General features: G+C 31.2%; 1 protein-coding gene across 1 annotated transcript; it reads left to right on the top strand.

Annotated features, from left to right (window-relative positions):
* The first annotated feature begins 37,609 nt into the window (after window positions 1–37,609).
* LOC139426501 (uncharacterized) lies at window positions 37,610–62,474 on the top strand. Its single transcript, XM_071185664.2, has 9 exons — window positions 37,610–38,448; window positions 41,160–41,320; window positions 45,058–45,156; window positions 48,234–48,336; window positions 57,606–57,669; window positions 58,044–58,095; window positions 59,774–59,799; window positions 60,918–60,993; window positions 62,315–62,474. Exons 2-9 carry the CDS (start codon window positions 41,318–41,320, stop codon window positions 62,453–62,455), a joined length of 564 nt encoding a protein of 187 aa, XP_071041765.1. The 5' UTR covers window positions 37,610–38,448; window positions 41,160–41,317; the 3' UTR covers window positions 62,456–62,474.
* The last annotated feature ends 9,615 nt before the right edge of the window (window positions 62,475–72,089 follow it).

Genomic DNA, 72,089 nt, shown 5'->3' with positions numbered 1-72,089 from the left:
ACCACTACATATAAATAATTACAACAAATATATAAAAGCATAATAATCATTATGCTTGTATCAGATTTGACCGTGACCACTAAGGCTACCCACAGTCACCAATTTTTCTGTTCCATTCGCCTATGCCAAGAAATCCCAGCCACCTAGAAGGTCAAAATAGATGAAGGAGTGAGGTACCCGCTTCGCAGGCTGGTACTCTGGTCCACCACCTATCTAGTATAGTCTAATCTTTATGCTAAGCTTCATCAAAATAATAAATGTAGTTGTTAGTAAAATTGTTTTTCGAAAATTATTTTAGGTAATTATTTTCGGTAATTATGTAAGATTGTTTTTCGGTAATTATTAGAGTGGTAAAGATTTAAAAAACCAAAGCCTTCAGAATTTTTGATAATTTTTCCAACATTAAAAAGCATCGCCACGAAAGAGCTGGAAAACTGAACTGTATTAACCCTTCTGTGGGCCATTTATTTCTTGTAAAGGTAAATTAAGGAATTTTTGGAATTGAAATTCATATAAGAATAGTAATTGATATAAGAAAAGAAAAACTCATTTAGTTTATAAAAAATCAATTAAAATTTTAATGCCATTTTTTTTTTTTTTGGTTGTAAGGATATTTACCACGACCTATTAGGAACTTATTGACTTTCATTTCTCTTTTTTTATAAAATAAGTTTTATAAATGCTACGAGCTTCAGAAGGAATTATGTATTTTACAACTTTTATACGTTTTCTTATACCAACAAATGGTTGCCAATTTCATTCATACGGACTTCAAGAAAGCTGATTAATTAAAATTTTAATGCCATTTTTTTCCGATGGTAAGTATATTTACCACCACCTATTAGAAACTTATTGACTTTTATTTCACTTGATTTATAAAATAAATTTTATAAATGCTACAAACTTCAGAAGGAATTATGCATTTTATAACTTTAATATGTTTTCTTATACTGACAAATGGTGGTCAATTTTATTCATACGCACTTCAAGAAAAATGAAGTTGTTAACAAATGGAAATCTGAATTAAAAGTGGTATAAAAGTTAACATGGACTTTAAAAATTGGGGGTAAGTATACTTACCATGGCTTTAGAAAGGGTTAAACATCATTATCCCTTTTCCATTCATTTTTAACTTTATTGTGTTTCGACGAGGTAGTGGAATGCAAATGAAGTAAAGGAGTATTCATGTGGATTATTGAGTTTTGCATGTGCAATATAAGAAATGAGATGAACCAAAGTGGCGCTGCATATGAACTTTTAAATCATTTTTTGTAGTGTTGTGGAAAATAAGTTTAAATGAATAAAAAGTAATACATTAAAACAAATACATAAAATGTAGAAATACGATATACATAGAATGCATTTAGCATAGAATACATGAAAACATAAACATAGAATATATTTTCTCAAAAGAGTAGAAAGTTGGCAGGCCTGAAAGTGAAAGTTGGCAAGTATGAATTTATTACCTCATTATTTTTTTTATTTATATTATATTTTTATTTCACCATTGCTTATTATTTTTTTACTTTCTTTTTTTTCTTCTAAATTTAGTGTTCATGGAAACAAGAAAGTTGCTTGTACGTATGATACAATATAATTTTAAAGTTATTAATTTTACAATGTTTTTCATTTGTAAATCATTATTTATTTAAATTTTTCAGTTTGGTTACTTAACTGCACTTGACTCTGACTTTAATAGCACAAATTCGTATTGAACAATTGACTTTAATAATAATTTGCATTCTTAATAAAAAGGAATAATTTTGTGATTAATTTTCATATGAATCTGCTATCACGATTTATTTTCATATGAATCTAATCTTATTATCATTATTTTGATTGATTTCGAAATTTTTTAGTATCTAACCAAAATATAGCAAATTATCAAAAGTTATGTCTATAATTTTCATAAATTAACTCTTGTCAGCACATTTATTTTTGATGAAGAATAATCAATAACCAATTAAAAAGGGTAAAATACTTCTAATTTGGAAGAACTGCTTCCTTAATACCATTATATTTAAAGTGAAAGCAAAATTTATGGTTCAATATTTGATAATAGATTTACCGAAATTACTTTAACTGTGCTATTTTAAGTAAAATTCTATGTGTAACTAATTGTATGAAATAAACTTGAATTAAAAACTAAAATAGTCTTCTGACTGTTTTTAATTACTAATTTAAGTAGTTTGGATAGCTAAAATGGATAAGTTGAAAAATATGATGATTATTAATTTATGTTAATCAAGCAATTTTCTTATTTTATTTTTTCAACTTTCAGGAATAGTGAAATACCAATTAAGTTCTCTTTCCGGAATTTTCGTCTGACACGACAAATTTATCAAGCAAAATACAATGTAAGTTAAATATTTTTTTTATATAGCAAACATGTTCATTTTAAGTCTTTGCTCAACTGAATTTTGGCTTTGTCCAAATTGAACTAAAAACATTCAATCGGCCGAAATCGAATTAAGTGAAACTGTAAAATAATGTTAATGATAATCAAAAAATGTGGGACCTCGAAGCAGATGGGAAAATTTAATTGTAGTGACTTTAAATCCAGTAGAAAGAAAATAGTACAGTTTTGAAGCTAACAATTTAATAGGTTTCAAAATTGTATACTGTTGTGAAACTTACAGTGCATAATTTTAGAGATAGCACGAAAGTCAAAAAATTCTGAGAATAACCCACAAATAGCACCTTTAAAAACGAATGCATTGCTTAGTATAGATTGTTGTCTCTTCTGTATTGGATAGTGCAGATTTTCGTTAGATAACAGTTTGTTTGAATCCGGTTAGAAAGGAAAAATAGTAGAGTTTTAGAACTAAAAGTTATACTGTATACTGCTGTGAAACTAACAGCATACAATTTTGAGGTAGCACGTCAGTCAAAAAAGTCCTGAGACTTATCCAAAAATGGCACCAGTGAAAACAATTGCATTGCTTTGAACAGATTGTAGTGCCTTCTGTGTTGGATTATGCAGATTTTTGTTAGATAACAGTTATTTTGAATCCAGTTAGAAAGGAAAAATAGTACAGTTTTGGAACTACAAGTTATACTGTATACTGCTGTGAAACTAACAGCATAAAATTTTGAGGTAGCACGTCAGTCAAAAAAGTCCTGAGACTTATCCAAAAATGGCACCAGTGAAAACAATTGCATTGCTTTGAATAGATTGTAGTGCCTTCTGTGTTGGATTATGCAGATTTTTGTTAGATAACAGTTATTTTGAATCCAGTTAGAAAGGAAAAATAGTACAGTTATGGAACTACAAGTTATACTGTATACTGCTGCGAAACTAACAGCATACAATTTTGAGGTAGCACGTCAGTCAAAAAAGTCCTGAGACTTATCCAAAAATGGCACCAGTGAAAACAATTGCATTGCTTTGAACAGATTGTAGTGCCTTCTGTGTTAGATTATGCAGATTTTTGTTAGATAACAGTTATTTTGAATCCAGTTAGAAAGGAAAAATAGTACAGTTATGGAACTACAAGTTATACTGTATACTGCTGTGAAACTAACAGCATACAATTTTGAGGTAGCACGTCAGTCAAAAAAGTCCTGAGACTTATCCAAAAATGGCACCAGTGAAGACAAATGCATTACTTTGAACAGATTGCAGTGCCTTCTGTGTTGGATAGTGCAGATTTTTGTTAGATAACAGTTATTTTGAATCCAATTAGAAAGGAAACAGTACAGTTTTAGAACTAACAGTTATACTGCTGAGAGACTAACAGTATACAATTTTGAAGTAGCACGTCGCTCAAGACGTCCAGGGATTAATACAAAAATGGCACCACTGAAAACAAATGCATTGTTTTATACATTTTACCGTACATTTTCGAAAGATACCTTTTAAGTTTTAATCATACGTCAACAATTATTTATCGATATATCAAAGTTTTAGTTACATTTCAAGCTGAAATTAAAAGCACAGGGAATGCAGTAGATAAAAGCAAATTTCTTACATTGATTAACCACTTTTTTTAAGGTAGAAAATACCGATGGTTTTTGTCGTCTTTTAAAAAATCCATTGGATAAACCAAAGATACTCTAATCAATAAAGAAAAAACTCACAATAAATTAATGAAAAGTATATTTATTACTAGGAAGGTAAAACAAACTTGTTTGCATACTCAATTTTTAAGAAGAACATTCCTTAAAAATAACTCTTTTTAGCAGTAAGGTTACAGGAATTTTTACTGTGTGAAGAGATTCTCTTAAAAACATGTTTGCGGTCACATACGTTTTAATTGGTTATAAATCCTTGCTATTAAATTTATGCTTTTACTAATACTTAAAGTTGCTTAAATTTATTGCTTAATCTCATGCAGAAATACCATGCTTTGATATTAAAAATAATGTATTTTTTTTTCCAGAGTATTGAGGTTTTCAGCTATATGGGTGGCTATTTAGGTTTATGGATTGGCCTTAGTTTGATAGCAGTCTTGGAAGATTTTTCTGAATTCTTTTTTATGTTATTTCACTTTGTAATTTTCAACAAGTTAATGGGGAAGCAACATGTTAAAAATGCAAAGTTTATAAAAATTGCAAAATATTAGAATTTTTTGAGAAAAATAAACATTTAGTTTGTCTCAAAAATAGCAAAATGTAGATTGGTCTTCCCATATTTCTTTTTACATATCTAGATACATTTTTTGTTTATTTATTAATTACAAAAATGAAAGAAATACATATTATCATTTTTGATTATATTTTTTTATATCATATCTTTTTATATTTTTATAAACATCGTTGAACAGCCGATCCAATTTTTGGGTTTACGACTACTAACGTTCAACTCCGTAACCTAGTAATTTTGAACCTAATGCAGAAGACAATGGAAGTCCTAGATCAAGCATCGGGAAAAACTTGTCTGTGTGGAGGACTTTTTGATGGAACTAACCCGCATTTGCGTTACATGGAGAGGAAAAGCAGGAAAACATACCACGGTTACCTGAAGGCAAGGGGACTCTAACCCATGTTCCGTCTACCACTGAGGATATTTCACGTCAGCACTGTGGTCGGTGAAAGCCGGCTTCGGAATTCATAACGACTAGCCATCGCTGGGATTCGAACCCGGTTCACCTCATTGAAAGGCGAACGCTCTATCCCCTGAGCCATCACGGCTCTAATATCATATCTGCTCTAATTTATATTATTTTTAAAACGCAATCACAAAAAAATTCTATTCGTTTATGCAAAACTGAGCTAAATTCTGCTGCGCGACGATTCATGGAGGGCCAAGGTTAATTGTGCCCATCCTAGCTTTCTTTCACTTTCGGCACTGGGGTTCAGAAGCAGATGTTTTGATTGAGAGATCAACTGAACCTGTGCAACCTCCAATGTTGAGATCACAAAGAAAAATTAACACTAAGTAAAGATTGACTTTTGAGTATTATTTATCTGTCTTATTACATAAAACACTAATGCATATTCATGTATATTGTTAAAAAATGATAAAATTTTTTTGGGGTGGGGGGTTGGAAGCAAAAGACTGAAATATATCAAGAGAATGGGCTGTCATAAGCATGAATATTTACAGGTAAATTGCCGAAAATACATTTATTTACTCTATGAAAAGCTGAAGTAAAATCAGCTATGAGTTTGAACCAAATGAAAATCGATTAATTAATTTTAACGATACAACTGTTTGATATATTTTTTTAATTATGCTAACTAGTTAACACCGGTTTAATAAAAATTTAAACCTATATTTTAGTTTCACAATTAAGGAGTGAGAGTGATTAACAAATCAATAACAAAACTAACAAACTATGACTTGTTTTTCAATTCTCTTAATTTTCATTTGATTTTTATGCATTTTATGAGTTTATATTAGAATTAATATCTAAAAATGGATGCGTCCATTAAAAACTTATATTCATAATTTTATGAATTATAATAACAAGAAATTTATACTTATTTGTTCAATTGATTTATTTATTTCAAATACTATGTAGCATTGAATTCATGCTGCAGTGAAATGCATATAAATCAAATCGCAATGCATATAAATGTAATAAAATGTATATAAATCAAATCGTAATGCATATAAATGTTATAAAATGTATATAAATGTAATAAAATGCATATAAATGTAATAAAATTTATGTAAATTTTATATAAATTAAAGGTTTCACAGAATATATATGGTATCTATTCAACTAGAACTTATCATAAAATTGAAATATTGTCGAAATAAAGATATGGCCTACTATGATATATTCCTCAGTTGTCACAATTACATTGAAATTGTGTTCCCATCTAGCATATTGTTACTAACAATAATACATTTGATTTAGAGCAATTAAAACGTATAAGAGGTATAGCTAAAGAAACACTGAAATTTTTAAATTTAAAAACTCCGAAGCTAATTAAATTTTTTTCCGCAATTCTGAGACTTAATTTTTTTAAGTTTTATTTTCAGTCATGAAAGTGTATGGCTGCAGAAATTTGTAAATTTACGAGATTAGATTTTTTTTATCAAATATCTTAAAACTCATAAATTTGAACTATTTAACTACTCCAGCAAGAGCCGTGGTAGCTCAGGAGATCGAGCGCTCACCTCCTAATGAGGTGCGATTTTCGAATCCTAGTGCTGGTTGATGCGAATCCTCACAACGACCTCACTGCTGTCGTAAAAATATATCATCAGTGGTAAATATATCATCATGGATAAGATTCTCCCTACCATCAGGAAACCGATGAGGGTTTTCGTAGTTTTCCTCTCTGTGTAACGCAAATGTGGGCTAGTTCCATCAAAAAGTACTCCACGAAGACTATTTTGTTCCAATGCCTTATGAAGGAATTGGGTTAAGTTTAAAATTACTAAGAAACGGAGTAGAACATTGAAATTTGTGAACTCATTATTGGGTTGGCTATTCAACACCGGATATAAAATTAAATACTAATTCAAAGAGAGTCGTGGTGGATCAGGGGACAGAGCGCTCGCTTCCTAATGAGGTGCCTCGGTTTCGATTCCCACCGACAGCGGATCGATAAGAATTCCGCCCCCGAATCGCACCGACCGCAGTACTGACGTAAAATACCCTTAGTGGTAGACAGATCATGGGTTAGAGACCCTTGAATCAAGCTAATCGTGGGAAGTTTTCATATATTTCTTTTCCATGTAAAGCAAATGCGGGTTAATTACATAGTTTGATCCAGTACTTGATCCAATAGTTCAATTGTCTTCCAGGTAGGGTTGAAAATTGCAAGGCTACGGAATTGAGCATGGATAGTCGTAAACTTAAAATTTTGTCAGCTGTTCAACAATGGTTATTAAATAAAAATACTAATTAGAAATTTAGGCTCATTATGAGCCTTGCACATTTTTAGAGTTAACATAGCTGTAAAAAATTATAATTCCTTCGCTAATAGTTTCTACTCACAAGTGAAGTACGCATGTCGAAAATTCCTATTAAAACAAAGTTAAGCTTAAATTGAAGAACGTGTTTGAAACCTCGTATAAAGCTTTTTTGCTAAAATTAAAATATAGCTTGAAAATATTCAACATGAAAATGGTTAATACTTATAATATAGTAGCAAATTTTATGCCTTACGATTTGATTCTTGATTTCAAAAAAATAATTTCAAAATATTTTGATCACTAAGTCATATAAGTATCAACCGTACGCTTAAATATTAGATGGTTTTAAATGCTGATTAATTAAACAAAAATGTTTTTTGTTGTATACTTGTTTTTTTTTTCAAGCATCTGGTTCGAAAATTATGCAATTTAATGCGGATTATTTGAGGTTGTGCTATCAAAAAAATTCAATTGTATCGCAGAAAATATAGATATCAACAAAGTTCTTACCTAATTTTAATTCTAATAAGATTTTACTTAAGATCAAAACTTCTCATGCAACATAAATATATTATCTCTCAGTTTTTATTTTAACGAAAATAAAACTGTAGAATTTTTTTTCGGTATAAGTAAAACATTAGAATATTGCAAGGTATTTATTTTTCCTAAAAATTATTATAACATTAAATAAGGAAAGAAAAACTTAAACCATTTAGTACTTTTGTAACCACCACTAAATTATTTGGATGAAAACTCTGTCCCACTAGAACTGGAACAATAAAAATTGGTATTTTATAAAATGAATTATGACCACTATTACAATTTTAAGGCTATTAGAAATCCTGAAAAATCATATGTCATTGGAAATAAGCTTTCAAGCTGAGAATAACTAACAAGTTGAACTTAGAAGCTGAGTCCATTACTAATTACGATAAACTTACAAGCTGAGTCAATAACACTAAACTTAGTAGCTGAGCCAATAACTAATGACGCTAAACTAACAAGCTGAGTCAATAACTAAAGACGCTAAATTTACAAGCTATGTAAATAACTAAAAACACTAAACTTACAAACAGAGGCAATAACTAACAACGCTAAACTTACAAGCTGAGGTCAATTAGTAGTAACGCTAAACTTACAAGCTAAATCAATAACAAATAACGCTAAACGTGCGAGTTCAGTCAATATGTAACAAGCTGAACTTACGAGCTGCTATCAATAACTAATAACTCTAAACTTACAAGCTAAATCAATAATTAATAACGCTAAACGTATGAGCTGAGTTAATAACTAATAACTATAAACTTACAAGCTGAGTTAATAACTAATAACTATAAACTTACAAGCTGAGTTAATAACTAATAACTATAAACTTACAAGCTGAGCCAATAACTAAAGACATTAAATTTACAAGATGAGTAAATAACTAAGATCGCTGAACTTACAAACTGAGTCAATAACTAACATCGCTGAACTTACAGGCTGGGGTCAATTACTAATAACGCTATATTTACAAGCTAAATCAATAACAAATAATGATGCGATTTTAATCAATATCTAACAAGCTGAACTGACGAGCTGAGATCAATAACTAATAACGCTTAACTTACAAGCTAAATCAATAACTAATAACGCTAAACTTACAAGCTAAATCAATAACTAATAACGCTAAACGTATGAGCTGAGTCAACAACTAACAACTAAACCTTTTTCTATAAAACTGCAATAGTTCCTTGATTAGAATCTTAACTATCTTGCTCTTTAAAAATATTCATAAAAGATAAATGGTTTTACACCTAATGTGCTAAATTTTTTATTCAATTATTATTTTTTGTGAACATCAATTCATTTATTGGTTTACTTCTAAAATTTAGTTTAAGTATCATCAGTGTTTGTTTTAATTTCCATCTCCATTGGCGACATTGTTTTACCAAACAAAGCGTAACTTTGCAATTTGTAAATTAAAGTGGAACACGAAACGAGGAGTAAAGGCTATTAAAAAACTTATTATGTTACAAAAATATATATAGCTAAATCTATTACAAATATTATAACTAAACGATAAATTGAAATAGATATTTAAAACAATGTTTTTTTTTAATTTTTATTTTTCTTTATTTAAGCAAGATATTTTAACTAAACAAACGTATTAAGTATAACGTATTAAGTATTAAAAATAAGGTTTTCATTAGTCGCTTATTCGTGAGGAAAAAAATCATTCCTAAAAATTCACAAAATCCATTGTTATTAATGCTTATTTGACATCAATTATAAAAGGGAATATTTTTTTTTTACATTATTTTGTTTGAAAACACTACCAGATATTAGTGTAGCTCAAAAGAAATAATTTAATCAACTTAATATTTCTATATAATTAGAACATATTCAATTCTTATTATTGAGAAATATGATATTGATTTGATTTTCAATAAAATGCTTTTTACCACGATATCGCAAATTTGGGAACGTAGACAAATTTTTAAGTTCTGTAGAACTATTTTTTAAATATATAAATATTAAAATATATTTATATCTTTAAGGAAATGGTTTTACAATATTTTTTTATTCTAAGACAGGAATATCAACTTGCTTAGTTTTGCGGTTAATATTTTTCTGATGGAATCAAAATTTATGTTTTAGTGTATAATTCTGAATTCAGTAAGATAAATTTTTAAAAAAATTTACCGAGCACTACGTATTTCGAGCATTACGAGTTCGATTTTTTTTTAGAAAATGTCACTTCATTAGAAATTTGAAAGTTTTACAGCGGCCTAGGCCAATAGGCCCATACGCCAAATACAATGGAATACATTAAAAAAGGTCAACATACCCTTATATATAAAATACAAAAAATATACCTAGAAGAATCGGGATGGCAACAGGCCATTTACATAAATTAACATAGTAATAAAATGTTTAAAAATATCAGGTCAACAGACCCTTATAGCCTTAAAAAATTGTCCTATTTTACATAGCATTTTGCCTTTGGCAAGGATAGCGACAGTTAGAGGAAGGTATAAAATAATACATACCCTGAGCAACAGTATAACTGGGGTAAAAGTAACAAAGAGACATTGCTCGACAGGGTTCTACAAATGCGACAACTATCAAGCAAAGGTGACACCAGAGTGATTAAACATTGAAAAAGTCGGAAAAGTTGACGAGCTGGAGACAAAAGTACAACAAAAAAACTTACAGTAGTACAATGTAAAAAAACACAACCACCAATGTTTAAAATGTGGAATTAAAATCATTCAACTAATCATTAGCCAAAAGGGCAAGGGTAAAACCATTAGTCAGACCAGCTGACATAATATGTAAAACCAATTTAAAGAAAAGGGTAAAGTATTAAAAATCTACAACAGGATAAAAGTAAACACGACCCGAAGGCAAAAACGCCCAGGGGTGCCGAAGAGCAGTATAAAAACTGAGGTACATGACTAAAAAGACATTACAATAAAACAGGAGTAAAAAAAGCAAAAAGACAGTTTAAAACAAACAAATCCTGTAAACATGACAAAGCAGACTAAAAACAAGACAGTAATAATAAAATGGTAAAGTAGTAAAATGGAAAAATGGTAAAGTTGGTAAAAATGGGCAAGTGGTCCAGATAAAAGGGAGTTTGGCAAGGCGACAATCAATAACAATATTAAAAGACATTAAAAGTTGTTATTATTTTTTTAGACCAACACCTCCTCGAGCGTATTTTTAATAATTTGTTTAATGATATTACGGCAAATGATATTGGCAAAAATTTGATGTTCGTTCTTCTCGAGGAAGTGTTGTTGTCGGAGCGCTCGGAACCGAGAACAATGATATAGAAGATGTTCCACTGTTTGGGGTTGATCGCAGTTGTTACATTTATCATCCTTATTGAAAAACTTCCTTTGGTAGGTCCCGAACACTCCGTGCCCCGTCAGGTATTGATTTAAGTAGAAATTTGATTGAATTTTTGTAGTTGACTTAAATAAACTTAAAAGTCTGCCGGCCCATATCAGAATTGTACCAATTGTACTGCCACCTTGCCATTAAAATCCGCTTGATTTCGGTCTTTGCTTGCCTAGGGGTCCTCAGAACTTGGAGATCTATAATCTCGGAGCCAATGGCCTCCTTAGCTGCTTCGTCGGCCTCCTTAGCTGCTTCGTCGGCCTCCTTAGCTGCTTCGTCGGCCTCCTCATTGCCCTGGATGCCCACGTGGGATATAACCCAATTCATTGTAATACCTCTGTGCCAATATGTTTTAATGTTTTCAATCAGTTTTGAACTTGATTCTGGGTCAGCCAAGGCCTCACTTCATTAGAAATGTATCGGGTTTATTTTTTCAAGATGTTAGGTAAATTTAGGAATGCCAACTGTTCCGCTTTCTGTAAAAGTTTTAATAAATTGATAGCAAATTATAATTAGTAAAACTTGTAGAATAAGGATAATTGTGCCTACTCTTTAAAAGATTCGCCACGAGATATCTGCTTTAATTGGAATTACATAAGACCGATAGCACAATACAGAAGACAGCACGATGATGCATCCAGGGTTACGACGGGATTCGAATCCACTACCTCCACGCTTTGCACAGCGTTTGGCAGTCGATACCGCTCGGCCACGGAGGCAAAAAGTTGCATTCCATATGATACTTAAAAAAATTTTATATAGTGGTGGAAAAATTACTTAAGATCAAAATTAGTTGGAACAAAAGCGCAGTATATCAAAATTGTCCACCAAAAGAAAAGACAATGTTCTAAAGTGCGTTTTTTTCCATAAAAAAATTTAAATTTTAAAAAATTAAAAATCAAAAAATCTGAGCGTATTATAACGCTGGAAAGAAAGCTACTGAAGCAACCGGAATAACTTTAACCCCAAGATGTTATACGTAAGAATTTCAAAGTTCTGGAAAATTTGTGAGAGAATTAGTAAAATTGAAAAAAATATAAATTAAGCTAATTGTATCGATTAATCGGTTGTATAATGCTAAAGTGAAAGCTTTGCTTACACATTTTTCAGTGAATTTGAAGAAAAAAAATAGTTACCACATTTTTATTATTTTTCGTCACCGCTGTGGTCGCTGCCGGCCGGATGCTGAAATCATATCGACCAGCTGTTTTAATATTTTTAAGTGAAAGAATGAAAAATGCCCTAAATATATTTATGTATATGGGTATATCAACAATACTTTGTAATACAATGTAATTTTTGAAGTATTTCACATGAATTTGCTAATGTCATTTCAATATACAGTATTTCGCAACCTTGTATTGAAAAATAAGACTTATCAAATAAATTTTATAAGATATTCTAATTAAAATACTTTGCCGAAACGAAATATTTATATTCCCAATACAAAGATACTTTTTCTACTAAGCACCAACAAATTTGATTATACGTTCGAAAAAGTTTTGCGGCAATATTAAAGTCTGCTACCTTAGCAACCATAAAAAAAATATGTTTTGTTTTGAAATTATTTAAATTTTGCGATTTGTAATCTATTGTTGACAATTTGATACGACAAAAATTAATTTTTTTTAATTTGATAATAATATTGTCGCAAGAAATAGCGATGAGTAGATTTTGTCTGCGCATACTGCAAGCATTCTGAAATTTAGAAACAATTCTAAACTATTTATTAGTAAGTATTATAGACTAATTTTGAGTATGACCCCCATTTATATTATAGCTTAATCTCTGAAAATTAATTAAAGAAAGCAAAAGAATGTGATAAAGGTAAAGAAAAATATCTAGTTAAATTATTTTACTATATTTAACCATCCTGAGAAATGCTAGCGTAATCCTAATTGTTCATAATCTTTATTGAATTACATTAGGCTGCGTTCTTTACTTAACACGTTCAAGCCAGGTGTAGCGCCTGAAAGCGGGACGGAAAAGAGAAAATACTGGTAGAAGAACTATTTCAATATTAGATAATATTCGGGAGGAGTTAATCTATTCTCAACAATAACAATTCACTGTAAGGAAATTAATTAACAGCGAAGAAGCAATTCAATATAAAAATTGCATCCGTTAGAAACAATTGGTAGCTATGGATTTTTATTATTCCCGGAAAAAAACTAAAAAATGAAATTTGATGTTATCAGTTTTTACTCCGGTGCGCTGCCAAGATGAGACAATCTAGCGTGGCCCACCAGAGGGTCACCCCGGCGTGAACGTGTTAACTCAACAATGCCCGCTATGTCTACAAATTGAGTGCTAGCAAAATGCTAATGTTTTTAATATTAATTTTTTAAAGTAATGGAAGTTTATCTTTTCACTTCAGTCCTGAAAGCGAAACGGAAAAGAGAATAAACTGGTAGTAGCATGGTAGTAGTAAATTTATTTGTTACCATTTTCACTTTTTTCTGTCTTGATAAATATGGATTTTCAGCTCTGTGTTAAACATTGAGATTTTACGTTTCCCAGAGATGCCACAGGCGACTATAAATGTAAAAAGGTGGCAATTAATAAATTGCAACATTTTCTTTTAAATGAATTTAAAATTTTTAAAACTTTCTCTCGAGTAATTTTTTTAGTATAATACTATTACATACCTGCCAACAATTTTGGTTTTTCCGGAAGATTTTAATTTTGTATTTAAAGTGGTAGCGAAACTCATTTCATGTCATTAAAATTTTTGAATTATAATAATAATTATAAATGAGTTTGACCACCACTACGTTTAAAAAATTACAACAAATATATAAAAGCATACTAATCTTAACGATAGCGAATTTTAACAAGTCAAAATATAAATATATTTATGAGTAAGGTTGTTTTTCGGCAATTGTTTTACTAACACTTGGAAAATTCATTCTCAGGAAGAGTGAAAGTTGGCAGGTATGCTATTCTATATTTGTTCGTTCGTTGTAATGGAACTGGGCGTCTGAGGTCTTACGGCCCTTTAATAATCTTGTGTTTGTTTAAAATATGAATAATTTGCAATTCAAGGTGGTAGTTACGATTGAATACATAAATAAATAAAGAAGAATTAAGTTTCTACCATTTCTCTCTGGCATCTCTGCTTTTATATAAAAATATGACAAAATATACTATTTATTAACTACTATTTTAAATAAAAATATTTGTATTAAATTCAAGCACTAGATAACCATTGATTCCCACTCAGATGAATTAGTTAGAGCCCCTGGCGGGGCTGATGCTAAGATAACCACCACATATGAGATGAGAGAGATAACCATTAAGAAAACACTAATTCAGAAAAAAAACTGCTTTGCTTTACTAAAGTTTTTTCTGGAATCTAGTTTTTTTTTAACTAACGTTCACAGTGACTCACCACTAGAATGAAATGACATTTTATATGAAATTTAAAGTTATTTGTATGCAGTGAAGATATAAATAACTTATAATAAATTATTTTTTAAACAAAGAATCATACCTTAAAATATAAATTTCATTACCTTTGTCACGTTGAATGCCAAGCTAATTCTATATGGCTTGCCCGTCTGGCCAAGCGGTAAATATCTATATAGACAGGATTTGTTAGTATTTATTATAGGTTTAGAATGATATTACTGAATAACGTGGAGAATTATCTAAACCTACAAATTGTTTAGAAATAGTGGTGGATAAAAATCTACTAAATTGAATTTATTAAACCAAGAATCACAATTAATAAACTACGACTTAAAAATATTTATTCGGTGCCCGGAGAAAGTTGGCATCTCTGTGTTTATAAATAAAACTATTTTTGTGTGTTCTATATTGCAGTAATTTCTTCAAACCATTTTAGTAACGATAATAATATAAAAAAATTTACTCGAATTATGTGTTTCTAATTATCTTGGCTTCGCCGGTCACCGGTGACCACCGTGGCACTACGAACAAACTCAGTGCCGATCACCGGTGACCCGAATGGCTTTCAACGTGTTAAAAAAAATTTCCTCAAAGCGAAGCAGGCTATCATATCACCTAATACATCAGAAAGCCTATACACGGTTTTTTATAAGTAGTCTGCGCAGACTACTTAAAATTATACCAATTGTGCTCCTGAATCCAAATTCTATTTTAAAAGTAATTGAGAGGAATTTATCATTTATATTTGAGAATTGAATCTGTAGTGATTGACAAGTAAATGAGGCAAACCATTCATATTCATAAATTAAACACATTTTTAGACATATATTTGCTACCACTTTCTTATTTTTCTAGATTTTCTTTCACATGCTTCTTTTGTAAATTTGCTTACCTTCATAATGGTCTGAGCCTACACACGGTTTTTTATAAGTAGTCTGAGCAGACTACTTAAAATTATACCAATTGTGCTCATGAACCCAAATTCTATTTTAAAAGTAATTGAGAGGAATTTATCATTTATATTTGAGAATTGAATCTGTAGTGATTGACAAGTAAATGAGGCAAACCATTCATATTCATAAATTAAACACATTTTTAGACATATATTTGCTACCACTTTCTTATTTTTCTAGATTTTCTTTCACATGCTTCTTTTGTAAATTTGCTTACCTTCATAATGGTCTGAGCCTACACACGGTTTTTTATAAGTAGTCTGAGCAGACTACTTAAAATTATACCAATTGTGCTCATGAACCCAAATTCTATTTTAAAAGTAATTGAGAGGAATTTATCATTTATATTTGAGAATTGAATCTGTAGTGATTGACAAGTAAATGAGACAAACCATTCATATTCATAAATTAAACACATTTTTAGACATATATTTGCTACCACTTTCTTATTTTTCTAGATTTTCTTTCACATGCTTCTTTTGTAAATTTGCTTACCTTCATAATGGTCTGAGCCTACACACGGTTTTTTATAAGTAGTCTGAGCAGACTACTTAAAATTATACCAATTGTGCTCATGAACCCAAATTCTATTTTAAAAGTAATTGAGAGGAATTTATCATTTATATTTGAGAATTGAATCTGTAGTGATTGACAAGTAAATGAGACAAACCATTCATATTCATAAATTAAACACATTTTTAGACATATATTTGCTACCACTTTCTTATTTTTCTAGATTTTCTTTCACATGCTTCTTTTGTAAATTTGTTTACCTTCATAATGGTCTGAGCCTACACACGGTTTTTTATAAGTAGTCTGAGCAGATTAATTAAAAAGTGAATCAGTGGTGCGCATGAAACCAAATTCTATTCTAAAAGTAATTGAGAGATAATTATCATATACATTTGATAATTGAATCTTTGGTGGTACTCGAGTAAATGAGACAAATCAATTATATTCATAAATTAAAAAATATTTTTGACGTATATTTGCTATCACTTTCTTACATTTATTAAATTTCTATTAAATGGCTCTTTCGTAAACTAGTTTACCATTGTAGTGGTCTTATCAGACTACATATAAAATACCGTGTGGAGGCTTTCGTGAAAAGGAGGCTTTAGCTATGCCATCGCTGTTAATATAATCAAATTTAAAAATCTGCAGATTGAATTATTGAGAGTTCTTTATTGGAAAATATATTTTTTCTTCTTGATTGTTTAATTTTCTCTCACCAAACTTTAGATCATAAGAAAAAGTCCACGAAATGTCTATAGATTTCTGGTATGATCGTTCTCGCAGTACTAACCCTGTAAAAATCTTCAGGACCTTTTCCCCAGTAAGTTACAATTTTTAAAATCATTGTACGAAAATAAATTAATAGTTTTAATTACACTGGGGAACATTTTTTCTCCTTTTTCCTATTGCATGATGTTTTTGAATACATTTTAAATATTTTTGTGTCCATGATTTTGAATCTGCTATTGTTTCTTCTCTACAAGCTGCAGTTTCAATGCAATATATTCTTAACTAGAATTTTAATTCATTCGATTGAATACTAAATGCCCCACTTCTCTGCTACGTAGAGAGTGGAAGTAGGCGATAATACATTGCAGTTTGTAATTTGATGTGTTACGGTCTGATGTATTTTGTCTTAACCCTTTTGAAGGCCGTGGTAAGTATACTTACCACCACGTTTTATCACTTTTAATTTAGATTTCCATTTTTCAATAACTTCAGCTTTCTTGAAGTGAGTTTGAATAAAATTGGTAACCATTTGTCACTTTTAAAAAACGTATAAAAGTTATAAAATACATAATTCCTTTTGAAGTTTGTAGCATTTAAGGAATTTATTTTATAAATAACGAAAAATAAAAGTCAGTAAGTTCCTAATAGGTCATGTTAAATATATTTACCACCAAAGAAATGGCATTTCTATAAACTAAATAAGTTTTTTTTATATCAATTACTGTTTTTAAAACAATTTTAATTCCAAAAATACTTTAATTTACCTTTACTAGAAATGAATGTCCCGTTAAAGTGTTAAGTTTTACTTTCAAAGGAGAAGATAAAAATACAGATATAAAGTGTATATATATAAAGTGTATGTATGCTAATAAAGTGTATATATAATGAAGTGCATATATATTAATAAAGTGTATATATAATAAAGCGTATATATATATATATAATAAAGTGTACATATAGTGTACGTCAATAAACCTTTGCGTTCCTTATAAACTTGTACATACATTCAAACAAAAATAAACGAAACTAAAAATATAATTTTGAAAAAAATTCTGTGGCTTTCCGAACAAAATTAATTTCAGATTTGAAATTCCCTCACCCAAATTAGGTAAGATCAAGTATTTGTATAAATTCAACAATTTTGTTACCCAGTATTTTAAATCAAATTTGTAAAAACAAATGTAATTTTTGAAATAGTTCAATAACTTTATGAAACCCAATTGTTCAAGGGTTAGAGGTCATTTATTGGATGTGAGGACATTCTGAATGAGAGGCGAATTATTGGATTGTTTTTTTAAGCAATATTTTTATTTAAAAAAAACTATTTTTTCTGCTAAAGGTTGAGTCACATAACCAAAGTAAATTTTTAATGGACTAAAATAAAATATAATTTTTAATATTAAGATTATTGCTAAATTTTTATTAGAAATACCATTTTTTTATAATTTAAAACTAGCCTATAATCATTAGTAAAATAATATTGTTGCTACGGTTTGCATTAAAAATATGTATACATTCGTCTTTTGCTGAAAAGAAATTTCGTTTTTTTAAAGGACTTTTTTTAAAAGCCGCCATTGTAAATTTTATGTGTATGTTTCATATATTTATTTCCAAGAAATGTCACTCTTTTAAATATTTATTCCAAATACTTTTAAAATTACGTCTGTTAGAAATTATAATTTTTTGTAGGTAAATGACGTGGTAATAAAAACAAAAAAACCGAAGAAGATGAAAAGTATTTCTTTCAAGCAGTATTTAAAAGCAGTCTTCAAAACTTCTTTAATTACCAGTTTTCCAGAAATTTTCTCGTCAAAGTCAAAGAGGAAAAGAATTTGGAAATCCTTGGTGTTTCTAGCTTGCTTAGCTGGATTTCTATATCAAACTGGAACATTTATGGAACTATACTGGACGTATCCCACAACAGTAAATGTCGTATCAACCAGTCCGTTTAGTGTACAACTACCAGCAGTATCACTTTGCAGCAATAATTTGTAAGTTTACACTTATATATGTTATTTATATATAGTTTATTTATATTACAATTCGTGAGATTTAAAGGTTTAATGTTTGTTCACTTTTGAGTAAGAGTAGTGATAGTTTGGACAAAATGAAAAAGACGTAGCGAAACTATTGAAGTATCAATTTATCTGTTTCGATATTTTTTTTCAAAACATTCTATTGGTATCCCCCAGAATTAATTTAGATTAAATCAAATTAAAATTGAATGTAAAATAAAATAATACAGAGGTTGGACAAAATTATGGAAAAACTTATGTTTTATCTCCATGTCAACAAACTTTCTTTTCAAATGTTTTGGAAGAATTTACAAGGCAAAACTGTCGGCACTTATTGAAAGATCATGATTGAAGTTTTTTAGCAATGGAATAATCTTTGCCCTTGCCATATAAGATCTGCCAACAAGTACGCTTTTTTCAAAATATTTTATAGAGTGTGAGATAATTTTTTACTGAGTTTTTCAGAATATTTGGTAATTCTACCTGCATATTAAAACCTCAAGAAGAAAAGGCTAGAATACATTGACATTTTATATGAACTTTTGAATCATTTTAATGAATAACTTTAAATCAAATGGTGTAGAACAGGGATGTCAAACTCGCGTCCCGAGATTAACATTTTTGCCGCCCAGTCATTATATCCGACGAAAAATAAAAATAAAATAGAAATGTGAATTAGAAACGAAACCAGAAAATAAAATTATAATATACTTTATTTATAAACTATACGGATCATAGTACGCGCGAAAATGTAAAATTCTAATTGGCTGAAATGGAGTCCGTTTTATACTAAGCTATCAATAGCAAACTGCTACGCATCAGTTGTCACACCTTACCTAATAAGACGTAGTTATACATACGTTATCTTACAAGTGGCTTTGATTATTGCTTATTACGCTTATTGATTTGTGCAGTTATTCTCTGCTTGGTAAGCTAATATTCTTCAAGGGGTTAATATTCATTAAAGTGGATGTGCCTGAATTTTACAAATATTTACCGGCAAGATTTGAAAATACTCGAAAATTCGCATATGAAATTATTTCCATGCTTGGAAGTACTTATCAGTGCGAGCAATTATTTTCTGTTATGAATGAAATAAATCTACTGTCCGAAACCGTATTAATAAAGCTCACGTTGGGTCAATTTTGAAAGTAGTCTCGACCCATAAAATTTCTCCCGAAATAGGAAAGATAGTAGCAGAGAAGAAATGTCAAGTATCAGGATGTAAACAATAATTAAACTTTATACTATATGTTTATTACTATGTTCTACTCAAAATAAAAATATTTGTTCCAATGAACATTGATTTTTTTGCGGCCCGCCTAAAGTTAAGCCTTGTTTATTTGGCCCAAGTTAGCTTTTGAGTTTGACACCCCTGGCGTAGAAAATAACTTTAATTCAAATTTAATTCAAATTTGTGTGCTTATTCTTTAGGTTAACGGTCTTAAAAAAATAAAGACGTAAAAAGAATAAAAAACTTTTTAGCGCAAAGTATTTGAACAGTAATCGAACAACGCATATTTAGAGCAGGCTTCTGCATCCTGAGTAAACAAACAATGCATATTTAGTGCAGGCTTCTGCATCCTGAGTAAACAAACAACTGATACTGTTTAGCTGTTTGCGTGGGATTATTATCATAACGCATGAATACTGGAAAATTATTACATTGATCAAACTTCATTGATCAATGTAATAATAATAACTAATAACTGATATCAGATCTATCAGTCATTATTAATAATTAATAATAACTGGAAAATCTGATAGATTATTATTCACTTAAACCGACTTAATTCGTTATTGTTAATAATTACAGGTGATTATTAATATTAGTCAAATAATTACATTGACCTTTACATATACACAATAATCTCTACTTATACAACCCTTACATATAAACCTATAATATAATATCCTTTACATATAAACCATAAAACAATCTTTTCGGCTAAACCATTTAGGGCAGTGTTTCTCAACGGGGGCGATATTGCCCCCCGGGGGGCCGTAGGAGTATGCTGAGGGGCGGTGAACTTGTTTTGGGCAGTAGGGGGGCGCTGACCATATTTTGTCATTCAAATTTAATGTTGAAACTCCCAAATAAAATTATTAAATTACTATTGATTTAATAAATAAAATTAATCTAAAATTAATTTATTAAATTAAGATTATCCGATTCACCATTTGTTCCAGCAATAGAACGAACTTATGTGATCTATATTCTGGAATTCGAATCAGCGCAAGGCATGAGACAGTTGTTTTTGCCTCTGACTCATACAAGTCATTTGGCGAAAATTGAAATGCATATGCTTTCAGTATGAATGTTTGGTTTGACCCATGTTTTTTATGAAGGTTTTCGTTAGCTCCTTTTAGTATTTTCCCCCAGTTTCGATTCCTTTTCACTGTTTATTAGGCTAGGAACGTGCGCGAATTAATTCTTTATCGTAAATTATTTATTAATTTTGAAAAATTGTTTATTATCTTTCACCGTTTGTATTTTGCTGCCTCCAACAATGTCGGTTAACAGAAAGAATTGTCGTTAATACTTGAATACTCGTCAGTGTCACGTACTTGAAGTTCGGATTTGTTCAATCGCCATTGAACTCTCAACTACGCAAGTGTTTACTTTGTTAGAAAGTTTTATCTAATGAGGCAATAAAACCTTCCCGTTTGCAGGAGCATTTGAAAAAAATCCATCCTGACAAACAAAATAAAGATCTGTCTTTTTTCACGAACATCAAGCACAAGTTTCTGACTGGCACCATCGGTCTCGGGCTTGCTAGCAAGCTCCTCACAAAAATAGGATAGTTTGATAGCCTCTTAAAATATATCACAATTAATTGCTAAATATGGGATTCTTTCATTCCAAAGGCAAAGAGTTGAAAGGAAGCTTTAGAAGCAGTTTTACACCATCCAGCTCTATCCAATGCAATCAAAAATATCCCATTGAGCAACGATAAAGTACAGCGACGACATGATGAGATGGTTGAAGATATTGAAGTTTCTTTATGCAAACTTTTGATATCCAACATATTTTCCCCTCAAGTTTATGAGTTAACCTTGCCAAGTAATGAGGCTTTACTTTTGGCGTACGTCCGGTTAGTTAAAGAAAGAAAAATTATTCAAGAGATGCTTTTTGCAAGAAGCTTGATTGTAGAAACCATGTGAATCTATTTTTAATACTACCAAAGATTATTTTAAACAGAAAACATTCGTCTTGCGAATATTACCTCTGTCGCCCCTGATGAAACTCCTGCAATGGTGGGTCGACATCATGGGTTTATCACCCTTTTGAAGAGGGAGGTACCAGATATTTTAACTGTTTGCTGCGTGATTTACAGACAGCATTTAGTTGGAAAAAATCCCAGTGATTGTTTGCGTCAGTCATTGCAATATGTCGAGCTCTGCTGCGAACAAAATTAACAGTAATGCTCTCAACGATCAAATATTCATAAGCTGTGTAAAAAAAAAATGAATTCAATCGCTTGCTACTACACATTGAGATTCGCTGACTTTCCTAAGGCACCTGTCTCAATAGGCTTCAGCTTCTTTTCGAACTTGTACTTGAGTTCCTCGAAAACAGAAATGTATTTCTGAAAGACGGATTGCTAGAATTTAAGATAGAAGTTGCATATATGATAGATTTATTTGCAAAATTTAATTGTGTTAATTTATAACTGCAAGGCCACAAGTTCAATTTGATCACTACAAAATTAGTTAATTTTTGCCTTTCTAAAAAAATTATTTTAAGGAAACAAAATTTTGGTCGGAATGAGTTTAACCAATTTCCAATCTAATCGGATCTTAAAAAGAATAGTGAAATTCCCTCTGGTGATACACAAGAATATTGCTAACACCTTGAGTCTTTACACATGGACTTTTCCGACCGTTATAAAGATGTTTTGTCCCTGGAAGTCCCTAAATAGGATATGAATCCTTTTGTGAATATTGAGATAACAGAGGTTCAGATTCAGGAGGAATCGGTCAAACTTTCAAGCAATGAAACTTTGAAATGGTGATCATATCTCTGAATTTTGGCTCCAAGGTAACACCACTCACCTGGACTATAAACTGTTCTCAAAAAAGTTTAAGTTGCCTTCCCTTCTTCCTACTTTGTCAAAGATTCAGTGCTGTGACGGATCTAGTCACAAAGAGATTTGCGTCTTTATCTAACTGAAAATATTGAACCGAATGTTAAGAAACTAGCTCTGAACCATCAAGCACAATCATTCCACTAACATAGTTATTTGATTGTTTCGTTGATAATAATTTTTAGAGTAAAAAAAAAAAAATTTGTGTTTTTTTATTATCTAATTAAGAATAAATTACTTTTTTTAACTATAGGCTTCTTTGTTGTATTTTTTTTCAATACTGTATTTATTTTGATTACAACAAATAGAATGCGATTATATGCCGGAAGAAAAATATCGAGTTAACGTGCACATTATTTTTTTTAAAAGAACGAAGCAAATTTTACTCCTAAAAAATTGCTTAAAAATGTTGTCTCTTATAATTCAGCACCTCGATCCCCTCCACCCCCTTGCTTAAAATAACTGGATTTTCATAAAGGGGGGCGTTTAAATTTTTTTTTTGCTCCTTAGGGGGACGGCAACTTTAAAAAGGTTGAGAATCTATGATTTAGGGGATGTGATCTAGTCACTTATTTCCTTATTACGAAGTTATTTTAGTATCTTCCATGAATTTATTATCCTTAAGGATTTGATCAAATATCTGTTTTTATGATCTCTCTGAGGCAAATATATAATGGCAAACAGAACTAGCATTTTCCTTCTAAATAATCCCGATTGTGAAACTTTTGTGCTACCACAGGTTTTTTTTTTCTTCAGAAATAATGCACGCCTGCCAATTTTAACGCGTTTGGCGTAAAATTTTATTTTTATATTTAAAGTGGTAGTAAAATGTTTGTTTTTTTTTATTCCTAGCATTTATAAACTTAATTTATTGTAAAATCTCTTTGACCACTGCTATTTTTTATTTAAAGTTGGATGCCCATTTCGCAAGTAGGCTGCATAAGCCTCTTCTAAATACAGCGTATGATTCTGTCTAACATTGTAATTAAAATTCCATTTTACTACAACTGGAGAAATTCATCCTCGAGAAAGGATTAAAAGTTGGCAGGTATGAAACAAGTAGACGATTGCTAATTTTTGATCTATGCTAACAATAGTTAGCACATTTTTAAGACATACATCTTTAATCGAAGTAAAGCGCCTACTCCAGGGTGCATTGTTTATTGTTTATTAAAATTATTTTTGTAATTTAAGCGGTAGCAATTATTTATTTTTATACCGAAATATCAATTAACTGCACGTGATAATAAGAAAAGGGAAATGAAATAAGTTTTTTTTAAAAAAAATTGATAATTATTAGAATCTATAAGAGAGATTTTGGTCAACGCTAGACTTTTCTTTGTGTTCACATAATTTCTTTATTTTATAAACACTAATTGTTGTGGGAAAAATTTACAAGTTTTCTTTCTCTTTCCCATTTTTACCATCATACTAACCTTAAAGAAATTAACTAACCTTAATCAATTTAAATGCACGCAACCTATTTCGCCAAAGATATGTTTATAATTATGTGAATGGCTTAGAGACAGATAAAGAGATATGACGAAATACATAAGAAGTTAAATTATTATTAAGAGATCAAAGCTTACTCGACCAAATTAACAGAATCTCAACTTTCAATTCCAGATTGTCCTCAATATTTTAGGGTTAAAAATCCGAGTCCCTCGAGAGAAAAAAGGCAGAATTATTGAGATACAATTGATTTCTTACCTTTAAAAATTGTTTTCCCTAAATTATTAGCATACTTAAGGTTAAAACTTTAAACGCTTATAATTATACATTAGCTGTTTAAGTGTTTCAGTTTTCATTTTGCCCGATTTACGTACTTTCCATAATATATTTTGTTTTTTTTAATGTTTTTTTAATTTTATACTGTTACATATACATATTCAGGTTTCTCAGAACTCTCAGTACTAAGTCAGGTTATAAGTCTTTGTTAGGTTGAACAAATGTCAAGAGTAAAAGAGCAGGGCATCACAAAGGAAATCCAGGGACACATGCATCCTTGTGTTTTCATTGCATAGTGCGGCTTGAATACCCTTGTCAATATGAAGAACTTATAGCGTAAGCTAGAGAAGGACGTTGTAAAGATGCATCCTTGGTTACAGCGGGATTAGAACCTGAAACCTTCACGAAAAAGAGCGTCTGGCGGATCGGCAAGACCACTCAGCCATCACCTCCTACATCAAGAAGACTCCACATGGTCTTTTATAAGTAGTCCGCGCAGACTGTTTAAAAAGTGAACCAGTTGTGCGCATGAACCCAAAACATTTTATAAAAGTAATGGTAGAATGGTAGAAATAACATAAATCTCGTTGCGCTGCCGCGAAGCGTCATTAACCGATTCATCTGTAGTAATAAATCGATGATGAGGAGTAGTGAGGAGGAATGGAGATGGGAAGAAGAGGGGGAGGGGGCTTAGCACCAAAAATTCGAGAGGGGGTTCGTGTGAGTCGGCTGGGGCTGAGTGTATATCGTGTGCTAGGGCAACACCATATCCCTAAGGAAAAAGGCAGTGATGAGGCTAAATTTAGTGTTGTCGTCAATTAGTTCTATATCTAGGAGTGAGTTAAAATTGCTGGTGGTACAGGTTTTTGCTTCATCGTAAAAATTTTTATTTAAATTTTTTATATAGACGTTGATGGCATCAATTTTAAGATCCCTTTTTATACTATTACTAGGAGGCTTCGCCCCCTGCTCGCTGGCGCTCGCCAATCCCCGGAACTGCTTTCGCAGTTCATTTCCGATTGCTTCGCAATCCGATGCTCGCTTTGCTCGCTCATTGGATACGTTCTTAACGTCTAGCTTTTGTACACTTTTTTGAACACTTAATTTCAGAAAACTTTTCACTGTAGAAAATTCTAAACCTATGCATTTCAATATTAATTCGAAATTGCAAACAGTTCACATATTTTTCCTAATCACACTATTCTAAATTTCAGTTGTTGAGAAAAGTAACTGTTGTAAGTTTTGCTTTAAAGTCTTTCCCACCAGAGGGCTAAAACCATGTGTTGTAAAACAATATGAAATAGTACTGAACGCCGGATGTAAAGCATCGGCTTCGATGAAGATACTTTTGTGAGAATTTTTTTGATAAATCGGTGAGAATTCACCCGATTAGACATATGATGCTCACTACGTGCTCTTGCGCGCCGAAGCCTATCAATTAAAACGTATTAGCGTTTTATATAATATAGATTAGCCATATGATGCTCACTACGTGCTCTTGCGCGCCGATGCCTATCAATTAAAAATGAAAACTATTGCCAACGCGAGAAAAGAAATATCATCGGTTTTATTGATACATACGTATTAGCGTTTTATATAATATAGATTAATAATGCATTTAGGTGTGCCGTCGAGTCTTCTAATAATCTTCCCTTCTGCCATAGAGAATTTATTTTTTAAATGATCACTTAGAGTGTTAATGGCGGGGCAGGCATAGGTTAGGATTGGCCTAATTGCCATTAGATCGACAGTGCGCTTGCATTTTAATTCTAAAGATGACTTCGAGTTTAATATGGAGTTGAAGGCCCAATAGGCACCATTCGCTTTTTTAATAATGTTATTTATGTGTTGTTTCCAACTTAAATTAGAGGTGATAGTGACTCCTAGATATTTTGCACTCTTTGTGGGTTTAATGATCTGCTTGTATTATAAAAGTAATTGAGAGAAATTTATCTTATATATTTGAGAATTGAATCTGTAGTGGTTGACAAGTGAATAAGGCAAACCAATAATATTCATAAATAAAGTAAATTTTTAGTCATATATTTGCTACCACTTTCTTATTTTAATTCTATTCTGTATTAAATGACTATCTCCGGTAAATGGATATCCCTCACAGTGGTCTGATCGAACTACCTATAAAAAATCGTGTATATGTGTATAAGTAAGTGTGTCTTTGTTAACCCTTTCGCTTCGGACGGGACATGTGCTGTCCCAGTCCATGGGTGTAAGCCCTTATATAGCAAGACGGAAAAGAGAAAAACCTGGTAAGTAAAACATTTCATTCCAGCATTTTTTTCGAAAAAAATGAAATACCTGTAACTATCAAGATTTCTTTTATAATTCTGCTATATATATAAAACTGCTTCTTTTCCAAGATAAAGTAGATATTCTTGAAAAATTTAAAAAAAGAATAAGTAAACTCCTCCCCAAAACTAGCTATAACTGAAATGGTTTTACTACCAGCCTTTCCTCTTTTCCGTCTCGTTTTCACCCCTGCTGATTTTTCGCCGTATTAAAAGGTTTAAAGTAGAGACCCGGCCGTCCTGGTAATTACTACTCGTGTGGGTGCTCACTTCACTTAAGTTACAGGGATTAGCTTACCCCTGATCAGACCCCGAGGGGTTACAGGACAGTCAACATAAATATTAAGAGTGAAATAAATATTTTTTTAAATTAAAGATGGTAGCTGATGTCAGAAAATATCCATTGTAAATAATGTTGTATGGGTTAATTGTATTCTGCCTATAAATATCGAAAAGTCTTACCATGAAGATATGAACTTTATAAGAAAACCCTCCTTTAAGAATGATTCTATCTCTAAAGGGTGAAGGTATTTATTTTTTACTATGGACTATAGCGTGAATTTGAACTTCATCCGCATGAAAGAAGTATACTTCGGGAAACGTGCTCAAATATAGATCATAATCTAAGCATCAAAATTATAAAGCAATTAATATAACAAAGAATGGACAGTGGGTAAAATAAAAAACAGACCATCCTGAATAACTTTTGAAGTAATGAACGGATTTTTTCATTCTAAAATTGAATCTTAAGAAGGTGACTTCTAATGTGCTAATTAATCAGTGCGGATGATATTTTTAATTACGGAATCAGACACAGAAACTTACTTTATCTGAAGAAACATAAATTCTTGAGATAGATTTCGTTTTTTGATCTGAATATTGTAGGAGGTAGCTGCAATTGGGAAAATATGGTCAGGAGAGCAGTCCAAAGTTTCTACCACTTATTGTTAATCTTACTTTCTCGTATTTCACAATGTTTCGAAAACATTTTAAGCAAATTGAAAAAAAAATTTCACTCAGTTATAAAATTCGTCTATCCTAAGATAATTCCATAACAAAAATAGGTTTTAGTAAATCTTTATAATTTTATTTAATATTAGTCAAATAGATTTGAGATTGCATACATTTTTGGATCATTTTATAGAATGTAATTTTAAATAGTGAAATTCAAAATTTAAGTGAAATCGGTCGAATAGTTCCTGAAAAATCGAATTTTAAAAATCGTCGTATATCTGCATTTAAAGTGAATCTAAACTATTTAGAAATGAAAAAAAAAATCTTTTTTATAACCGAAGAAGATTAGATTGATGGGATTTTGAATTTAATGACACAAGTGTTACAATTTTTTAAGTTAAAATTGTGTGACATTAAAGGGAATGCATGCAGCATTTTTAAAACTTTTTTGAAAAATTCTTAAGATTTAATTTTTGAATTTTTTTGAGTTATCGTATTATTTAATGAGCATATAAAACTTGAAGGCAAATCATGTGTGAGATATTTTTTTTTAAGAAAATTGAAATTTTACTTTCAAAGAGTGGGGAATTTATATCGTAACTTATAACATTACGATTCGATAATAACAGTTTTTCTTCTTTATTTATTTTTCCCAGTCACAGAATAATTTCTTCCGTCGTGTCCTCTATAAATTTTCTAAATTATCTCAGACTTTCACGTTTCGAAATCTTATAGTAGTTATATGGCAAAACAAAATATGAAGTGAACTTTTAAACACTAAATACGGCTCTTACGATTTTTTAAATTTAGAGAAGACAAAAAACGTTGATCATATTTAGCAGGAGCAAGCAATTCAGGAGCAAGCTATTTAAAACATATTGCTGTGGTAGTTCGAACTATTCAGAAAAGTGGCTTATATCTATCTAGACCAGTGGTTCCCAACCTGGGGGCGATAGAGCTTCTCAAGAGGGTGATAATCCTTAGGGGGCGATCAGGGGGCGACGAGTATTCAAAAGATAAAAATTGCTATTAATATTAATAATAAAAGCTGTTTGAGATTGAAATTGAAAATATATATGAAACCTATCGTTCTGGTGTAGACAAAGAATTATGATAGTTAAAAATTAAAAAGTATTCAAGTGGAAGATCGCTTTCGTCATACGTTTTGGTATCGCAGGCGGAAATCTGATAAGTCACTCTGTTCCTCTGAGCAATAATACTGTTTCCAAGCTTATTGATGAGATGGCCGCTGACGTTGAATCAAAACTCATCAAATTTCTGAAAGAAGGTAAATTTGCGTTGCATATTGATTAATCAACTGTGATAGATAACAAAGCTGTTTTAGCTTACATGAGATTCATAAATAAGAGTAAGGAGATTAACGAGGAAATGTTGTTTACAAGAACTTTGAACACAGATACAAAAGGATCGTCGATTTTTAAATTGGTCAAAGATTATTTTGAGGTAAAAGAAATTCCCCTCACAAACGTAAGTGATTGTGCAACAGATGGTGCTCCAACCATGTCTGGTTGTCATACTGGGTTTCTGGGTCACCTTAAAAAAGAAGTACCGGAAGTTATCTCACCATTCATTATGTCATTCATCGTCAACTTTTGGCTGCGAAAAATTGGTTATTTCTGGTATCAATAACATAAAAGCTAGTTCTCCTAATAACCGTTTGTTCCGAGAACTTTGCCATGAAAATTATGAAGATTTCGAATTCCTGCTCCTACATACAGCTGTGAGGTGGTTTTCAAAAGGAAACTGAGCCGTTTCTTCGAATTGCTGGATTCGGTTACTGAGTTTCTCGACACCACTGATCCTGTTTTAAGTGAGAGTTTGAAGCAACGCAAGTTGGAAACTGCGTACCTCACTCATAGTTTTGAAAAAATGAAGGAAATCAACGTAAAACTTCAAGGAAATAAAATGAACATTATCAAGGCTAAGGGAATCATATCTTCATTCATCGCCAAGTTTGATATCTGCAAGTCAAACATTGGTCGCAAAGAGCTAATGCAATTTCCAACTCTTAAAAAGTGTTCAATGGCAGATATCGAGATTCTCGAAAATAAAATCTTAATTTTTACTGATCACCTTGATCAGTTATAGAATCAAGATTTAAAGATTTGATGAAATTAGAAATTCCAGATTGGATATTCGATCCCTTTCTCTTTTGAAGTTCTGGATAAGCTCACTTCCTCTTTTAAGACTGAGATTTTAGATTTGAAGTATGACTGTGAGGCTTAAGTCGCCTTTAAAAAATACGGTTACGAGTTAGCTTGGGTAAAGCTTATGGACACTTATCCACAAATGTGGAAACAAACTGAGCCGCTTCTCATCTCGTTCCCGTCAACATATTTAGTGGAGAGAAGATTTAGTTCTGTCTTCCTGCTGCTCACAAAGCAAAGAGATAGGTTGGACATTTGCTTCAAAGGAGGCCCGCGTTTAAATCTGACTAGCATAAAACCTGACATTCAAGTTTTAACTTAAAATACACCAAGCACAGGGCAGTCGTTGAAGTGGTAAAAATGTACTTTCTCCATCTTCATTTTTTTTTCTCAAGTTTTAGTTGTTAACGTTTTAACTTTTTCTTGATTACATTAAAATATGAATTTAAAAAAATGTACTTTTGTTTCGATTATTCCGTATTAAATATCATTTCTTTTTTTAAAAAAAAGATGAAATTTTTTTTTTAATTAATAAAAATGACAGGATAAATGTACCTCCTCATTTGCATTACAATTTAAATTAAAATCAAATAGCATAGCATATTTTCAGTGTTTGGTTGCTCACAAGCAACAATGAATGGTTTTTTGAGAAAAAAGAGAAAGGGGCGATATGTGTCAGCCAACCCCAAGAGGGGGGCGATGGTCCACAAAAGGTTGGGAACCACTGATCTAGACTGACTTACATCCATCAATTCCAAATAATTAGAGTTCAATCCACCAATAAATAATTCACTTTGATTCCTTGTCATTGCAAAAAAATCCGTTCAACATGGACTTGAAATTGGAAAAATTACACTTTCAATCAACTTTATTTCCTTTCATTCATATATTTAAAGAAAAAATGAATATTTACAATAGTTCGTATAGAATATATATGACGAAAAATTAATTTTTGTGAACCTATGATTCATTTTAAGAATATACGCCGTAATATCATTAAACTAAGGTAAACAACGTTAAAGAGCACAAAAATAAATTATTTTTGTGCTATTATAAATTATTTTGTAATTATTTTTGTGCTCTTTAACGTTGTTTACCTTAGTTTGTATTTCAGCACAAAGGTCGCCCACTTGTGTAGTTCGTAATATCATTAATCATGTTAAAAATGTTTTTTGAAAAATATTTCGTGCAAGAAATATTTTTTGACGGATTTTATTAACGAAAAGGATTATGAAAATATTTAAATTTGTCTTTTTAATATGGAATCAAAACGTGTCAACTTCAACTATGACATAGAAAATAAAAAGGTTTGTATAGTTTTATGAAACTATGTACTTTTAATGATTTTTACGTGTTCAGTCATTCGTTAAAAGAAAAATTTTAAATTCAGTTAGTTATAAACAATTGATTTTTTTCTCGCTTATTTATTTAAAACGACGTTATATCGCAGAAATTAGTGTCAGAATGCAAACAAAACCTTCTGATATTGTGTTAAATAGTAAGTACTTCTTAAAGAAAATTTTTTAAAAAATGCTTAATATTAAAAAAATAATATAATAATACTACAAAAAAAAAATTGTAAATTAAAATAACAGTTCCACCATACAGAGGCAAAATAAAAACAATGTTAAATAGGGAAATTAATAATGGAGTTCAACTCTAAAATAACAAAATATTAGGAAATATTTTTACAGATGGCCCTTCAAATTTTTCTATAAAAATTTTACTTTTCTGATCAGTTGCCATAGTGATGCAAGAAAGGATAATTATATATCAGGTGAGAGAGGTGTTATTAAAATAACCTAAGAGTGAAATCGCATTTCCTCTGTATCAATGGCATAAAAAGCAACTTAACCTGTTAACTGTTAACAAATCTGTTAACCGTTTTACCGCCAATGTTTCATTTTTACAACATGTACCAAGACTGACTCATCATTAGTAAAAAGACTATAGAATTTAGATCACTTAATAATAATTAAATTATTCATTATTCCATTCATTATTTCTCTATATATCAATATTTTTGTATATAGATAAATAATTAATCTATCTATCATAATCAATCTATATATCTTTGAATCGAGTCAAATCGGCTGAACCAGTAAGAGCTCACCAGGGCTAGTGTTGAGTAACCAGAACAGTCCTATCCAACCATTTTTTAACCGTCGTTGAACAGCCGATCCAATTTTGAATTTACGACTTGTAATTTTGAACCCAATCCAGAAGATAAAAGAGCTCCTGGATCGAGTATTGCAAAAATGTGCCGTCGTGGAACATTTCTTGATAGAACCAACCCTCATTTGCGTTATATAGAGATGAAAACCACGAAAACATTCCACGGATATCCTGACGGCAATGGTACTTTAACCCATGATCCGTCTACCATTCAGGATATTTAACGTCAGCGCTGTGATTGGTGTGAGCCGGATGCGAAATTTGCATTGGCCAACCCTCGCTAAGATTCAAACTCGGATCAACTCTTTGGTAAATAACCATATTGATTGCTGAACAAAAAAAATAGATGCTTAATTAACCCTTTGCTCTCCTTTGCTGCCTCTGAGGCGCCATCAATAGTCACCACTCTTTAATTAAAATTTCATACCATAATAATTAGTAACTTTATTATATTAAGAATTTCAAAAATTTAAAATACTGAGCCACATACTTTAAATGATTGAAGTACATTACATATGTTAGATCAAACGGCATTTTAAATTACAGTGCAGAACCCGTTATCCGGAAATCAGAAAACAAAAAACCGGAACGAAATTCGATAAATTTTCCCGCCATTTTTTTTAAAAAAAAAAGTTTTTTTCCTCATCAGACTTTAGGAGTTTTCTTTCTTTTTTGAAAGATTTTTACCATACCATCATTTTGGAAATAATCATTACTGTATTACTTCATCGTTTTTTCTTCTTTTAAGGATTATTTCCAACTATTTTTGTTTCTTTTAGTTGGGTTTAACAATAAAAAAACGGCTTTTTGTATCGATTCAGAAAACCGGAAAAATCAGTTATCCGAAATAGCGATGGACCCGATCGTTCCGGATAATCGGTTCCCTACTGTACAAAGGTTTCATAAACTATACAAATACCACTTTTTAAAAAAGACTATTTTATAATTTTTGCTGGTTAACATTTAAAAACAAACGTCCGTTCTTTTAATCAAAAGCAAAGAATCGGTCTTTTAATTTCGAAATACAGTCAAACCCCGCTATAGTGAACACAGTTCATAGTGAACTCCCGGATATAGTAAACGAAATATTCGGTCCCGTGCCTTGCTATACAAGTATAATGTTATTTTATGTGGATATAGTGAACCAAAAAAGTGAGGAAGTTGGATATAATGAACTTTTTTCTGTCTTCAACTGTTTTGTTTCTAAATTTTTTTGTAAGAATTTCGAAATTTCTACTTCAAAATAAATACATATACTGATTTTTAAAATCAACTATAGAGGGGAATATAGCGATAAGCATTTTTTATTGTTTGCTTCTTTTATCTTACTTTCCCATGCCTAAACAAACCAAGCAGATGTTTCCAACACAGGCAAATGATGCACCTGTAAGGTGTCAGTGGGATCAATATGCATTTTCTGTCAGAGGGAATGAGTAATTATTTATTATTGGTCAAAGGGTTGGACGCTAATCTGTGTTGATAAGGACCTCATTTCATCTCCTTTTTGCTCTCAGTTCAGTTAAAAAAATCCTGCAAACAAGTGTCTCAAACTTAACTATGGAGAGCATTAAACGTAAAACGTTCTCCATTTATGATAAAATGGGCATAATCAGAAAAATTGAAAATGGATGTAATCAAGCTGATATTCGCAGGGAATATAAAACTATCCAAATCTACAGTTTGTAACATGTGGAAAAATAGGCAATTAAAAATTTCTTCTCATGAAAAAAAATTTCGATGGCAGATAAAAGTTGAGAAAAGCAGATCACAAGGATGTTGAAGAAGCATTACTGAAGTGGTTCAGAATACGAAGAAGCCGCAATCTTCCAGTATCTGGATATTTGTCGATGAATTTACTAAGCGATTTTATGAGACTACTTTTATGTGCTCGAATGGCAGATTAGACAGTTTAAAAAGCGGAATAACAGAAATTCAGGAAAAATAATCTGTGAGTCGGGAAGTGTTTCTATATGTGATGTTGAGGATGTCTGATCAGCTAAGAATTTCGAATTTTATTTCGTGCGCAAGACGAAGAGTAATAAAAAATAACACATTTTTTGTTACTACATAATATTTTTCAGTCATTTATTTGAATAATGTGTAATAAAAGGGAGGAGTTTGGAACAATTAGTAAAATTGCCTGTAACGGATATAGTGAACTCCCGGTTATAGTGAACCGAAATTTCAGTCCCTTGAAGGTTCACTATAGCGGGGTTTGACTGTATTTCTTTCATTGTAAAATCTATTAATTAGGAAAATAAATAAATAAATGAATATAAAAAAAAATCCATTATCAATCTGGTAAATATATGTAAATTTAAAAGTTCTTTTTGTAGTATTATTATATAACATCAAACAATTTTTAGATTTTCTTTATAACCGATTTGTTATTACACACGCTATTTTAAATTTTTGTTCAGTTTCTTTAAATGATTCTCCAAGCATGACTCTTTGTATAAATAAGTGCAAAATCATTCAATTCCTTAAAACGACACTGGAATTTATTTTTATTAATTACTTTAACCCATCACTGAAAGCGTACACACTGCTACTTTTGAGAAATGTCTACTTTCTTAAATATTGCATAGATTATTTAATATAATTATTTTTTAAAAATTCTTTCATAGGATACCACGAAAATTTTATTGTGAGAAAAATAAGGACAATTGCTACTTTTACAATGATACAGGATTATTCTGCGCTACATATCCCAAGTATTGCAAGGGGAAAAGTACATATTTCGGAGTAAGTTATTTAGTACAATTTGACATAATAAATTATATTACGAGAATTAAGAAATATATCATTATTATAAATTTACGTGTTTTTCATATTCTGCTAAAAGTAATTAGTGGCAGTGCTGTTTGTACACCGGAAAAGATATGAAATTGGTTATGAGACCATTTCATACCTAGCTTGTTTTCGGTTGAAATAAAGAGCCTTGGCCACCAACTCTTATTAAAAGTTACGATTCATACGCAAGACTGTTTTCTATTTTAAAAATAACTGTCTATAAGTCTGGATAATCGCGAAAATGTGTTCTTAGCGAAAATAAACTCAAAAGAAAATGGTTTTGTGAACTGATAAAAAAGGAAATGATTTTATGAACTAAATTGATGAACTGATAAATAATCTTTCGAAAATGATTATGAAACTACTTATAAAATCATTTCATACCTAGCTTGTTTTCGGTTGAAATAAAGAGCCTTGATCACCAACTCATATTAAAAGTTACGATTCATACGCAAGACTGTTTTCTATTTTAAAAATAACTGTCTATAAGTCTGGATAATCGCGAAAATGTGTTCTTAGCGAAAATAAACTCAAAAGAAAATGGTTTTGTGAACTGATTAAAAAGGAAATGATTTTATGAACTGAATTGATGAACTGATAAATAATCTTTCGAAAATGATTATGAAACTACTTATAAAATCATTTCATACCTAGCTTGTTTTCGGTTGAAATAAAGAGCCTTGATCACCAACTCATATTAAAAGTTACGATTCATACGCAAGATTGTTTTCTATTTTAAAAATAACTGTCCATAAGTCTTGGTAATCACGAAAATATGTTCCTAGCGAAAGTAAACTCAAAAGAAATTGATTTCATTATGAGATTTATTAGATTCCAGTAAAATAAATTTAGAACAGCCGAGGTAGCGGTAAAATTGAAGAACAAATGCACTGTTATAAGTAAATGCTAAAATTTAAATTATCTATTTACCGGTCATCATCCTTATCTTTGCCCATGCCATTATCTTTGCCCATGGGCACTACCATGGATGAAGAAGTGAGGTGTCGCGGACAAGTACTTAGTTACATACTTCAATTTAAGAATATTTCTTGTGACACGTAATCACTCTATAAATACGTACCCAGAAACTAATAAACCGATTTAATTAAAACTAGGAGGCTCCGCCCCTGCTCGCTAACGCTCGCCAACCCCCGAGAATTGCTACGCAATCCTATGCGGTTCACGCCGTGAACCATGGCTCGCTGCGCTCGCTCGCCAATGAACACAATGTTCTAGCACAAAGACATAATATATTATCATCAAAGACATAGTATTTTATCATCAAAGACATAGTATTGTACTTATGTAGAAGAATTCTACCAATGTTCTTATTGGCTTTTAAAAAAGTATATTAGCTATTTAGATTGTACATGGTGAAAAAATCAAAACATTAGCTAAATAAGAAACATATTAGCAAAATAAATTATCAAATATTGCTTCACTAATATTCTGCATTTTAAAGCGTGAAAATTCAATGCATAAATAAACGCGAAATATAAAAAAAATTCAATGCATTCAATACAAACACTTAAACGTTTTTTAGACGTTTAGGTAGCTCCCAGTGGAAAAAATATCAATTCAACAGCGGTCTTTTAAAGCATTCTCACTTCAATTAATTAATTAATTCCTAATTGAGTTTAAATTAAATATTGTCATGTTTTTAGTGCATGAATCTGAATTGAACAACCTGATAATGCTCACTCTGGTTATTGTTATCTGGTTGCTCACTACGTGCTCTTGCGCGCCGAATCCAATCAATTAAAAATGAAAACTGTTGCCAGCGCGAGAAAAGAAATATCATCGGTTTTATTGATACATACATACATACGTACGTATTAGCGTTTTATATAATATAGATAGATATTTTATTGAAGAATTTTTGCACATTTTGAAATGCATTTTATCTCCACTAGCGTTGGGTTTTTCAAATAAATTAAATTATAAATATCAAAGTAAAAAACCAAGACTTATGTGTATGATTATATTTGTATCTAGATCCCTAATCACGATGATCTCTTTGCTGATTTGAACAAACTTTCAAGGAATTTCATACTTGAGGCAGCATCTACAATGGAAATAATAACTGATTGCTTTAAGCAGGTAGATAAACAACAATATCCTTGCAGGTTTGTAAAATTTTATACCACTGCTTTTATTATAGCATTTGTTATAGATAAATATGCAAGCATAAAATTATAAATATTATCATAATTCTATAACATGCTTTACTTGAGGAACTAAATGCGCACACGTATTATCTCGCATTTGGCTATGCCAGGGATGGGCAAATTACGGCCCGCGGGCCAACTGTGGCCTGCCGGAAGGTTTTATCCGGCCCGCGGATATAATTTTAATTTGCCGATCAGTGGCAATATACATAAACAATATACATCCATTTTCTTGTCAACTATTTAAATTTATTTCTGTTTTTCCTTTTTTAACAAAGTACTGATGACCTTTTTACTTTCTCTATTTTTGTTCTACAAAACATAAATTGATGGAAATAGTTAGCACAGACAGCTTCAATTGGTAAAATGTTGAAAGCAGAAGCTTTTCATAGAATAGTCTTAGATTGGCTCTAACTAGCGTTTGTCTTTCTCGAGGAATCTAATATAGGTAAATTGTACTTCACATTTGGCAGACTACGCATTTTAAGATCCAGCGAGCGGACAATTTAACAATCATCTGGAGCAGTTGTTTCTAAATATGCCAAAGTTTTACAAATCATTACCAAAAGCTAGTTTCCAAAATTTAATATTTCATGCCCAGAAAATCAGCTCTATGTTTGCTTAATCTTATATATGTGAACAAGAGTTTTTAACTTTGAACCTTAGAAAGAATCATTTCAGAAGTGGACTAACAGAAAAGCATTTAGCCTTGTTCCGTAAAATAGGCACATCTCGCTTCGAACCTTAATATAAGGAACTTTTAAAAACGAAATCGCAATTTCATTCATCTCACTAAATATTTAAATTAAAACTTGTATATCGCTTTTTTTTTTAAATTTTGAAAGTTTTATTTGTCCCACCAAACATTTTTTTTCTCGATTTTTGGCCCTCGACCAAAAAAGTTTGCCCATCCCTGGGCTATGCTAATAGAAGAAGAAAGCTAAGCAATTAGCCTCCCTGCAAGCTATTCATTTTTACCTTTTTTTAAATCATTTATAGTAATATGCATGATAATATCAATAGAAAAGGGTACTGAAAGTTACTTAATAAAACGTGTGTGAGCCTGATTTGCTGTGAAATTTCGCAATAATGTATCTTATTTTGTATTCTCAATTTTATAGCTCTCAAAAAGTTCCATTTATTGTGAAAGATCTTCGTCTGCCAGCGTTTTGCTCCGTCGTGGATTCTCAGCTATACAAACCTGATTCAGAAGACATAACTTATCCTACTACATTTTGCAAGTACACCTTTGTTTTTATACACTTCGTATATCCAAAACGTTTATATATTATAATAATAGGCCAATAAGCTAATTTCAAGAACGAAAAATTGTTCAAAAATTGTTGCAAGTACATCTTTGTTTTGATACAGTTCGTATATCCAAAATGTTTATATATAATAATAATAAGCCAATAAGCTAATTTCAAGAACGAAAAATTGTTCAAAAATTGTTGCAAGTACATCTTTGTTTTGATACAGTTCATATATTCAAAATGTTTATATATAATAATAATAAGCTAATTTCAAGAACGAAAATTTGTTCAAAAATTGTTGCAAGTACATCTTTGTTTTGATACAGTTCGTATATCCAAAATGTTTATGCATAATAATAATAAGCCAATAAGCTAATTTCAAGAACGAAAAATTGCTCAAAATTTTTTGCAAATACATCTTTGTTTTAATACACTTCGTATCCAAAATGTTGATACATTATAATAAAAAACCAATAAGCTAATTTCCAAAACGAAAAAGTGTTCAAAAATTTGTTCAAAATGTATCAACTGTACCATTTCCGATTAATTCATCTGAAAAATTGTTCAAAAATTTCAGTTTGATCTCACTGGTTTTACTGGAATTATGTAAATTGATACAAATTAAATAGATACTAAATGTACAAAGTGTTTTCGAAATATGGTGAAATACGAGACAGCAAAATTTAACATTAAGTGGTCCAGGTTTTGGACAGCTCTTCTGACCAAATTATATGGGCCATATTTCCCCGATTGCAGCTACCTCCAATATTTTTCGGGTCAAAAAACCAAATCAGTCTTAAAAAATTGTGTTTATTCAGAGAAAGTAAGTTTTTGTGCCTGATTACCGTAACTTAAAATATCATCCGCACTAATTAATAAGCACATTTGAAGTCACCCCCTTGTCAGGGCTAAAGAGAATAGAAGGGCTGGTTCACTTCTTTGAAGTATCTCTCGCCGCGCCGATCCCCCGACGTCACTCTAGTGACGTCACTTTGGCGCAAAGCTCGCACTTTTACTTCAAGAACGGAGCGTTTGGCCTTACTAGCTCTAACTAATATTGGATCATTTCTTTTTGAGAGATATTCTAAGACATTTGTTATTTTCTATAATGACTTTCCTCAGTTTTTGCAGTGAATTTACAAGAATTTAAAACTATTATCGAAATGCCAGTTTGCGCGATTGCAACTTGCAAAAATTCTGATACAAAAACAAAAGGAAAATGTATAATTTTTCGCGTGTACCCTAAAGTAAATGAACAACTATGTAAAGAATGGATTCCGAAATGACACAGTTAATATAAAACAGCAATACGTTTATTCTGTCGTAAAGAACTTTTATAAAAATTCATTATCTAAATAGAAACCGCCTCGTTACTTCATAAAGAAAGGCAGGTGAAAAGAATTAAAAAATGGATAAAGTCAAAGAAAATTAAAATGTAAATAAAAAGTATAAATAAAATATATAGTATATAGTTGAAATTCTCCTAATTTCATAACATATTTTTTAATGTAGTTATTCTAAATATTTATGATTTTTTTTTAAGAATTATATTCTCTTCAATTTAAATATCTATAAATTATATCATCATAAATTTAAATGTCTATAAACAATTGTAAAATTTCTAGTTTCATTATGAACCTAAATTATTATTTTGTTTCAGTAATTAGCGTTTAAGGTTGATGTTTCCTCATGATTAAGTATGAACAAATTGCTATTAACGACATATTTTAAAATCAGGGATTCTAAATTTAACTTAACTTATCGTTATAAAAGAATATGTAGATAAAAAAAGTGTCGATATATGCCTTCATTTTTCTTAATAGTTAAAGTTAAAACTGAACTTTTTAAAATAAAGTATTTATCGTGTCATTTTCACCAACTAGCAAAACATTTTTATAAGGTTAAAATGGTATTTTTTTTAATATATTAACCAAGAAAGTTTTTTTTTGAACTATGTTTATGAACGGAAATAATGTGTTAATTACGTAAAGTTTGAAGGCTAATGACCAGAAAAAGTCTAACTTATTTTTACAAAGAGAAAGATGCGAAGTTATCATATCTTTGCTTGCGATCTCCGAGATCTGTGGACACAGTGACGTCATGAGGAGGGAAATCGTAGCTTCAGCTCTAAGAGCGGAGTGAACTAGCCCTTCTATTCTCTTTAGCCCTGCCCCTTGTACTATTAACACATTGCTGACCAGCAACTTCTTTGAAAATAAACCCCATGTGCCCGGCTATTGCTTTGAAAGCCGATGTGGAAGTAAAACAATATAAATAAACTTTAAAGTTTTTTAATTTTTAATGCCGTGTGTTAAAAAGTATGACTATCACCTACGAGTAATGGTTCACAAGTTTTGCAAACATGTACAGTTTCGTAAAATTATAATAAATTGGTACAGAATTAAATAGTAAAACTTGAAAAATTAGGAAAACTACGCCCACTTTTTAAAATAGTCACCACGAGATCACCGTAAACGAAAACTCGAGTTAACTCATGACCGGTCACCAACGTTTGGCCACGAAAACACGAGTTAACTCGTGACCGGGTAGCAATGTCTTAAGATGGAATTCTAGATCGTGAAGATCCGTTCATTAGTTCAAAAGTTATTCAGGGTGGTCCATTTTTTATTTTACACACTGTCCATTTTTTATGTTACATTAATTGCTTTATAATTTTGCAATTGCTTTATAATGTTTAGATTATGATCTGTATTTGAGCACGTTTCCCGAAGAATACTTCTTTCATGCGGATAAAGTCCAAATTAACGCTATAGTTCATAATAGAAAACAAATCCCTTCACCATTCAGAGATGGAATCATTCTTAAAGGAGGCTTCGCTTACAAAGTCCATATCTCTATGGTAAGGCTTTACCTCATTTATCGGCAGAATACAATTAACCCATACAACATTAATTAAACTCGTTATTTTCTAACATCAGCTAATATCTTTATTTTTTTTTTTAATATTTATTTCAATTTTAATATTTATCTCGACAGGCTTGTATCATCAGTCTTCCTTGACCTTAAGTTAGAGAGGTCCAGTGTTCGAATCTCGGAGAAGGCATAGATATTCTTAGCTTTTCTTTTCTGTACTACCTGTCCTTCTTACTTGGGGAGAAATGTTGTCCCACCTACTATGTTGCCTCTTAAAATAGTGGTCAGCAAATCTGTTTTTCTGATACCCTAAAAACAAAAGTCAATATCCGAGAGGGAATTGGAAAAAAAATTTAATATTTATAAGAATAAAACATGGGCGGGGCCTTCTTGGGCATGCCACACGCTCTTTAGTATTAAGGTAGGGGAAGCAGGTCTGAAAGTTTTAATGTTTTCAATTCTCAGCAACTCTATTAAATGTTTTGTAGAAAGTAAGCGGTTAATATCCCTGATGCAGTACCACAATTAACAAGAATGAATTGACATAATAAATTTCCTTTTGGTCCCCCCCCTCCTGGCTGAGCCATCATGTCCTACACCAGAAAGCCTCCACACGGGATTTTAATCAGAGATTCCCTTGCTCCGGACAGCAAATATATATTTTAAAGTGGTAGTTTATCAATTGTGATTCTTGGTTTAATAAATTCAATTTAGTAGATCAACCACTATTTCTAAATAATTCGTAGGCTTATATAATTCACCACTTTTTAGTACTTATGTCATGCTCTACATTTTAAAAAGCAAGCAAAATTAGTCATATATTAGCAAAATTTACTTTGTAGTTATTTACCGTTTTATTAATTATTTTGACTTGTCCGGAGCTGTTGGCATCTCTGTTTTATGAGTAGTCTGAGCAGACTATTTAAAATTAAACGAATTGTAGACATGAACTCAAATTCTATTTTAAAAGTGCCTGAGAGAAATATATCATATATATTTGAGAATTGAATCTGTAATGATTGACAAGTAAATAAATCAAACCAATCATATTCATAAATTAATCAAAATTTTAGGCATATTACCACTTTCTAATTTTTAATAGATTTTGTATTAAATGGCTCTTTTGTAAACTGTATTATCTTCATAATGGTCTGATCGGACTACCTATCAAAAACCGTGTGCAGGATTGCAGTTATAGAGGACGTTCGCAAAGATGCCAACTGCTCCGGACAAGACAAAATAATTAAAAAAAACGGTAAAGAACTACAAATTAAATTTTGCAAATATTTGACTATTTTTGTTTGCTTTTTAAAAGGTACGGCTTGATTTAAGTATTGTAAAGTGGTGAATTATATAAGCCTACAAATTATTTAGAAATAGTGGTGGATAAAAATCCACTAAATTGAATTTATTAAATCAAGAATCACAATTGACAAACTACCCCTTTAAAATATATATTTGCTGTCCGGAGCAAGTTGGCATCTCTGCGTTGGCTGAGCGGTCTCGCCGATCCGTCAAACGCTCTTTAGGGTGAAGGTTACTGGCTCTAATCCCACCGTAACCCCCTGGATGCTTCTTTGTAATATCCTAGATTATCGCCAGCTTATGCTATCAGTTCTTAACCATAACAAGGGTTTTTAAGTGATACTTTGTATTGAAAACACCAGCCTGCATGTGCCCCCGGATGTCCTTCTCTGACTCTTGATATTTATTCAACATAAACTTATAATCCGTGTTTGCAATGATCACACAAATCTGAATAAGTATATGTAACAATAAGCGATTTAAAAACAGTAAAAAAAAACAAGTATAAATTAAGGAAAGTACGAGGATTTCACAAAATATTTCAATTTTAAATTACACAATCTAAAGTTTGAAGTGAATCGATCTAAAAGTTCTTGAGAAATGCAAAATTTAAAAATACGACTTCTTTGAGATGAAGAAATGCGTAAAAAGAGAAATTAACATTTAAGGATCCGAACTTTGAACTGCTCTCTTGAGCGTATTTTCCAGATTGCCGATTCGCCATTTGTTTTGAGGCTCAAGAATCCAAATCCGTTAATTAAAGAAATACACATTTATTGAGACATTTTTGCGACTGATTTCTTAACTCATTGATGATCTTTTATCTTTCAGAAAATGCTCAACATGCAAAATTTTAACTTCTTAGGTGCTTATCTGCAAGCTGCAGAGTGGCCATCATATCATTTTTTATTATAAACACCACAGTAAATAATTCTTGATCTAATTATCAATTGTTAATTTTTTTTTTCATTTTACCATACTCCCCAAAACTTTTTCTACATATCCACCTAGTTCTTATCATTTAAGCCAAGAAGTTTTAACGCAGCAATTCAAATGTAACGTAAAGTAGTACATCCTAGCCAGTGGCTGCAGGGGAATTGCTTATAATGTTCTAATATAAAGAGGTTTAATATAAATATAAATTCTAAAACTATGCTTTATTTATGGAAGTCGAAAGTGGCTTAGGTAGAATTATTAGAAGAGCGTTCGTCTCACAAAGAGGTGGCCAGATTAGAATCCCAGCGGATTCTACTCCCGGTTCATACTGATCGCAGTGTTGACGCAAAACGTCCTCAGTAGTAAACGGGTCATAAATTAGAATCCCCCTCGACATCGAACTATCCGTGGGGTTTTTCGTGGGTTTCCTCTCTATCTAATCCAAATGCAATCTAGTTCCATCAAAAGTTCCGTAAGTTTGCCGCAATGCTTGATCCAGAAGCAAGGCAGGCTTGATTTATGATAAGGTTTGAGATGCCAGGCTTTAGAGCATTCAATGTTTAAATATTTCTCTGTGTGTTTTCTTTCCATAAGAATTGCCTATTAGAATAACGAGTTAACGAAACTTGAAATAAATATAAGCTCAAATTTAATAATATCTCATAATTTACTTATATTGCAAAAAGCTTAAATGCATTTCCTAATGAATAACATGTAAATTTAAGGACCAATGGGGACCCAACAGTTCTGCATCTAGGGCTGCTGTTTTCTAAATCAGGCACTGCCCAGGTAATGATTTCCTTGTCTTCTGGATTGGGTTCAAAATTACAGGGCCCTGGAGTAAAACCTTGATAATCATGAAATCCGAACAGCGTCGGATTTCAACGCCGGCTTTAAAATAAAATAATAATTCTACCTGAGCTGCATTTGTTCAGGGGATAGAGTGCTCGCCTCTCAATGAAAGACCCAGCTTCAAATCTCAGTGAGGACGGAACGATACCATTCCTGCCTCGTTGCCGACCACAATGCTGACTAAATATTCTCGTTTATTGACTGATTACAGGTTGGAATCCCCCTTATACCAAACAGCAGACCGCTTTTGATTTTCGTGGTTTTCCTCTCCACGCAATGCAAATTCGGGTTAGTTTCTTCAAAAAGTCCTTCGCGTAGACTAGTTTGTCAAAATGCTTCATCCAGGAGCCCCCTTGTTTTCTGGATTAGGCTCAAAATTACAAGGTTTTGGAGTTGAAAATTGTTAATCGTGAACACATAAAATTGGGTCACCTGCTCAACTCTGGTTACAAAAAGAATAATTTTATCTATTTTGGAAAAAAAATCACTGATTCCAAACATCTCTTAACGAGGTTGATTACTCTGTAGTTTTATATATGCTATTCCATTGCGGCTTTTACACCAGAACTAAATCGAAATTGTATAAGGCTTAACCACTAAGAAAATGTAATCTTTTTTTTATTTTTTTAGACTGAGATAAGTCGTTTACCACATCCCTACAGCACCAATTGTACAGATTATATCAGTAAATGGAGAAAACAAAATGGCACGGGACCATTAACAGAACTTGTAAGTAAAAATAGGGATTCGTTTCTACAGTTTGCAATTCTACATTTATTGTAATTTTATTTTTATAGTTTTACTGCAAATTATTACATTTTTTTAAATTTTTTTAACTCTAGATAACTAAACTTAATCGGAGTTACTTTTAAAAAATCATTTGACTTAATAGACTACGAATTTAAAATATTCATATTTTTGTAGTTCCTTTATTTATATCAAATGAATCGGTGTAACTTAAAGAAAGAACTCTTTTGTTAGATATTTTAATAGATAAATTTTAGTATAAGGGTGATTCTGACGAAATATGACAATTCACTGTCCCTTGCTCCAAGATCTAATATTATAATACTAAAAGAACTTTTTAAAAAAAAAATTTATAAATAGTATTGATGTTAGCATTTTAAAATGACTTTGCACTAGCATTGACTGTTTTGTATAGTTAAAAAATTTAATTGAACTTCAAAATTTCATGTTTCTGGCATGTCCCAAATTATGTTTCCAGTAATAACTAGCTTCAAAACTTCCCATAAATTTTTAAATGTCTAATTTTTTTTATCTCAACCGGTGTAAGCATTTCTAGAATTTACAAAAGAAATTTTTTAAATAATTTCCTCTGTCAATAATTTTTTGTCCCAAGAAAATCTGTCATTTTCCTGGCAACTTTTATTTAGTGGTTTATAACCAAAATAGATAGAGCCAGCAATCAATATCTTATATTAATAGATTGATTAGATACCGTCCGATATGAACATGTCTTGTTGCATGAATAAAGAACCAATTTTCTGGTTTAAAATCTATTTCAAAAAATTTTTCAGGGTGAGTTGGTTTTTGTGTTGTCATTTTCCTGGCTTCTTGAAATCATTAATAACATAAACTGCATAGATTTATCTAAGTTATTTTAAGAAATACTGTTGTTTTCTGCAGAATATAAACGTCTTAGGCCAAAATATTAAATTAAAGTTATATGCTACAAAATGTCGAATTTGTCATTATCCTGGCTTATGAATGCAAAAGACATTGAAGTGTTACCAGAATTTTTTTTAACTGCTAATACTGTAAAGAGGGAAAGCAAATATTAACCTAATACCAAGTTTATATATGATTGTAATATGCTTGGATGTAATAAAAGTTATTTATTTATTTAATGATTGATTATTATACACAATTTTATTCTGTACATATCAGCAACAAAAAATTTTTTGATTCTTTCTACAGTGGATAAAAAGAATTAATTTAAAAAATTTATTGTCCATCTAACATAAAGGCTTAAGTTGAGTTACTTACTATAAACTTACAATGACTGTTTTTTAAACTTCTAAGCTAATATGTCATTTTCCTGGCATTCAATATTTGGTGAATTTCTATTTTATTTTCCTTCTCGAGCAAATGTCAATAAACTACTTTGCTGTCTGTAAGATATTAATAAGTGTAACTAAAGAAGTATACAAAAAAATTTTTTGATTATTTTGAAGACTTTAAATTTTAAGAAATTTTTTGGTCCGAATTGTCATGTTTAAAAAGAATTACCCATAAACAAGTGATGAAATTTAACTTTTGCAATGTTGGTGGGTGTTAAAATGTTACGATAGCATTCCGACTTAGCAAAACTGGTACAGATATCACGAGTCTAGTTCCAGTTTATTCAGTTATCCAAAATTAGAATAAATTCATATTTCTTTGGTGTAATGATTGCTTAGCATTACCTTTTAGTTATTAGTATTTAATTATTCGAAATTAAAAGTGAAATGTGACTGTTTTAGATCGCCTATGCAAGTATTTTAAAGTCTCTTCAATTCAATGGAAATAAACGTACCAAGAAATAACAGATGAAAAAATTTCACTTAGTAATTTTTTCTGTCAAATATGTCGAAGCTGCGAAAAAGGCAATGAATTTAACTAGAAAAAAAACGCAATAGTATCGTACAGTGCGGGAAAAAAACGGATTACTCAGATTAACTTTTGATCTAATGAACGGATCTTCAAGTTCTAAGACTCAATATTAATGGTTCTAAATAGTGACCACAAATGTGATAATTAATTAGTGCAAACGATATTTCAAGTTACAAAATCAGAAACAAAAACGTACTTTCTCTGAATAAACAGCAGCATGAAAATGTTGCATCTCAGAGATTTCTCAGAAACTATTCAGTTAATTTCACTCAAATTTTGTATTTTTCTGTGTTAAATTACATTCTTTGAAATGACATAATAAATTCTATACCTTACAATTCAAACTTTTTTCGATTATTATTATATAAAATAATAAAAAATAAATATTTACTGCAGTTTATTTTTTGATTAGAATTGTTTTTGGACTAACAAATTTTATCATTGTGAGTAAATAAAGATTTTTTTAATTCGCTTTAAGACTTCTTGAGGTATGGCGAAATACGCAAAAAATGAAATTAACATTAAAGGGTTCCAAACTTTGGTTCTCTCTTCTGATCAAACTATGATGACTATATCTCCAAGATTTCGATTACCCCCTATATTTTGGGATCACAAATTCTAATCCATTGGAAATTATGTATATGTTTATTCTGAGAAAGTGCAGTTTTGTATCTGATTTGGTAACTTAAAATATCGTCTGCTCCTATTAATTAGCATATTATAGGTCACCCTCTAAAACCATGAATATTGAGTCCTCGAACATAAAGATCCGATCATTAGATCAATAGTTATTCAGGGTGGTCTTTTTATGGCACATTGTACAAAGAAGAAGTGGTTTATAAAAAATTTTATAAAGATTTTCTTAATTCAAATTCGAATATGGACTTGTAAAGTACAAAATAAAGTTTACAATCTCTTTAAATTATCCAGAATAAACGTGATAGTCTGCAAAACAAACAACAGGTGAAAAAATTTTGATTTAGTTTCCTTTTTTTTAAATTCAACTTATGCGAACAACTTCTCGTGAAATACGAAAAAACGAAGGCAAAGAACTTTAACTAAAGCTTTCAGTGGTAGGAGGCGTTAAATTGGCAGGCCTGAAAAAGTATCGTTTCCAATTTATCAGAGATTTTTGAGAATAATTTTGCTAAAAGAACAATTGGAGAAAAGTATTAAAAAATTATTTTTTTTAGGAATGCATTGAACATTGCAAGTTAAATACACTGCTCTCTGCTGGTAAATGCATTGATGAAAATGTTTACTATTCTCATTCATCTGAACATTTATGTGGATTTGGTGAGTTATTAAGCAAATACACTATATTGTAGTTGAATTCCGGTTGTTTGTCAAAATTTTTCAAGTGGTATATATATATATATATATATATATATTATGCTGATGACAACCAAAACAATATTGAAATGAATGAGGAAAAACTGGACCCTACCTCGTTATTTTTAGGTCAATAGAAATGCACTGAGAACAATAGAATACTGTAACACCAACATTAGACATACTCAAAATAAAATCAAAATCGCCACTAAACTACAGCTGATAAGTATAGTTGTAACATTTTAGCAAGCAGCATTATTAAAAATTATTACCTTTTCACACACATGCGTTCTCATTTTTGATTGGCTGTTTTGTGCCTTACTAACCGTAAATCTTCTGTGATTGGTGATTTGAAATTTCCAAACCCACTGCTTTATGTTTTCATTTTTATATTCTGAGAATGAAAATACATCAAAAAGAAAATAAATTTTTTTAGCTTGAAACGAAGATTTTGAGCATATTTGCAAGTGGTACGAGTTATAGAGATATATTAATAATTAGAAGTGTAAAAAAGAGAGTTTTGGAATGTTTTGTAAGAAAGTTTGCTACAAGTTCTTTAGGTTTCTGATGATGCTTGTCTGCTTAACATATAGTGCCTAACTTAGCCCCAAGCCCATACAGATGTTGCCAAAAGAATAATTAAATACTCGGAGATTAGCATCGATGCCAACCTGAGGATTCTAGCTAACCACACTTTTAGAGCCAAGTTGGCTCAGAAGATAGAGCGCTTGCCTCCCAATGAGGTGACCTGGGTCAGAATCCCAGCAATGGCTGGTCAATACGAATTCCTCACCGACCACAGTGGTAAACGGATCACGGGTTAGAGCAACGTCTCCTATAACTGAAAGCCTCCGCACGGTTTTTTATAGGTAGTCCGAAAAGACTACTGTGAAGGATATCCACTTTTCGAACGATTCATTTAATACAAAATCTAGTTAAAATAAAAAAGTGGTAGCAAATATATGACTAAAAAAATTTTTAATTTAAGAATGTTATTGGTTTACCTCATTCACTTGTCAACTACTACAGATTCAATTTTTAAATATATATGATAAGTTTCTCTCAATTACTTTAATAAAAGGTTTTGGGTTCATTCGCACAACTGGCTCACTTTTTAAATAGTCTGCGCTGACTACTTATAGAAGACCGTGTGGAGGCTTTCTAATGTAGGAGGTGATGGTTAGAGTCCCCTTCCGTCTGACTACCCGTGTAAGATTTTCGCATTTTTAATCACCATATGATGCAAATGCGTGTTAGTTCCATCAAGTTAGTTCCACCATGTCTCCCAATACTTGATCCAGGAGCTCCCTTGTCTTGTGGATTGGGTTCAAAATTACGAGGCAAAATTGCGAATTGAACATTGGCTGTCGTAAACTCAATATTGAGTCGGCTGTTCAACGACGATTATAATATTAGAAATGACAGAGAAATATCAAACGGTTTATCTTTCCAGCAGAGTCATCATCATCATCAGTGGTGGATCCAGCGGGGGGGGGGGGTCATGACCCCCCCCCAAATTGAAAAAAAAAACATTTTTTTTCAATAGTTTACAAAAGAAATAAATATTTTAAAAATTATTTAAGGTGGCATATACACCTAGGTAGATCGGAAAAATCGATTTTTTTCCCCTTTAATTACGTTCTTCACTGTTTCAAGAATCATAATTCAAAAGATTAAAACGAAATTCGTCATAGTTTCATTGTCAACATTAGCATGAACCAGTAGCAAACAGAAGCAGGACTTGAAGTGCCCGACGGTCTTTCCAAGATTTATTAATGCCTGTGACATCTATTTGTACCCATTAATCAATATGTTGTTAAGAATTTTAATAACTCTGCCAGTTGGTGCAGCAACAGCAGAACGTTCCTTTTCAACTCTTCGACGTCTCAAAACTTGGCTTAGAGCAACTCAAAATCAAGAACGATTAAATGGACTCTCATTCATCGAGAAATTGATTTGGATGTTGAAAAAATCATTCACAGATTTGCCACAGTTTCTAAAAAGCACATTACGTTTATTATTTAAAGGTTTTGGATACTTGAATTATTTATGTTTATTTAAAAAAAAAATTTATAAAAAAAATTAATTGTGGGGGGGGGGTCTGAGTTTGAGCCTCCCAGGAAAAATTTCTGGATCCACCCCTGATCATCATGCATTTTTAAATGAACGCTTGAGGATGTTTAAGGGTTTTTTTTCACAAAGGGATTAATCTGGTAGCTACTTTTTATCTGGTAGCTACTTTTATGAATTCAAACTCAATTCTTGTTTGAATAAATTTGATCTAAAATGACTTTGACTTCCATTTTGCTTAAATAATTTAAACATACATATTGAAGATCTACTACTGATGACTGGGCTAAATATAACATAAAATATCTGCTTTCAACGTCAATTCAAATCTTATTTTATTACAACTAAGTGACAGCTTCTTCAAGGAGCGTAAAAGTTAATCGTACATATTTATTTAAGATCATCTCCGAATAATAGACTATACTGGCAGAGGAATCATAAATAAAGAAACAATAGCCTTCCTGATGATCGACATATCCAAAGCATTCGATAAAGTATGGCACACTGGTACAATATATAAACTCATACAGCTGAATTTTCCACCCGGCATAATCAAACTCCTATCCTGCTATCTTTCTAATAGAATTCAAATCACCATCAAAAACAAAAAATCCACAAAGAGAAACATCACAGCCGGAGTACCACAGGGCAGCATTCTGGGACCGATATTATACATATTATACACTTATGATTTTCCTATAAGCAAAGCCGATTATAACAGCATAACAGCCTATTACGCAGACGATACCGGTATTATTATTAAATCCAGAAACCCAAATCATGCTCTTCAAAAACTACAAGACCATATAGACGAAATAGAAGACTGGTGCTTAAAATGGAAAACTGCAGTAAATGCTGGAAAATCACAAATATTAATTATACAAAAAAGAAGAATTTAAATACTTCCACAACTTCAACCAAAAATGTTCAACATACCAATACCAATAGTTAAAAAGGCAAATTATCTTGGCCTTATAATCAATAGCAAACTCACCAGGAATGATCACATCAAAAGCACAATAGATAAAGCAAATGTAGCAATAATAGCCATACAACCATTAATATATAATCAGAATATGTCACTTAAACTAAAGAAGCTACTATATACAGCAATGATCCGCCCAATACTTACCTATGCCTCACCTGCCTGGACAACGATACCTCAACATCTACTGAAGAAATTAAACCAATGCTAAAACAAGATCCTTAGAAAAATAACCTATGCAGGATGGTTCATCCGGAATACCAATATACATGCAGACCTCAAAATACCAACTCTATCACAGCATATATACAAGCTAAACGCTGATTTTTTCGATAAAGCCATAGAATGTAACACAGCAAATTTTAATGAAATCTTTAAATTTGAAAATTATATCAAAGATAAAAACTACAGACCAATAGCTGCACATTTCACCTCCGACGCCTCATATCATAACAATCAAAACAAATAATTTCATCAACCTTTCTGAAAATAACGTTTACTCATGCTGATACAATTCTGAACAACTCCAAAATCAAACAAACACAGTTTAGAGCAAGCTGCTCAATTTATTTTTCATTCCTTTTTAGTTATTCAAGGAAAGAGCTTGAAACATTCATAAAAGCAACTCCATTGCCTGCTTACCTCATTGCTCAATCAAAACTGTTCTAAAATTCCAGATGAATGGGATAGGGGCCGCTTCGCGGCCCAGGTGCCCAATAAAGTCAAAACAGTAGGACTACTATTTAAGATCATATTATTATTTGATGGTGATGAAAGCGATTGCGAATCAAATTTATTAAATAAAAAAAAAATAACATTTTGTATTTCTACCACTTTAATTATTTGAGAAAAATATCCTCTCGGAAACAGTAGAAATTGGCAAGTATGGGTTAGTAATTTTCACTAAGGCCAGTATGTTAGTAAAAATGAGAAATAAAACGTGTCGAACAAAAACGCAATCGTTAACAAGAACAATATTTTTGGATTTTATAAATTTTTTCCCCGATAATTCGTGTTTACAAAATGAAGAAATTAAGTGAACATAAAGAGTATCTACCATTGACAAGAATCTCATACTGAAATACCTCTTAATGATTCTATTAATGACAACTTTATGAAGAGAAAAAATGATTTCCTTTCCCATTCTCTATAACCAATTACAATTCTTCGATACTTATATATAAAAATTGTTTGGCATCACTTTTATTACAAAAAAAAATTTAAGAAATGTAAAAGAATAAGTATACCAAATTAGATACTGAATGAGAAAAAGCCCGTAAGGCCCAGTCCCACTACAACGAACGAACCAAATTAACTTGGATTCTGCAGTTGTCTGATAGTCTACAACAGTGGTTTCCAACTGGCGGCCCGCGAAGCCTTTTTTTGTGGCCCGCGAACTAAAATATATTAGCAGTCATTTCTTTGCGGACAATTTTCGTAAAAAATCAATATGGGTTTAAAATACTTTTCTCGTTAATAAAATCCTAATTTCTTCGTTTCTGTGAAATTTATCACACCAATGGTGCAAAAAAATTTATTTCTCTGGCTTAGCATCCGAGAAAATATTTATTCAAATACGAAAATAATCGTGCATTTTCTTTTTTATTTCATTTTTTTTTTTGTATTTTGTGAATATAATTTAGCATGTGTGTATGAGAAATTTTCTCAAAGAAATTCTCCGATTTAACTTTTTGAAACCACTCATTTTGGACGAAAATATTTACACACACATTTGTAAATTTTAAATTTAAAATAAAAATATCTATTCTCTGGTAGTTGCAGCAGACAAACCTCAATTTTATCATTAAACATTTTGAGTGCTACTTTGTAAGTTTTAATATCAACCTTTTTAAAGTTTTATTTCTTAACAATTAGAAATCTGTTGCACATTAATTATTTAATACATGGGTGCACATTAAAGTTATTGTAGTCCGAATTTTTTAATATGCAATTAAATATTTTTAAAAATCTACTTCTTATTTTAATTTGTAATTCAATACTTTTGTTTTGTGCAACTTGGTAAAAATCTGACAGTAATATTTAATGTTCCTTCAAACATAAAAGAGCCCTACATAAAATTTTGATAAAGTTGCGGCGTGCCATTTGATTTGTGTTTTTAATTGTGGCCCCCGGCCTCATGTAAATTAGAAACCCCTGGTCTACAAGCTTAAAATTTTGCTGATCATTGTTGGCATAGATCACAATATTAACTATCTTCTACGTAACACTTTTTAAGAAAGACAACTCCTTTTTTTCAAAAAAAAAACTTGTGGTAGATAAAAACAGAGATTTGATTAAATCCCTACGGTAGATAATCAATTTATGGAAGATGTTAAAATAACTTCATAGAATGTGATGTCCCTAAAAAAAGTAAGTTATTTGATCAAATCCCTTAAATGTTTTACTCGAATAAATTGAATAATATTGTTTGGATGTAACGGTCAATGCAGTCATTTAGCTAATATTAATAATCACCTGTTATTATTAACAATAACGAAGTCGGTTAAAGTGAATATTATTTTGGGCAAATTAATTGGGCCACAATGCGACACTATGATCTATTGCAGTTATTCGATTCCTCAATATAAAAAAATTTGCTACCACTTTTATTACAAAAATAATTTTAATAAATACAGCACCATAAATAGTAATCAAATGTGCGTTTTACTTAACTTTTTTTGTGTTAGAATAGTGCTAACTATTGTTGGCACAGATTCAAAAATTAACCTTCGTCCACTTCGAGTTCTTTAACCCTTTTGAAGGCCGTGGTAAGCGTACTTACCACCACGTTTTACCACTTTTAATTTAGGTTTCCATTTTTCAATAACTTCAGCTTTCTTGAAGTGAGTTTGAATAAAATTGGTAACCATTTGCCACTTTTAAAAAACGTATAAAAGTTATAAAATACATAATTCCTTTTGAAGTTTGTAGAATTTAAGGAATTTATTTTATAAATAAAGAAAAATAAAAGTCAGTAAGTTCCTAATAGGTCATGTTAAATATATTTACCACCAAAAAAGTGGCATTTTTATAAACTAAATTAGTTTTTTTTTTATATCAATTACAGTTCTTAAAACAATTTCAATTCCAAAAATACTTTAATTTACCTTTACTAGAAATAAAGGGCCCGTTAAAGGATGACGACTCTATTTTTTTCTTTAAAAAAAACTTGTGGCAGCACAAGAGTTTCACGATCAGGATTTACTTTGAAGAAACATGGTAGTTCTGTCTATCATAAGAAATTTGTCGAAAAAGAGATATGAAAAAAACAGAGATTATTAACAATATTATTATTAACAATGTTATTATTAACAATAACAAAGTCAGTTGAAGTGAATATTATTTTGGGCAAATTAGGGGCCCCCAATGCGGCACTATAGTTTATGTTATTTTATAACCGTCGTTCAACAGTCTACACAAATTTTCGGGTTTACGGCTACTAATGTTCAACTCTGTAGCCTTGAGTTTTTGAACCCAATCCAGAAGACAAGGGAACTCCTAGATCAAGCCTTGGGAGAATTTTTCCATAGTGGAGAACTTTTTTGATGGATACAAAATACGCAAATCTCACACGAAAACCTCCCACTGTTCGCCTGACAGCAAGGGAACTCTAACCCAAGATCCGTTTCACTGCACTGAGGATATTTCACGTCAGCACTGTGGTCGGTGCAAGCCGAATGCGGAATTAATATCGACCAGCCATCACTGGGATTCAACCTGGTTCACCTCATTGGAAGGAGAGCGCTCTATCCCCTGAGCCATCATGGCTCATTTGGCGCTATATGTAATTATGTATGTATACATATAATAGTGAGTTAAAAATCGTTATAATAAGGAAATTCTTTTTTTAATATACTGCATTCATACAAGGCTCTTAAATCTCGCCTTAATATTAACTCAAGATATTCAAACTCGGTCACGTATATTATACTGTAGTACCATACGAGGCACTATAATACCATACCAAAAGAGATATTATATCTATCAGAATTTGTCAGATTTACCAGTTAATTTACCAGTTTACCATTAATACTAACCAATGAAATTTAGTTAATGTAATAATTTTCCAACTCATTTCGATGGAATGTTCCAATACGCATGTGTAATGGTAACAATACCCTTCAAACAACTAAACAATGTCAGTTGTTTGTAAACTTAGCATGGGGAAATCTGCACTTAATATGCGTTGTTATTTTACTGCACGAATACTTTGTGCTAAAAAGTTTTGATTCTTTTTGAAGTTATACTTCTTATGCGACTTCCAGCAAGGTTGCGGTAAACGTTTAACGCTACATTTTTATTGGCCCGGAAATCACGTGGTAGGAACCAGTTTTCCCTCATTCATTTCCATATTGTTTTGGTTCTCACTAGCATAAAAATAATAAAAGTCATAAAAGTATTGTTTTTCTATAAATATTTTTTTAGTTTGATTTGATACACATATAATTTAATAGGATAGTATTTTTTATTTTCAAATTTAGTGGATAACAATTGTAAAAAATGAGTGAAAACAATCCCACGGACAATGCGACGGATTTAAGGTTATGTCAAGGTACGTCTCTTGTGAATATCAATTGATTGTTAGGTTTTCTCTTTTGAAATTACATTATGACGCATTCACATACATTATTAATACAAATGCATTTTCCATGGCGAGACCATGAGGCAACCACGAGTACTGGTTCAAGAGGTCCACGAGGGAAAAATGCACAATATTACCGTGATTACAGAGCACGGAAAAAAAGTCGTTGAATACAACTAGTGATCCTTCTACGACTGCTGATTCTTCTACAATTAACGTCGCAGGTTACGAAGTTTAACTTCTTCCGCGCGGAAGGACTCCACTCACTATTTTTTTAAAATTCTTTTTACGTTTTTATTTTTTTAAAAACCGTTAACCTTAAAAATAAACACAACAATGAGTGTTGTGTTTTCCTGGCAAATGCATCCCGATCAGTAACACTTAACCTTAAAGGGTAGGGTAGGATTACTGCGCAGTGGCACTTAACCTCAAAAATATCAGTATTTGGAATACAGGGCAGAAGCATTTAACATTAAAAACACACGAATATAGTGCAAACAGGGCAATGGTTATCACTTCCCTTGATTAATCTGACTGTTAAAAATAATAAACAGCGATTATAAATAGACGCATTTCATGCACCAATATTTTCGTGAATACTTTGTAACGAGCCGCGATCGCTCAGGGGATAGAGCGTTCGCCTTCCAATGTGGCGAACCCGGTTCGAATCCCAGTTGATACGAATTCCGCATCCGGCTTGCACCGACCCCGGTGCTCACGTGAAATATCCTCAGTGGTAGACGGATCATGGGTTAGAATCCCCTTGCCGTCAGGCTAACCATGGAAAGTTCTCGCAGTCTTCCTCTCCATGTAACGCAAATACTGGGTTAGCTCCATCAAAAAGTCCCCCACGTAGGCAATTTTTTCCACTACTCAATCCAGGAGTTCCCTTGTCTTCTGGTTCAAAACTACAAGGCTACGGAGTTGAACATTTGTAGTCATAAATCCATAAAATTGGGTCGGCTGTTCAACGACGGTTATAAAATAGAAATAATACTTTGTAACGGAACCGTGATGGCTCAGGGAATAGAGCGTTCGCTTTCCAATGAGGTAAACCGGGTTCAAATTCCAGCGATGGCTAAACGATACGAATTCCTCTTCCGGCTTACACCAACCACAGTGCTGACGTGAAATATCCACAGTGGTAGACGGCTCATAGGTTAGAGTCCCCTTGCCGTCTAGCTTATCTTGGAAGGTTCTTGTGGTCCTCTTCTCCATGTAATGCAAATGCGGGTTAGTTCCATCAAAAGTCTGCCACGAAGGCAAATTTCTCCTAATACTTGATCCAGGAGTTCCCTTGTCTTCTGGATTGGTTTCAAAATTACAAAGCTACGGAGTTGAACATTAGTAGTCGTATTAGTAGTCGGCTGTTCAACGACTGTTTTGAAATAAAATGAAATATTTTGTAACGATATTAAAATTTATGATCTCAAAATTACAAAAATTATCCTTCATTAACACTTATGATGATATTCTAAAAAAAACTCTTTTAACTCTTCCCGGTGCAATGTATCCAATCTGGTTTCGATTCTCAATTTAAGAGTATCTAGCCTCTGAGTAGAAAAGTTGTTAATCATATACTACAATTTGTTGCAGGTATTGAAACAATAACCAAGGATGTTATTAAAGAATGCAGCTCTAGATGTAAACCTGCCTGTTTGTAAGTAATACTTATATTTATAATATTTTTTTAAGCAGCAGAAACCCAAATATACTTTATTCCGTAACATAATCGTTTTAATAGACTAGTTTTTTTTTAATTTTTGGAATAATATGGTGAGCAGGTTTATTCACACCTGTCGAAATAAAGTTACCAGACCTATGAATATATATATTCATAGTTAGGTATTAACTGTTTGAACACCAATGCTTTAATTTTGGAACATGTGTATTTTTCAAAATGTTAAAGACTCCTCAATTCATTTATTCTTAGAATATTACGTATAATAGAACCTAGTACAATAGAGCCGAGTAGAAGCTGTAAAGATGTTTTATTACAGAAATAACAAAATATTTTAATGATATTTATTTCAGGGAGCAAATATATGAAATGAAATATGAAGAAATGGAATTTAACAGCCGTATTGTAAGATTGTTTATTCTTTATTAGATTTTATTTTAACTTTATTTATTTAAATTTAGTTAGATATAATTAATTCAATAATGAATCAAGATATAATAATGAAATCAATTAAAATTTGAAATTTATTTACATCTACTCTAGCAGCGTTTATATATATATATAAATATATATATATATATATATGTATATATATATATATATATATATATATATATATATATATATATATATATATATATATATATATATATATATATATATATATATATATATATATATATATATATATATATATATATATACATATACTTCGTTCTTTGGAATAGTTTACGATAGCTAAAAATGTTTTTGTTACCAGTTTTTACTCTTTTCCGTTGTGATATATATAAACATTCAGCCCTGAGGGCTACTGCAGAAAAGTGAAATGCTTCTGTTATTTATCACTCAAAAAACTCTTAATAAATTGTGGCAGATTTGCAAAATTGTATAACATTTTCATGGAAGTCAAAACACTGAATAAGTTACTGTTAAATTACTACTACTACCGTAATTATTATTACTATCATTATTATTATTACTATTTTTTTTGTCGTATGCCTGTTTAGGCAGAGAGGGTGCGATTGTTCTGTTTTTCAGTGGCGCCATCTATGGCCAGGAATTCGACTTCTGCCACGCCATTCACACAACCACAACCCGTTTATAGGGCGGGTCACATTCACACACAAAGGAGAGAGAGAAAGAGAGAGCCTTGCCCAGGATTCGAACCCAGGACCTTTCTGATGCAAGGTCAGTTCCCTGCCCCCCTACACAGCCAGTCGGCCATTATTACTATTATTAACAAATAAATAAACAAGGTTACATGGTAGAGAAGACACTTCATAATTTTTGCTTTAACTGCAACTTTAGATTATTTTTTTTCGTCCTTTTTAAAAAATAGGAGTTACTAAGTTTCGAATAAGTATGCATATTTTAGGAGTAACTTTTAATTTACCTTTCTTCAGTTAACGTACATAAGAGAACAAATAACTACACCTCCTACATAGTTTCCTCCAGTATTCAAACTGGTTTAGATGTATCCAGCCCCGCTTACCTCAGTTAGATTTTGATCGTGTTTTTGTTTCTTCTCTGCTGAATTATTCATTTGCATTGTGTATACTTTTCTTAACTTTAATTTTAATCAATATTTATTAAACCAGATATCAAAGAGATCACTCTTAATAAAACATGTATGGCAAAGATGCCAACTGCTCCGGACAAGACAAAATAATTAAAAATTCGGTAAAGAACTACAAAGTAAATTTTGAAAATATTTGACTATTTTTGCTTGCTTTTTAAAAGGTATGGCTTGATTTAAGTAGTGTAAAGTGGTGAATTATATAAGCCTACAAATTATTTAGAAATAGTGGAGGATAAAAATCCACTAAATTGAATTTATTAAATCAAGAATCACAATTGACAAACTACCACTTTAAAATATATATTTGCTATCCGGAGCAAGTTGGCATCTCTGGTATGGGAATGGATTCAACTTTGTTTAGAAAAGAAATTTTCTGGAATAATTTTCAAAGTTTAAGATTATTCATGTATCTATTTGAAAAGTATTAAACATCTTATGAGAAGATTTCTTTTATCATTATAGTCATTTTATCTATTAAGCTAATGATTTGTAAACAATTTTTAGTGTAACGAGAGTGATGAAAACTGTCGGTAAGTATCATAATATTCTCAATTCCCTTTTGCACCAATATTCTTTTTAATATCATATTTTATTATTATTATCTCTTTTATTTGGGAAAAAAGATGCTTATTACTGTTTCATACCTGGAAGCTTTTAGTTCTTTCGAGTATGATTTTTCCCAGTGGTAGCAATTTTAGGCAGTGACATGCACTGTATTTGAAGTTTTCACACTGATATGTAACCATATTAGTATATATATTTAAATTTCTTAAAAATAGTGATGGTCAAAAAGATAATAAATTAAGTTTATAAATGTAAGGAATGTATATAGCGCATTCATTTACTACCACTTTAAATGAAGAAATAAAATGTTACGCTGTTTGCATCTTCAAATAATATGGTAACATAAGCATTTCATTTTTGGCTTAGGTTAAAACTTTTATTTAATGCACATATATTACCGTCTCTTGTTTAAAATATTATATAAATATTTGATTCCTAATTAATTTGGTAGCGAAATAACGTAATAAAAATGTAAGTTTTTTATGCATATACAGATCTATCTTTTTTCTACGTTTTTTATTTTCAAAATAGTTATTTTACTAGTAACTAAGTCTATGGTAGTTAGTATTATTCTTTGTTTTGTAAATTTGCTTCAGTATTCCGCACAACTGTATTGACAAAATTACCAAAAATTCTGAAAGCTTTAATTTTTAAATGTCTACAACTCTTTAAATTATTTTGAAAAAAATCGTTGTAGTATGCAGTCTGTAGTAAACGCGTAAGCTACAAGTACGTAAAACCATATAATAATTTAAAAATACGAAAAAAATTAATCGACCCGGTGGAAAATTAAAATCTCCATAGTCGATATTAATTTTCCGACGAATCGGTTAATGCCGCTTTGCTGCAGCGTACCGAGATCTGCGTGATTTCCAATGTTTTATGTATATATGAGGGAGTGTGTACTGTATGGTATATATGATGGGATATTTCACTCTACTAGCTACCCCCTAATACCCCTATTCTAATAGCTTCAAGCGAGACACGAAAATTAAATTTGGTATAATAACTTAGTTTTCAATTTTCTAAAAGAAGATAAAGTAGTGCATTAAAAATACATTTATTAAAGTTTCTTTTCTTTCAGAACAGAATTCATCCTGCTCAAGATATCTTTCCGAAGATTTCGCCTCACTAAACAGATATATGAGCCAAAATACACAGTAAGGTTTTAATAAACACAAAATTTATGTCTAATTGACTATAACTTTTTGAAATTTTAACAGAAGCTGATTCTATAAACATTCATCAACTCTAAACTCAAATATGCTGCACTTTTATTTTTAAAAATGGCACATTAAATAGTCATAATAAAACTGCACATAGCTATCCTACCATAATGTTGCTCATCACAAAATGTTTCTATACAATGTTTTTAAACAATTTTCATGATGTAACAATTTTCATGATGTTTTCATATGGGCCGCTGCGCTGCCCAGGTGCCCAGTTTTTGGATAATAAAAGCAAAAGCAGGCACATAGCTATCCAATCAGCAGAAAACTCGTGATATACTTTCCCGAATTTCCTAACCACTGTTTACGATTTGAGTGTTTAATGCAGAAAAAGAACAAAATTGTTAAGTATGTAAGTCACAAACTGGAAGGTCTAAAATAATGGTTGCTGTAATTCAAGGTAAAAAAAAATTTTGTAAGGTACTACTCAACTTCTCCCGACTGAAAGTCTGAAGATCTCCCATGGAACAGAAGTAAACCCATTTCTGATGAAGGGAAATTGGAGAAATGGCATCACTCACCCATAACCACCCCCACCTAAACTAATCTTCGTAACCACAGTAAGCACCAAATTTATCTTCGTAATCGTCTTATCTTCGTAACCACCAGCCACCGAGCCAGATGTTTGAAGAAAGTCACGTAAAAATCGAATGGTGAATAAGTTGCAGCTTGTGAGCCACATATAAATATTTTTTTTTTTTGAAATTTTTTTTCAAAGTTTAACGACCACTGGACTAAGATAACAAACTTGTTTCTGTACTCATTTTATTACTAGTCTTGCAAAACTGTTATAGTTATGAGCATAATCAAAAAAATTTTATTTTGAAATAACCAGTAAGTGAGTAACTATATGTAATTAAGCTAAGTCCTTATTATCTAGCCCATAATCATTATCATACGAATATAGCCCAGTCTTTTATTTTAATCCTGATTTCCATTTTATTGTTTAAGTTGTATATATCCTAAGCTAAAAGGCAAACCTAGAGTCCTCATAGTCATAGTTTGTAGCTGCTCAAGGCATATAGTTCCCGAAATGGTTTTTGACTTTTTCATATTGATTTACCAAATAATGTTTAGGTTATTGATGGTTTAAGAGCTTACAACATGTATAGGCCTGCCAATAATTTCGCTTTTTACAAAATATTTTGTAAAAACTAGGAAGTATTTGTTGTTTAAAAGTATTCATTGTTGTTTAGAAGTACGCATTGTTGTTTACATATTCATATATTACATCGTTCATTTCTTTCTGCAGAGTATAGAACTGTTTAGTTACATTGGAGGATTTATGGGATTATGGCTGGGTCTGAGTCTAGTATCATTTTTCGACTTTTTGGAATCACTATGTTTACTGACGTACTTTCCATTGAGACGAAAAAGTAAAAAGAAACTCTGAAAGTGCTCATATGACAAGGAAGACATTAAATGTCCTTTTACTTAGCGGTACAGTTTGCTTTGAGAAAAATCTAAAAAAAAATGGAAGTGTATGTATTTATTCATTACATCCTGAAAATTAATAAAATTAATGAATTGTAACTACATATTTTACTGTTTTCTTATACATAATCATTCACACACAGTTTATGAAATTAGAGATCTTTATTTTTCAAAAAACAATTTACGTATTAAATACACACAAGGGTTAGGCATGCATATGGTAATACTTATATACTAATTCTATGTAAACAATCCTTTTTCAGCAACAAATATTTTGGAAGATTTTACTTGGGAAAAACTGTAGTCACAACTTGAAAGATCAATCTCTTAGAGAAAAAAAAAAGCTTGAAGCTTGAAGACAGCAATTGAGAAGAAAGCTCAATTCAAGGCAATTTTGAAGCTCAAGCTTGTTTTGAATTGAGAGCTGGGTACCTGACCCGCGAAGTGGCCCCTATCCCATCCCTCATGTACTTTTCTATTTTGAATTGGTTCTTTGTGGTCAGCGATCTATGTTGTTGTTGCGTCCAATCCTTCAAGATCTAGCAACAGCTATATCATATCCATGAGACCATTTACCCTAGTACAGTCCAGCATCAGAAGTGGACTTACATGTACATCTTCCTGAGCTAAACCATCACCTCCTACATCAAAAAGCCACCACACGGTCTTTTATAAGTAGTCCGCGCAGACTATTTAAAGAGTGAACCAGTTGCGCGCATGAACCCAAAATCTTTTATAAAAGTAATTGAGAGAAATTCATCATATATGTTTGAGAATTGAATCTGTAGTGGTTGACAAATGAATAAGGCAAACCAATAATATTCATAAATAAAACAAATTTTTAGTCATATATTTGCTACCACTTTCTTATTTTAACTAGAATGACTCGTTCGGTAAATGTGTGTAAATGTTCACAGTGGTCTGATCGGACTACCTATCAAAAACCGTGTGAAGGCGTTGGCTAAACCCAAACAATCGAGGATATGTCCAGGGGAAGTCGGTAACAAATAACACTTCATGCAAGTCTGACTTTTTGGCTGGATACAAAAGTCATGCATTTCAGGTGCCCACTTATGAGTCTCGAGACAGCCGTTCGATGTTTTTTGTCCCCTTTGAACTCCAGAGCTCCCTCCGGGCATTTCCTATTAATCCCGGGATGGGCGGGAGGGGTCAGCCAGATTTACTTATCTTTAAATTTTATCAAAGAGAAAATCTCTTGATAGGTAAGAGCATAATCAGTGGTCGCCAACACAGAGGAGCCTCTTTTAGCTAAGTTATCTGCGACTTCATTTCCAGGGACGTTAACATGGGAGGGGATCCATTGAAAGTGGACATCCCTATATTTTGCTATAATTTAAAGCTTATTGATAATTTGAATGCTCACAAGGTCTTCCACGCGACTCCAATCCTGCAAGTGTTGAATGGAGCTTCGGCTATCAATATGTGGTAGCTGTTAACAGGATTCAAGCACCTTGCTTGAGTAAATGAAATTAATAAAAACTAGCTTGCTTTAAACTTTGTGTGACTTCGAATGTAGATTGATGGCCAACGTGGGGAAACGCTTAATCGAGTTGTCAATATCGTTGTCGTTGAATCTGATGCTATGGGTGGATCTGTGATTAATTTATTGAGTTTTTTATTTGTTTTGCTGATTGTGGTATGAGGCGTCGGATGTAAAGTGAGCAAATATTGGTCTGAATTTTACATCTTTTTTGTAGTTTTCAAAGTTGAACATCTGGTTGAAGTTCACTGTATTGCATTTTATGGCCTGGTCGAAGAAACCTGTATTTAATATGTGAATATATTGTGATAAGGCCGGTATCTTGAGATTGTTGTGAATATTTGTATTTCTGATTAACCATCTTGTACGGGGAAATATCTTATTCTGAGATTGATCGAGTTTTTTCATGAGATGTTCCGGTATGGTTTGTCCAAGCAGGTGAGACATAGTGAGAATTGGTCTGATCATTGATGTATATAACAGTTTTCTTAGTTTTAATGAGACATTCTGGTTGTAGATGAGTGGTTGTATTATTATTGTTGCTGCATTTGCTTTATTTATTATATTTTTGATATGGTCATTCCAGGTGAGCTTGCTTTTTATTATAAGGCCGAGATAGTTTGCGTTTTTCACTATTGGTATTTGGAAGTTGAAAATGTTTGGTTTGCATTGTGGTAGTATTTTTATTCTTCTTTTCTGCATGATTACGATTTGTCTGCATTTACGGCTGCTTTCCATTTAAAGCACCAGTCTTCTATTTAATGTATTTGATCTTGTAGTTTCTGTAATGATAGATTTGGATTTCTGGATTTGATGATAAAATCATTATTATCATCCTCATCATCATCATCAATATTTATCTGGGCGCCTGGGGCCGTTAGTGGCCTTTTTCCCATTCGTCTTGAATTGTGATCTTTAGGGTGGTTCTTTCTGGTAATTGGAATGCAATTGGAGAAAATCATTATTATTAAGTGCAATATTTATGTTAAAAGGCTTTTTGTTTTAATTACAGTGGTATTGAGATGAAAAAATAGCTTATATAACTACCTATGCATATTTTAGTCGATGCAATTTTTGCATGAGTGAAAGGACTCCATTTCTTAAAACATTTAAGCAAGATCTTTTTCTCCAACAGTTTTGCTGCGTAGCATCTTCTAAAACACTTGCTGCTAAAAGGAAGGAATATTTACAGATACAAAGGAATATTTACATTGAGTTAGTAAATAAAGTTTCTATATTTTTGTCCACCCTCTGTATATTGCTTAGTCGAAGAAAGAAGTGCTTTCGATCTTCGCCTGACTCAATGATAAAATTCAAACGGTTTTGCCTGACATTCAAAAGACAATATCTAACATTAAAAAACTGTTACTTTCAAATCGATATTCAATCACCAGAAAACTATTATTTAGTACTTAAAAATCAATATTCAGTATTTAAATGGTACCATATCATCCTTGAAATCAATATGTGATATTCAAAAACTGCTATTTGATTATTACAATTTAATATATAGTATTCAAAAACTGAAACTTATTAGTTTAAAATCAATATGCGATATTCAAAAAAAAATGAAAGACTAATTTTTCAATTTTCAAATACGTTATACTTATTTCAAAACTAAGTGCTTTCAGTATTTCGTCTGAAACGATGGCATAAGCTAACTCCGCCATGCTTGATATTCAAAAATCAATATTTGGTATTAAAAAACAGTTACACAGTACTCCAAAATCAATATTTGTTAATTAAAATTAAATATTTAATGCTCTCGTTTCTTACCATATATAAAAATTCAATGATGGTGTCACAGTCTTCCACTGTTGTCCCTGCATTTTTATTCGCCGGAAAATCACGTGGTCTGATTCAGTTTTCCTTCATTCATTTCCATAGTGTTTTGACTCTCACCAGCATAAAATTAATCAAAGTCATAAAGGTATAGTTTTTCTATAAATATTTTTTGTATCCCTAATTTAAAGATATTTTCCTGTACCACTATTATTACGCTTTTAAATCAAGAATTTAAAACTAAGAGAATTGTCTTCTTTTTTTATTATTATTATTATAATGTTATTCTTCGCTACATTTTAAGTTAAAGTTATTTAGAAAGGTGGTGTAACCTTATTTACCGTTTTACAATTATTATTTTTGTGCAAATAACACTAATATACTATTATACACCGACGATCCATTAAATTATGACCACCCTCCATCTATAGCAATGGGTTTCACAGTTTCTCACCCAGGAACAATGTTTTCATGGGGCGCATTAGGACCCATAATCCTCATAGAACAATCCTTGACGTCTGTAAGCTACTTGAACATAGTTGCAGACCAGGTTCCCCCATTCATGGCAACAGTTTTTCCTGCGGGGGATGGTGCTTACCAGCAGGATAATGCACCATGTCATAAGGGTTGAATCGTCGAGGAACATTCCAGTGACTTTCAAGTTATGTCGTGGCCCCGAAACTCACCTGACCTTTATCCATGGGATTGATAAAGGTCAGGGATTGATCCACGGGATTGATCAGCTCTCAATGAAAAACCAAATTCTTGCTGCCGAGCTACCCCCTCGCAATGTGAGGGAATTGCAGGACCAGTCGGTGAGCGCTTGGTACCAGATACCTCAGACTACCTATCAGCACCTTGTGGAATCAATACCACGGTGGGTGCTAGCAGTTTTGAGGGCTAAAGGTGATTTTGCATGTTATTACCAGGGTGGTCATAATATAATGGCTCTTTGGTGTAAATTACAGTTAAAGAAGATCTCTTAAATGATTTAGAAGTTAGCTATCAGCTTCATGCACAATGAGATGCAAGCAAAATTAGTATTTAATATATCCGCCCGATTTGTAAGCGAAAATATTAAGTTACGATTGTGAAATCATCAAATTTGTTTGAACAATATATTGTCATAACAGTATAAATGTTATTTTTAAAAAAATGATTACTTAGAAAAATTACTTCTGCTCACCAATAAATCTAAATAATTATAATACTAATATTTGGACCCTGGAAGTGGAGGCACAAGCGTAAGCAAACGGAATTCCTTTTAGTGCATGCATGTTTAGTGAATAATTTCAACTTCAGTAGAAAAAATTTTTCCGCCAAAAAACAACAATGATTGCCACGCAATCATTGAGTTTGGTGAGCAGCAGTGAACAGGGGGCTTAGTCCCCTAGTTTAAATATGTTTTTCTATCTCCGAGAAATGGTCATCTATCTAATATAACAGTTTAAGCTTGACAGAGTTATTAAAATAACAAAGGAATAATTCTCTCTCTATTCGTTTTGCTAGCTGGAATAATTCATTTTGCTTATTTACATCGAATGCTAACAGGGAAACACTCAACGGTGTTTAGGGAAAACTTTTAATCGGGAGCGAAAACTATAGTTTTTATGGAAAGTTTTTCGTCTAACAAGTCCGTTGTGCAATATTCACGTGGAAAAAATTTGGTATCAACGGAAAAAATCAAAAATTTGCATACAGTTTAAACCCGAATTAGGCAAATTTTCTCAGCAAACATTTTGCGGTCATCACTATTGTGCCACACAGAAAATTATTACAATCAGGAAATTTAGACAGTAGGAGAGAGTGAGGTCAATTGTAACAGGGTATGATTGTAACAGAGCTAAAAATTTCGAGTGTCGGGCTCTAGATTTGATTCCTAGGTGGCGCACAAGGTGTATTTAATAAATCTACATGTACACCCCTGCTGGCAACCATTTTTACGTACTTTTGAAAGAGTTACATCACAAAAGATATTTTCACGCTACTTAAGTACTTTTTTTAGTATTAGAATATTATATTGTAACAAAGTAACTTTGTTTAAAGAGAAAATAATTATTAACCGAATATGTAAGTGGACACCTTAATTAAAGTAAAAAAAACTTAACATTTCAGTAAAAAAAACTTAGTTTTGTTAATTAACTAGCATTGTTTTTAACAAATGAAGCTGAAATGGCGTCTTAGGGACGATTGTAACAGCTGAAAATAAATAATCTTATGTTTACAAACCATTACTTATCTCTTTAAGAACCACCAATAGTTTCCTATATCATTTATATTATGTTGCATGTGCATTATTTTATTTGTCACCTTTCACAGCATAAATTAAAATTTTTAACCCCTTAAAGTTAAAAGTTTAACCCTTTAAGTCTCTGCTCATTATTATTTTTACTCCTAAAATATCGCTACTATTTTGATCAATAAAAAAATATATCACAACTATGATAATAAGTATAATTAACTATGTTTTAGTTGAATTTATGAACTGTTACAATTGACCCCGTAAGTGGGGACAATTGTAACAAGTGCACGACTGTCAAAAATCGTTAACAACTAATATAATAACATTTAAAATAAGGTATTTATTTTTTTTTTCTAGTACAGGGTAGTCTACTTTACTCGTTTGTCAATTAATACTAATAATATGTTGGATTTTTTGTTTGTTAAAAATAGTTAAGTAAAAAATGTTACAATTGACCCCACTCTCCCCTACTTAATTTCAAACTTGTTAAGAAAAAGATAAAAAATATTGTATATCAATTTTTTCACAAGTCCCTCAAATAATATACAATAGTTTAAAAAAATTCAATAATTGACAAATATCTTCTACTAAATAAATATTTTCTAATTTAAAATGTCTTAATAACTGAAAGGAAAATTGTTATTACATAAAATAATCATGTTGAAATAAACGAAGATACATGCCTAATGATTTGTTCTTGCGCATGAACTAACATTAGTTCGGAAAAAAAGGAAACATTGTTTGTTTTATAGTTTCGTTGCTTTTATTACTACAAAGAAGGTTAGGAAGCCTAAAAGCATTTTAGTAATCATCCAAACAACATCATTACCTAAAAAAGCATTTTAGTAAATAAGTTTTCGCTGGAAAATGTTATTACAGTAACAACTCCTGAAGTTTCACAGCAGCAGCTCATGTAACTCTCCTTAGATACTTATTGTTTTCCAAAACAAAGTTTATTGGTGAATTTACTAACTTCAAAAATCGTTCATAACATCTCAGGAAAAATGAACCTATGAATCAGAATTGATGGATTAAATTTTCGTAGTAAACGGAGGTATGTTTTTTTATATTTATATCTATTTTTAAAATGGAAATAATAAATACTAATTACAAAAAGGACTGTATTGTAAAAAATAAAGTTTAAGTCTAGATTTTAGAGATAATTAATATTAAAAAATGTTTCTAAATAAATAAATATAAAAAATACCATTCATAGATTAATACTAGAAAATTTTAAATTCAATTAATTAAAAATATTTATGCAATAATTACAGAATGTTTCTCAAAAAATGAAAGGAAAAGTTTTATAGAATTGTTATTTAACGTTTCGTAATCAATAAACGAAAAAAAAATATCTATTTCCTGTAAAAAAAAAAAATTATTAATTAATCTTTCAAGTTCTATGAAAAAAATTCTATATCTATCACTACAAATCAAACTACTTTAATGCAGAATCCTGTTAAAAGAATTTCCGAAAATTTAATATTTTAATTTCCCTTTTCAAAACTTGATTTTATTTCTGTTTTTGCAACAATATTTTTAGATTTTTTTTTATTTACGATTAATTTATTATAAAAAGGTTAAAAGAAACATTTCGGATAAAAGAGACCCAGTAGCAACACCACCACATTCGGCGATAAGACAGCTGTTCCAATTTTCAAGTCCTTAATATAGCTTTCTGAACACCACAAGATGATTTGAGATAGCCTGGTTGGTAGGGCTCATGTACGGGAGTTCTATCCAGCCGTCCAAAGACTCATCGTGTTGTAAATGGTGGCTGGTACACATTGAATCTGTCGGGTCACAAAGACCTCCCTGTTCCCATGACAAATTATACCTCTGGGGATACTGGATTGGAGATTGATCATTCTCTGGTTCAGTTTAAAATTACAAATTGTGGATGAATGAATGGACGTATGAATGGGTCCGCTCTATGAAAGGGTGTCACGTGTTATGATGGTATGTTTAAGTTATTTTTGTTAGTTATTTATGGGCACAATTTTATTTAATTCTTTTTTGGGCACCGCGTTTTAATTTAAATAATCTCATTTTTTTTTTAATCTATATTTTTTACTTTAATCAACAACCCCATCTGATTTTCATTTACACCCCTATCCTTCAACACCTTCCAATATTTTTCCTTCACCCCTACTTGAGAATGGATTCTTTCACAGGTGTGAATAGTCAAAACGATAGTAGCGCCACCCTTTGGTGCGGATGAATACATGAGCGGGAGAAAAGAGCGGCAATTCGTTTTTTAGACATTCCTGCTGCTGACGACCAGGGCTAAAGAAAATACAAGGGCTAGTTCACTCCACTCTTAGAACTGAAGCTACGATTTCCCTCCTCATGACGTCACTGTGTCTACAGATCTCGGAGATCGCAAGCAAAGATATGATAACTTTGCATCTTTCTCTTGTAAAAATAAGTTAGACTTTTTCTGGTTATTAGCCTTCAAACTTTACGAAATTAACACATTATTTCCGTTTATAAACATAGTTCAAAAAAAACTTTCTTGGTTATTATATTAAAAAAATACCATTTTAAACTTATAAAAATGTTTTGCTATAGTTGGTGAAAATGTCACGATAAATACTTTATTTTAAAAAGTTCAGTTTTAACTTTAACTATTAAGAAAAATGGAGGCATATATCGACACTTTTTTTATCTACATATTCTTTTATAAAGATAAGTTAAATTTAGAATCCCTGATTTTAAAATATGTCGTTAATAGCAATTTGTTCATACTTAATCATTAGGAAACATCAACCTTAAACGCTAATTACTGAAACAAAATAATAATTTAGGTTCATAATGACATCAGAAATTTTACAATTGTTTATAGACATTTAAATTTACGATGATATAATATATAGATATTTAAATTGAAGAGAATATAATTTTTTTAAAAAATCATAAATATTTAGAATAACTACATTAAAAAATATGTTATGAAAATAGGAGATTTTCAACTATATACTATATATTTCATTTATACTTTTTACTTACATTTTAATTTTTTTTGACTTTATCTATTTTTTAATTCTTTTCACCTGCCTTTCTTTATGAAGTAGCGAGGCGGTTTCTATTTAGATAATGAATTTTTATAAAAGTTCTTTACGACAGAATAAACGTATTACTGTTTTATATTAACTGTGTCATTTCGGAATCCATTCTTTACATAGTTGTTCATTTACTTTAGGGAACACGCGAAAAATTATACTTTTTCCTTTTGTTTTTATATCAGAATTTTTGCAAGTTGCAATCGCGCAAACTGGCATTTCGATAATAGTTTTAAATTCTTATAAATTCCCTGCAAAAACTGAGGAAAGTCATTATAGAAAATAACAAATGTCTTAGAATATCTCGCAAAAAGAAATGATCCAATATTAGTTAGAGCTAGTAAGACCAAACGCTCCGTTCTTGAAGTAAAAGTGCGAGCTTTGCGCCAAAGTGACGTCACTAGAGTGACGTCGGAGGATCGGCGCGGCAAGAGATACTTCAAAGGAGTGAACCAGCCCTTCTATTCTCTTTAGCCCTGGCTGACGACTGAGGTTGAGCGTGATCTGAGGGATGATGCGGGGTGGCCGGCCACGCGCGCTTTTAGGATAAGTCCTTTACCTTTTATTTTATATTTTTATGTGCCCGTAATTTCTTTTATTATTATTTTATTTTGATATGATGTTAACTAAAGAAAAATGATTATTTTTAAATAATCTGTCTAACTGAAGTGTAAGTCATATAGCAGTAAAGCAACTCATTTTTAAATTGTAAACTAATTTGACTTATGATTAAGTTTTTTAAATAAAAATATTTAGTCTAGATTAATTATGTTGTTGGATGTGAATCCTTTAAATTTAATTTACTTTTATCTTCCAGCTCATCAAGATTATTAGTGCAGTAATAGTAAATGTGCTAATAATTTTAAATTAACTTAAATTACTTCTACTTGTTATATCTGGTAAATTTTGTTAGTTAAAGTTAAATGTTCTCACAACGCAATTATTTTTTAGAAAAATCATTCTTGATTCCTTAAATATACTTTTTTTCTCTATTCAAAAATAAGAT

The sequence above is a fragment of the Parasteatoda tepidariorum genome, chromosome 5 (assembly GCF_982258835.1).
Source record: "Parasteatoda tepidariorum strain Cologne lab strain chromosome 5, Ptep-v5.0, whole genome shotgun sequence".
Classification (NCBI taxonomy): domain Eukaryota; kingdom Metazoa; phylum Arthropoda; class Arachnida; order Araneae; family Theridiidae; genus Parasteatoda; species Parasteatoda tepidariorum.
The sequence above is the reverse complement of the archived record's forward strand: the minus strand, read 5'-3'. Positions and strand labels throughout refer to the sequence as shown.

Bases quoted from the DNA above. Each gene is read 5' to 3' on its own strand.
- LOC139426501 (XM_071185664.2), top strand. The intron at 45,157-48,233 runs GTAAGTAAAAAT...TATTTTTTTTAG, and splicing joins CGGGACCATTAACAGAACTT to GAATGCATTGAACATTGCAA. The intron at 58,096-59,773 runs GTAAGATTGTTT...AACAATTTTTAG, and splicing joins TGGAATTTAACAGCCGTATT to TGTAACGAGAGTGATGAAAA.